Source organism: Panthera tigris, chromosome D1 (genome assembly GCF_018350195.1).
Source record: "Panthera tigris isolate Pti1 chromosome D1, P.tigris_Pti1_mat1.1, whole genome shotgun sequence".
Lineage (NCBI taxonomy): Eukaryota > Metazoa > Chordata > Mammalia > Carnivora > Felidae > Panthera > Panthera tigris.
The window spans coordinates 12,471,743-12,543,343 of NC_056669.1; the positions used below are offsets into that span (position 1 = coordinate 12,471,743).

The 71,601-nt window shown below is 35.8% G+C and overlaps 1 protein-coding gene and 3 long non-coding RNA genes across 5 annotated transcripts in view; all 4 read right to left on the bottom strand.

Annotated features, from left to right (window-relative positions):
- LOC102952764 (NXPE family member 1) overlaps positions 1-5,583 on the bottom strand; it is a 14,530-nt gene extending 8,947 nt beyond the window's left edge. Inside the window, 2 exon segments of the mRNA XM_042958931.1 lie at positions 4,760-4,868; positions 5,313-5,583. Coding sequence (XP_042814865.1) covers positions 4,760-4,868; positions 5,313-5,583 — 380 coding nt within the window.
- A 1,088-nt stretch (positions 5,584-6,671) lies between these two features.
- LOC122231360 lies at positions 6,672-14,487 on the bottom strand. Its single transcript, XR_006208563.1, has 3 exons — positions 14,284-14,487; positions 9,935-9,995; positions 6,672-6,767 (listed from the first exon to the last, which is right to left on the bottom strand). It is a non-coding gene; the product is annotated as an uncharacterized LOC122231360 (long non-coding RNA).
- A 15,816-nt stretch (positions 14,488-30,303) lies between these two features.
- LOC122231359 lies at positions 30,304-56,030 on the bottom strand. Its single transcript, XR_006208562.1, has 5 exons — positions 55,970-56,030; positions 55,090-55,222; positions 49,504-49,672; positions 48,942-49,058; positions 30,304-30,423 (listed from the first exon to the last, which is right to left on the bottom strand). It is a non-coding gene; the product is annotated as an uncharacterized LOC122231359 (long non-coding RNA).
- Positions 56,031-67,135: 11,105 nt separating this feature from the next.
- LOC122231361 overlaps positions 67,136-71,601 on the bottom strand; it is a 7,104-nt gene continuing 2,638 nt past the window's right edge. The window contains exons 2-4 of one of the 2 annotated variants that reach the window (XR_006208565.1): positions 70,993-71,128; positions 69,760-69,883; positions 67,136-67,271 (exon numbers count right to left, since the gene is read on the bottom strand). This is a non-coding gene — a long non-coding RNA (uncharacterized LOC122231361). Of the gene's footprint in view, positions 67,272-69,595; positions 69,884-70,992; positions 71,129-71,601 lie in introns of those variants that run through there. The other variant, XR_006208564.1, reaches the window with a different exon arrangement.

The following is a 71,601-nucleotide window of genomic DNA, read 5'->3' on the forward strand; positions in this document are numbered from 1 at the left end:
TTTTTAACCTTCAAGGAATCTTCCTATTGTTTTTGCCTACAGGATGCATTTATATTCCCACCAGTAGTGCACTAGAGTTCCTTTTTCTCCACATATTTGCTAACACTTGTTGTTTCTTGTCTCAGTGCCATTCTGACAGCTGTGAGGTGATAGCTCATTGTGTTTTTGATTTGCATTTCTCCGATGATGAGTGACGTTGAGCATCTTTTCATGTGTCTGACTTATTTGAAAAATGACTGTCGAAAAAAAAGTCCTCTGCCCATTTTTAAAATAAGGTTGTTATTTCTGGTGTTGAGTTGTGTGAGTTCTTTATATATTTTGAATATTAATACCTTATTGGATATATCATTTACTAATATCGTCTCCCATTGAATAGGTTGCCTTTTCATTTTGTTCAAAATTCCCATCACTGGGCAAAATCTTCTGGTTTGACATAGTTCCAGTAGTTCATTTTTGCTGTGTTTCCCTTACCTGAGGAGATGTCCATAAAATGTTGCTAAGGCTAGTGTCCAGGTTATTCTTTAAGTGTTTTGTGGTTTCATATCTTCCATCTTGCGTTTATGGTGTAAGAAAGTGGTCCAGTTTTTGCAACACTATTTATTGAAGAGACTATGTTTTCTCCTTTGTATATTCTTGCCTCTTCTGTCATATATTTATTGACCATAAATGTGTAGATTCCTGGAATCTCTACCCTGTTCCCTTGATATGTGTTGATATTTTTGACTACTGTAGCTTTGTAGTATATATTTAAATCTGGGATTCTGAGATCTCTCGTTTTGTTCTTTTTCAAAATTGCTTTTGCAATTTGGGGACTTTTGTAATTCCATGAGTATTTTAGGATTGTATGTTCTAGTTCTGTGGGAAAAGAAACTGTTGGTATTTTGATCAGGATTGCATGGAACCTATAGATTGCTTTGGGTAGAAGGTACAGTTTAATGATATTAATTCTTCCAAACCATGAGCATGGTTTCTTTCCTCTGGGTCTTATAGTTTTCAAGTATAGGTCTTCCACCAACTTGGTTATATTTATTCCTAGGTTTTTTATTCTTTTTAATGCAATTTTAAGTGGGATTATATTCTTAATTTTGTATCCTGAATTTTGATGAATTCATTAGTTTTAACAGTGTGTTGAAATCTTTAGGGTTTCCATATATGGTATCATGTCATCTAGAAATAGTAACAGTTTTGCATCTTCCTTACCAATTTAGATAACTTTATTTCTTAGTCTTCTCCAATTGCTGCAGCTAGTACTTCTAGTAGTATGTTGAATACAAGACATGAAGCTGGACATCCTTTTCTTGTTCCTGATCTCAGAAGAAAGGCTTTAGTTTTTCATCCCTGAGTATGATGTTGGCTGAGGATTTGTCATGTACTGCCCTTCTTATGTTGAGGTATATTCCCTGTACACATACTTTGTTAAGAGTTTTTATCATAAATGAATGCTGAATTTTGTCAAGTGCTTTATATGGTTTCAGGAGTAGGATCCAGTGACTCATCTCTTCCATGATACCTAGTGCTCATCCTGAAAAGTGCCCATGTTAATGCCCGCCACCCGTTTAACCCACCCTGCCTTCCAGCAACCCTCTGTTCTCTATATTTGAGTCTTATGGTTTGCCTCCCTGTTTTTATCTTATTCTTACTACCCTTCCCCCATGTTCATCTGTGGAGTTTCTTAAATTCCACATGAGTGAAATCATATGATATTATTTCTCTGACTTATTTCGCTTAGCATAATACCCTCCAGTTCCATCCACGTTGTTGCAAATGGCAAGACTTCTTTCTTTTTCATCATTTGGCATTGTGTGTGTGTGAGATATATATGTATATCACATCTTCTTAATCCATCACTTGATGGACATTTGGGCTCTTACCATAATTTGGATAGTGCTGCTATAAACATTGGCATGAGTGTGCCCCTTCAAATCAGTATTTTGTGTCCTTTGGATGAATGCCTAGTAGTGCAGTTGCTGGGAACAACACGAAAAGGCAACCAATGGAATTGGAGAAGATATTTGCAAATGCCACATTGGATCAAGGGTTAGTAACCAAAATCTATAAAGATCTTACCAAACTCAACACCCCCAAAGCCCAAATAATCCAGTTAAGTAATGGGCAGAAGAAATGAATGGACATTTCCAGATGGCAAACAGACCTATAAAACATGCTTAATATCACTCATCATCAGAGAAATACAAATCAAAACCAATTCTGACCACCTCACACTGGTCAGAATGGCTAAAATTAACAACTCAGGAAACAGTAGAGAAAGGGGAACCCTTGTGCACTGTTGATGGGAATGCAAACTGGTGCAGCCACTCTGGAAAACAGTCTGAAGTTTCCTCAAAAAATTAAAAAAGTGACCTCTTTTAATGTCCATCACTCATTTAGCCCATCCTTCCCCCCACCTCCCCTCCAGCAACCCTCAGTTTATTCTGTATATTTAAGACTCTTATGGTGTGCCTCTCTCTCTGTTTTTATATTATTTTTCCTTCCCTTCCCTTATGTTCATCTGTTGTTTTTAAATTCCACAAATGAGTGAAATCATCTGTTATTTGTCTTTCTCTGCCTGACTTATTTGGCTTAGCATAATACTTTCTAGTTCCATCCACATTGTTGCAAATGGTAAGAGTTCATTTTTTTATCCCCAGTTTCTTTTTTCAAATAATGAACTCTGTTTTAAAGTATTTCATTGTTTTTTTCCTTTTACTAATTTTGGGTGTGTTTTTTATTTTTCTAACTCCATTAAGTGTTGTTTCTGATGGCTCTATTGTCATAAATGTCCCTCTAGGAACTGCTTTTGTTGTGTCTCAAAGATTTTTGACCATGATATTTCCAGTTTTATTTGTGTCCTCATGTTTAAGTTCCTTCTTGTTTTCTCCATTAATTAACCCATTGGTTGTTTAGTAGTATGTTGTTTAACATCCCTGTTTTCTTGTTTTTCTAGTTTTATTTTTGTAATTGATTTCTAGTTTCATACCATTGTGTTTGGAAAAGATCAATCTTTTTGAATTTATTTAAATTTGTGTTCTTACATATAATCTATCCTGGAGAGTGTTTTATGTGTATATAAAGAACGTGTGTTCTGCTGTTTGTGGATGGCATGTTATGTGTATATTTTAAGTTCCTTTGGTCTAATGTATCATTTAAAGCCACTCTTTCTTATTGACTGTGTGGATGATCTTTCTATTGCTATAAGTGGAGTGTTCAAGTTCCCTACTATCAGTGTGTTATTGTCACTTTCTCCCCTATGTCTGTTAATATTTTTTTTATATACTCAGGTGCGTCTATGATAAGTGCACAGATATTTACAATTGTATCTTCTTGTTTATCACTTTATTATTATTCATTGCCCTTGTATATTGCTATAGTCTTTTTCTTAGTTTATTATGTCTGATATAAGTATAGCTACACTGGCTTTTCCCCCCTGCTTCTATTTGCATGGAATATCTTTATATATTCCTTAACTTTCAGTTTGTATGTGTCTTTGGGTCTGAAGTGGGTCTCTTGTAAACAACCTATAGGTGGATCTTTTTTTTTCTTTTTGAAATCCATTCAGTCTGTCTATTTTGATTGGAACATTCAGTCCATTTAAGGTAATTATTTAATATAGATGTGCTTGTTCCCATTTTGTTAATTTTCTTTTCCTTTTTTCTTCTCTTTCTTCCCTTGTGATTCCTTTCTTTTATAGTTTGATTTGTGGTTACCATGATGTTCGTATATAACATCCTATGCATATAGCACTTCATGTAAAGGTGACTGTTGCTTAAGTTTGAACACATTCTAAAAGAATTATTTTTTTACTCCCTCTTCCATGTATATGAAATATTTCCTATCTTTTTTGTATCTCTTAACTAACTATATAAAATTGGTATTTTTGGTCTGCTTTTTCTCTATTGGCTTTTTCCTTTCAAAGAAGTCTAATATATGGCCATTTTAGTGGTGATATACTCTAACTTTTGTTCATCTGGAAACTTCTTTATGTCTCCTTCAATACTGAATGCTAACCTTGCTGGTTTCAGTATACTTGGTTGTAGGTTTTTTCCTTTCAGTACTTCAAATATACCATACCACTGCATTCTGGCCTGCAAAGTTTCTGCTCAAGAATCAACTTAAAGCTTAAAATGGGTTTTCTTGCAAGTAAGCAATTGCTTTTCTTTTGCTCCTTTAAAAATTCTCTTTAATTTTTATGTCATAATTAGTATCTGTCCTGATGTGGGCCTTTTTGGGTTCACACTGGAGCTCTCCGTCGATCCTGGAGCTTGATGTCTGTTTCATTTCCCAGTGTAGGGAAGTTTTCAGTGATTATTTCTTTAAGTTTTCTATGTGAATTGCATTATCCTTGATGTTGTCCTAGAGGTTTCTTCTTTTAGATCACTGATCTGTCCTGCATCTTGTTATCTGCTGTTGATTCTCTGTACTATATTTTTCATTTCAGTTGTTGTACTTTACAGCTCTGATTGGTTATATTTTCTGCTTCCTTGCTGAAGTTTTCAAGCTGCTCATCCACTCTTCTCTCAAGTATGGTGGTCATCTTCATGACTATTGCTTTGAACTCTTGATCAGGTAGGTCATTTATCTCCATATTGTTAATTGTTTTTCTGAAGTTGTGTTGTTCTTTCATTTGGAACATACTCATCTTTTTCCTCATTTTGTCTGACTCTGTTTGTCTCTATGTATTAGGTCAGCTACGTCTCCTGGTCTTAACGTTACTGGCCCTATATAGAAGAAATCTTGGGGTTTCCTTTAGTGCAGTACTTACTGTTTAGTAGAACCAGATGTTCCAGTGGTGTCTCCTATGTTTGCAGCTGGGTGAAAGTCCTGGGTACAACTTGCCACGGGTTTGGTGGTAAGCAGGGCTGCCTCCTTCTCTCACTAGGGCAAGACTTGCTTTGGAGTGGTGCTGGTTCTGGACCGGGTTGACCCAAGGCATGGCAGGGTGGAACACCTGCAATGGTAAGTCCACAGGATAGATGTCGAATGACCAACTGGCACCTACCTGTATCAGGCCAGCTAGGCTCAAGAGGGGCAAGAAAAGTGGTACCTGCCAGCACTTCTGTACCTGGAGATAGTTCCTGCCCCCTGGCACATGTCCTAGTCTATAAATGTCCTACATGTGTAGCTTGGGCACTTTTCAAACTGCTGCCTCTGTGGTCTCATTGTACTTGAGCCCTTTAAGGGTATATCCCTCTTTCTGATAGCCCTCCACTCTTACTGAAGTTAACCCCCTGCTTATTTTCAAAGCCTGATGTTATGGGCTCATTGAGCCAATGCAGATCCCTGTGACTGAGGGTGCCCAATGAGGGACTTCAAACCCTCATCCTTCAGGGAGGACCTCCACCCCTGTGATATCCTTCCTGCTGGTTGGTCACTGCGGGTTTTGTCAGGACTGCATCTCTGCCCATTGTACCTTTCTAGATGTAGCTTTGTCTTCGTATCTTTAACTGTGGAAAAGCTGTCCTGCACAGTCTTCGGGTTTTTCTCAGAATGAGGTATACTATATGCCGTTGCAGCCTTGTGTCTGCAGGAGGAATTGAGCTCGGATTCTTCACTTCTCTTCTTGACTAGTAAAAGACTATTAGACATAGGTAAAAGAAAAAAAAAACAACTAGATTGAGGTAGAACTAACAGAACTTAGTTATGGCAGGATATGAGTTGTATAAGTAAAGGAAGAGTAAATGCACCTGAGTCAATTAATTATTCATCAGTATTCTCTGCGGTATATATTTTAACTTCCATATTTTATGGAAGGCTTGAACAGTTGTGGGTAAATATATTGAATCTAAAAGATTATTGGTCTGGCAGATGGCAAATGAGCTCCCTTCCTCCCAGGGACGCACCGAGGCAATAACTACATATAATGCAACTCACTCTGAAAATGACCTGTGACTGGCAGAATAGATCTCCACAACTGAAGGTATAAAGAGAAGGTCACGTTGACAAGAATAGGAGGGGGAGGGAGGTGGTCGTGAACCAAACTCCCAATGTGGTGACCCCTTGCAGTAGAAATATCACAGGTGTGCATTTACTCCCTGAAGAACAAGAGGATCAAGCTCCACATTAGGTGCCCACAGCCCTGGAAAGCTTTCACTAAAAAGATAAGCACCCATAATGTCCGGCTTTGGCAGATCCTGAGGGAGCTATAGGAAATAAAGACTCCTCTTTTAAAGGACAAGCACACTCTATCACTTGCACAGAAGCAGCACTTTGAAACATGTCTGGATTATATGTGAAGGAGGCTCACTGACTAATTTTAGGACATGTGCTGGAGGGGCAGAAATCTGTAGGAGCTTTTTTGGGAGTATCAGGGAGTGCCATTTCCTTCCTTCAGCCTAGCCTTGCAGGAGGCAGTTCAGGCACTTTCCATCTACCTTGCTACTAGTTCTCACCCCACCCTGGTATTTTTGTGCTGATCTACATCACCCAAGCTGCCCCCCACTGCAGGTGTCCTTTCATAATAACTCCTGTCATAGTGGTGGGGGAAGGGAGCCAGCTATGCTGGGAGCTAACCCCACCTCCTGGCAAGCTGATAGCCATGACTACTGGGGGCATGCTGGTGGGCTGGACGGCAGCCACCCCCCAATAGTTGCTGAATTACAACAGGAGGGCACATGCAGCCCATGCAGGAGTCACCCCTGGTGATCAGAATCTACTGAGCCTCCCAGGACATTTTCTACACAAGGCTGCTACTTTCAAGAACAGGAAATAGAGCTGACCTACCTAATACGGAGAGGCAGACGAAATTGCTTCAAACAAACAAGTGAGGTAATCTACCTGGGAAAGAATTCAAAATAACCGTCAAAAAGATGCTCACAGGACTGGAGTGAGAAAGTTAGTATAGAGATAGAAATAAAAACCCAACCCATCAGAGCAGAATAGAATAACAACTGAAACAAAAAATACAGTAGAAGGAATCAACAGATTAGAGGATGAAGAATGGATCAGTGATCTAGAAGACAGGAAATTGCCCAAGCTGAATAACAAAAAGAAAACAATGGGAATAGGTTCAGGGATCTGGGACAGCGTCAAGTATAGTAGCATTCACATTACAGACCCCTCTGGAGACAGAGAAAGAGAGGGGCATACAATTTACTTGAAAACCTGGGCAATGAAACAGATATTAAGGACCAGAAAACTCAACAAGATGAACACAAAGATGTCCACACAAAGACACATAATAATTAAAGTGTCAAAAAACAAAAAAAGGTGAAGGGAGATCTTAGTTACTTACAGAGAACCCTAGAAGGGATTCAACAGAAATGTTTCAGACCCGACTAGACTGACATGGTATATTCAACATGATGAAAATACCTACAAGCAAAAATACTCTAACCGGCAAAATGACTCAGAATTGTAGGAAAGTTTATCACCATTAAACTGACCTTACAAGAAATAGTAATGACACTTTTCAAAGGGGAAAACAAAGGGCCATAAGTACAGTAAGAAAATTATGACAAAAATATTTCACTGGCAAAAGGAAACATAATGAAGATAGATCAATAACATATGAATGTTGATAGCATGAGTAGTGAAACCAATTATATCCATAATAACTAAGAGCTACAGAAAATAAGATGTGAAATATATATTAAACTTTCAGAGACCTAGAAAAATATAGTGCTTTTAAGTTGGAACACATTTTAAGTGGCCATCCACTTAAAATGGATTGCTATACACTTAGGGGCTATATATGAACTATATTATAACCAAACATAAAAGCTTCTAATAGATATAGAATAAAGAAAAAGGAATCCATAATAATAAAGCCTTCAAATCACAAGGGAAAGAAGCAAGAGAAGGACCAGAGAAGAGCTACAAAAATAACGAGAGGACAATTAACAAAAAGCAGTAAGTTCATACCTATCAATAATTACTTTAATGTAAATGGACTAAATGTTCCAGTCAAAAGACAAAGGGAGACTAAAGAGATTAAAAAAATAAAACAAAAACCAAAACCCAAAGACCCATTTATATGCTGCCTACAAGAAGCTTATTTCAGCCTTAAAGACATACAGAAAGAAAGTGAAGGAATGGAAAAATATATTCCAGGCAAATGGAAACAAAAAGTCAGGGTAGCAATATTAATAGACAAAATAGACTTTAAAACAAAGACTGTAACAAGAGGTAGAAGAAAATTACATAATGATAAAGGGATCAATTCAACAAGAGTATAAATAGTTGTAAATATTTATGTACCAAACATGGACTCACCTAAATATATAAAGTGATATTACAGACATAAAAGGAGAAATTGACCAGAATACTATAATAGTCGGGTACTATAACATCCCAGCATCAATGGATAGATCATCCAGACAGCAAGTCAATTAAAAACAACACTGACTTTGAATGACACATTAGACCAGATACACTTAACAATTATATACAAAACATTCCAATCCCCACACAGCAGAGTACAGTTTTCAAATGCATATGGAACAATTCTCTAGGATAGATCACATGTTAGGCTACAAAGTAATTCTCAGTAAATTCAAGAAGATAAACCATTGGCCAGATTCAACAGGAAAAAAGAGGACTTAAATCAGAAGTTAAAGAGGAGAAATAACAACCAACAGCACACAAATACAAAGGAGTATAAAGGACTACTATGAAAAACTACATGCTGAGAAACTGGAATAAGTGGAAAAATTTCTAGAAAAATAAAATTTTCCAAGACTCAATCAGGAAGAAATAGACAATCAGAACAGACTGGTTACTAGTAACAGAATTGAATCAGTAATCCAAAAATCTCCCCAAAAAACAAAAGTCCAAGACCAGATGGCTTCACAGGCTAATTCTACCAAATATTTTAAGAAGGGTTAATACTTATTCTTTACAAATTTTCCAAATTTATTCTGTGATGCCAAATTTATTCTCTGATATCACAGCTAAAGACACTATAAAAAAAATCTGCCGAACTACATAATATCCTTAATAAACATAGATGCCAAAATTCTCAGCAACTAATTGAGTCCAGTAATATATTAAAAGCATCATTCACCATGAACAAGTTGGATTTACTCCAGGGATGCAAGGATGAGTTAACATCCAAAAGTGATCCATGTAATATACCACATTAACAATAACAAAAACATTAAAAATTATATGATCTCAACAGATGGAGAAAAAGCATTTGACAAAATTCAACTTGTGTTCACAATAAGAACTCTCAACTAAGTGGATGTCGAGAGTACGTACCTCAACATAATAAAGGTCATATATGACACACCCACATCTAACATCATAATCAGTGGTAAAAACGTGAAAGCTTTTCCTCTAAGATCTGGAACGAGACACACATGTCCACTTTCACCACTTCTATTGGAAGTTCTAGCATCAACAATCAGAAAAGAAAAAGGAATAAAATGCATCCAAATTGGTAAGGAAGAAGTAAAACCTTAACTAATTCCAGATGACATATGACTGTATAGAGGAAATAGACCCTGTGAAAAAAAAAAGAAAAAAGCCCAAACAGAATAAATGAATTCATTAAAGTTGCAGGGCAGAAAATTACATAAATCTTTACATTCCTGTACACTAACAAACCAGAAGAAAAAAAAAGTTAACACACATAAAGCTTAACCAAAATATGTCTCCACCCCAGCAACAATCAATAAAATCCTTGTGGCTGGTAGAAAGCAGTGGAGCAAACCAAAAGGGACAAAAACAAACAAACAAACAAAAACCCAAGGAGATGTTATAAAAAATAAAGCTTAAAGGAACCCAAGATTCAACCTCTGACAAGATCAATGAAGAAATAGAGATGCAAATAAATAAAACCCCAAACAAGAATCTTTTCATGTACTTCTGGAAAATTTTAAAAACCTTAATTTGCACAAAAGGGAATAGAAAAATTGGATGGAGAATAACCATTCAATACACATAAATAATAATCACAGTAATAATAATGTAATTGTGATAATGATAAACATGTTACCATTTTCCCCACTTCTAGAAGTCACAGGCTGAGATTATTTTATCAGTGGGTGCAGATATCCCTAGGTTACATAATGAGAAAAAATTGTCCAATTAATATTATGAGTTAGAAATATGTTTTATGCTAAGACTTCACAAGCACAATATAAGAAAAATATAGGCCTATTTCCTTCCCTTCTGAATATGTTGAACATGGCTTTAAGATTCTTTTATATCCATCAATGTAGATACAGATGTAGCCTGAGTATGTATGTGTGTTTATTCATCATGGTCAATTATGTATTAATTTAGGATTAACAAATGGCCCCAGAGAGAAAAATCTTACAGTGTAATTTATTCTTAGTGGTTTAAAGACAAACATTTCATGTTTTTTACTGTTCTCAAATTAGGAGTACAGTTGCCAAAATCACATTTGCTATATTTCGAAACTAATGTAACATTAAAGTTCAATTTAAAAAGTTAAATACTTTTAAAAAATTAAAAATAATGTTTAATTTTGAGAGACAGAGTGTGAGTGGGGTAGGGGAGGGGAAGAGAGAGGGAGACACGGAATCTGAAGCAGGCTCTAAGATGTCAACACCGAGCTTGATGTAGGGCTCCAATTACATTACTGTGTTATCATGACCTGAGCCCAAGTTGGACATTTAACCAACTGACCCACCCACACAGCCCTAAATACCTTCTTTTTGAGGTCAGAAGAAGACAAAGAGGTTAGCAATTTTAGAAACCCTGAATAAAACAAAAAATCAGAGGTATGAGAATTTTAAGGGAAAAAGCAAACTGTCCTTATTTTTGCAGGTGTTGTGATTGTCCACAAAGAAGACCAAACATAGAAAATTATGTGCATTAAGAGAGTCAGTAAGGAACTGGATACGAAATAAACTTGCAAAAATCAATAGCACTTACCTATACCAGTAATAATCACCAAAACAATATAATAGAAGGTAGGTTCTGAACTTGATGGAGGCATTTTGAAAAGACCTGAGTGAAAAACTCTAACACTTTGAAAAATAGGGTGGCTTAATATTATAAATTTGTTAATTTTCCCTTAAATAACTTTAAAATTCTATGTATTTCTCTTGATGTATTTAGTTCTCAAACTGTTGATGGCTTTCTACTTAAAGTTTTTTTAAAATGTTTATTTTTGAGAGAGATCACGAGTTGGGGAGACACAGAATCTGAAGCACCCTCCACGCTCTCAGCTGTCATCACAGAGCTGGATGAGGGGCTCAAACCTATGAACTGTGAGTGAGATCATGACCTGAGCCGAAGTCGGACACTTAATTGACTGAAACACCTAGGTGCCCCTTTCTACTTACAGTTTTTGATTTCTGGTCTAATTTCACTATATCAGAAAGCATACGCTCAACAATTTTAACCTTTAGAAACTGAGACTTGCATTATGTGAAGGCTATGGTCCAATTTCATGAATGATCTAGGTGCACCTACAAGAATATGCAGTTCACAATTGTGTTTCACATAGGTTTCATTTGTTAAAAATTACTTAGAGAGGTTAATGTCTATTAATATGGCTGTAGATTTGTCTCTATTTTTATCAATTTTTGCTTTATATATTTTGAGGTCATAGTATTAGTACATGCATCATTATAACTTCTTGGTGGATTATCTGAGTATATTATCTTCCTGATTATATTTTCTTGGTATATTATCATTAAGAAGGTCTGTTTGGGGGCGCCTAGGTGGTTCAGTTGATTAGCAGGTAACTCTTGATTTCAGCTCTGGTCATGATCTCATGGTTCCTGGGTTTGAGCCCTATGTTGGGCTCTCTGCTGACAGCATGGAGCCCACTTGGGATTCTCTCTCTCCCTGCTCCTATCCTGCATGCATGCACATGTGCTCTCTCCCTCTCTCTCGAAATAAACTAAAAAAAAGCTTGTGTAGTTACAATAACGAAAGGCAAAAGAGGCTTTGAGAAAAGAAGCATTTTTTTTAACGTTTTTGTTTAAATTCCAGTCAGTTGGCATACAGTATCATATTGGTTTCAAGTGTTCAGGATAGTGCTCATCCCAACAAGTGCACTCCTTGATCCCCATCTCCCACCACCCCCTCCCATCTGGTAACTATCTGTTCTCCATAGTTAAGAGTCTGTTTGTTGGTTTGCCTCTCTTTTTGGTTAGTGTTTTGGTTTATTTTGGGGGTGGAGGAGAAATGGTAAATACATCCCTCTTTTACTTTCAAACATTAAGTTCTTTATAATACGGCACTTGTAATCAACATAAAAGTTTTATTGTTTTAATATGGTGAGACAAATCTTGGATTTTAGTATATTTAATCTTTTTTTTCCCTACAGGACCCACCTATTTTACTGCCTCCTTTTGGATTTATCAAGTATTTTTTTAAATTAAAAAAGGTTTATTTTTGAGAGAGAGGGAGAGCATACGAGTGGGAGAGGAGAAGAGGAAGAGGGATAAGAGGATCCAAAGCGGGCTCTGTGCTGACAGCCCTGTGCGGGGCTCCAACTCATGAACCGTGAGATCATGACCTCAGCTGGTGTTGGATAGTTAACCAACTGAGCCACCCAGGGACCTGATTAATCAAATAGTTTAAATTATTCCATTTATTCCTCTATTTAACTAAGGGTTTTACATTATCTTAGTATCTTTTATTGGCTATCTTAAAAATTACACCTTGCATCCTTGATTATGATAGAAACTTAGAATTCTTTAACACTACTTACCCTTTTTGTATTTTGTTATTTTTGTCTAGTATTTTAATTCTATGTATATTTTAAAATCAACAGCATATTTTGTTTTTTGAAGCAATCATTCACTTATATTTACCAACTTTTTTCCCATTTTGAGTTAAATTTTGTTTATGGTGTGAGGGAATGTTTGTGGATCATTTTTTGCAGATGGATATACATATGTGTTCTGGCCACTTATTAAAAAGATTATTCACCACTGAATTTCTTTGGCACTTAAATTGAAAATCAATTGGTCCTGTATATTAATGTTTATTTCTGAACTATTTGTTCTGCTCGATTTATTTTTATGTCTGCCTTTGTGCCAATACCACACTGTGTTAATTACTGTGGCTTTATAAGAAGGCTTTAAAAAAACCACGTTTATTTATTTTGAGAGGGAGAGAGAATCCCAAGCAGCCTCCGCACTATAAGCACAGAGCCTGATGCAGGGATCTATCTTATGGGATCGTGACCTGAGCCACCTAGGCGCCACTATATAAGTCTTGAAACCAGAAAGAATAAATCTGCCAACTGTGTCCATGTTTAAAAAAAAAAAATTCTATGTATTTTGAATTAAGTTCCCAAGAGGATTTTCTTGGGTTGGGAGAGAAAACCTGATTGTAAAATCTTGCAGAATGTAATAGTCTGTGAATACCTGGGAAACATTTAAAAAATATGACTACCCCTACCATAAATTATAGTAATAAAACAGTATTGTAGTATCAAATAAACCAATCAAATTGAATAGGTCCTCTGGAAACAGACCTGCTTATAGATGGGAGTTTGCTATATGTCATTGGTAACATCACAAATCAGAAAATTATATTTAGTGAACCATAATGGAAAAGTTGTCTCACTTGTGACAAATTGGAAAAAACAAAGATTCCTATCTCATGCTGCATACAGAGAAGCTCAAATGAAATAAAAACCTAACTATGAATGAAAATGCAATATAAAGAAGTTTATAGTTTCTTTATGATCTCAAATTAGGAAGTATTTTTTAAAAAGATCTCAAAACAGAAACTATAAGTAGTTATATATTCAGTTACTCAAAGTTAAAAGTTTTATTCACTGATGACAGACTGGGATAATATATATGGAACATTTAAAACTAATGAAGAATTATTATGTAGAATGTAAGAGTTACTACTGAAAATAAAGAACATGTCGGTAAGCTCAGCAGAAAAATAGACAAAATGTTTATCACCTTATTGAGCACATTAGGAAAGAGATGCATTTCATTTAGGAGAATAGATAAGTTACACTTTGCATGTACATACAGTAGAATACATGCAGCTCTCAGAGATCATGAATTATATTTACATGTAGCAATGTGATTAGACATCAAAGAATAATTTTGAATGAAAAAATTAAAGCATTTATGTAAGTAAAATAAAAATACTAACACAATACTGTATGCCTTTCAAGGTCACATACATGCCTAAATATATGTGTTGAATAAAAACTGGAATGCTATGAGGAATAATAGTATGTAATGGGTGACCATGGGAAAAAGGGAATGAGAGTATGGAGAATGAATGAAAAAAGTACAACAAAAAAATCATATATGGCCATGTAGCTTAAGATAGATTGACTTTCCTTCAGATAACAATAATCAACTCTGAGAAAATACTAAAAGCAAGTACCTGAAGGCTATGTAGAGTGAACAGGGGCAGGCAAATTTTGAAAGATGAAACTTGGAAGAAGGAGCCACGAAAAGGCAAGTTTTCTGTTTCTGAAGCTTTCACCTGAGAACAGTTTACAGAGAAGCATGGAGTACTGAAATGCAATAGAAACCTACTATTTTTTAAAATGGCTTCAACAATTTGAGAGCAGAGTCTGCAGCAACCACAGTCACTGAAAGAGAATGAAATCCCAGAACAGTAAGAACCAGAGAAGGGCATGCCCCAAATTGTGAGTATGAATGGTACTCAAATCTCTACTGATCCCTGAAGCATGCCTTTGGGGTAGACACAAAGCAATTTATTGCTAAAGCCAAAAAACTCACCTGAGATTTGAGTTACTTCCAACCACAGGTGAAACAGTATTTGCAGTTTCAGTTGAACCAAGTTAATTGATTGCCAGAACAAAAATTTCAACACAATCTGAGGAGTAAAATGGAATCTAGGTCTCCATAAAATAACTATCACAATGTCCAGGATACAATTCAAAATTACTCAGCACTGAAGGAACCAGAAAAAATGTAATCATTCTGAAAAGAAAAGACAATTAATGGAAGCCAACCCTTAGATAATCTAGATGTTGGCATGATCAGACAAGGACTTTGAGACAGCTATTATAACTATGCTCAATGAAGTAAAGATGCTGTAATGAATGGAAAAATAAGGAATCTCGGCAAAGACAGAAATATTAAAGAACCAAACAGAATTACAACAAAAAACAGTATCTGAAATAAAAATACACTCCTTAATCCACTTTACTAAATTGCCTCCCCACTTCTCAGTGTTTCTCTATTAGATCAAGGTTATGCATATGAATTGTATTCAGACTTTATATACATTTATTAACTTCAGGTCTGTTTGGTTTATAAGTTTCTGAAAGATATAATACAATTTCCCACTATGGCTGTGGTGATATCAATTTTAGCTTATAATTCTGTTCTTGCTAGGATCATCCAAATGTGTGATTATTATACATTTTTTGTAGATTGTTCCTTATGTAGCATCTCATTTTATGTTTGTCTTTTCTTTGCTCTTTAACATCAACAATTTACACCAGAAGTCAATGGTGTAAAATGTTTAAGAAACTCAAAGGAAGGAAATATGAGCCAGAAATTTTAAAGTAAAACAATTTGACTTTCAATTTAAAAAGCACAATTTCTTTTAACACATTATAATTTAGGAACTATTTCCCTTAAGGTCTTTCCTAAGGAATTTATTAAACAGAGTGAACTTCAAATAACCAAAATGACTGGACAATTTGATATAACGATTTGTGTTAAGAAAAAATATATATTTACTCACAGACATAAATCTAATGATTACATGATATAGGGTATGGTATGCAATGGCTATGTATTCTAATGTAATTGCAGTAAAACTATAAAAAAGTTGGAGAATGGGAAGAGATGGAAAAAGCAGAATTAGGTAGCTGAGAGTCATTAACTGAAGTAAAAGGATATTACTTCAAGTCAGATAAGGAAGAGTCAGGGTTGGGAAAAAATGATGTTACTAGCTAATTTCAATATTGCTGATGGTAAGGGACCAATAGACATTAACCAAGTGACAAAAAGGGTTATACACAAGGATTGGAATAAAAGTAACCATTAGAACAAAAACAGAAACATCTCTAAGTAACAGAAAAATATTCAAAAATAAAAGAGCAAATAGATATTATAAAGATGTAAATATATATAATTATACCATAAAACAATGCCAAAGTTAGCACCAAACATATCAATTGCATCAGTAAATATAAATGGATTTGTCCTAACAACAATTTTCAGATTGTTCAATATTTGCAAATGATATATCCAAAAAGGAGTTAATATCCAAAATATATGAAGAACTTCAACTCAACACTAAAAACAATCTGATTCAAAAATAGGCAGAAGACCTGAACAGACATTTTTCCAAGAAGACATCCAGATGGCCAATAGACCCATGAAAAGGTGATATCACTATCACAGAAATGCAAATTAAAACCACAATGAGATATCACCTTACACTTGTCAGAATGGCTAAAGTAAAAAACAACAACAAAAAAACACCTTGGCAAGGATGTAGAAAAAAGAACCCTCATGCATGTTGGTGGGAATGTAAATTTGTACAGATGCGGTGGAAAGTAGTATGGCGGTTTCTCAAAAAAGTCAAAAATTGAAATACCATATGATCCAATAATTCCACTGCTGAGTATTTACCCAAAGAAAACTAAAATATTAATTCAACAAGATCTATGCACCCCTATGTTTATGGCAGCATTATTTACAATAGCCAAGATATGGAAGCAACCAAAGCGTCAATAGATAGATGAATGGATGTATCTATCCACACACGTTAGAATATTAGGCAGCATAAAACAGGAGAAGATCTTGCCATTTGCAACAACATGGGTGGACCTAGGACTTATGCTAAGTGAAGTATGTCAGACTCAGACAAATAACATGATTTCAATTATATGTGAAATCTAAAAAATCAATAAACAAAAAGCAGAATCAGTTGTATAAATACAGAGAACTGATGGCTGCCAGAGGGAAGGGGGTAGCGGAATGAGCAAATGGGTAAAAGGGAGTGGGAGATACACTCTCCAGTTGTGGAATGAATAGAAGTTACAGCATAGAGAATGTAGTCAATGATATCGTAATAGCATTGTATGGTGACAGTTGCTAACTACACTTGTGAAAAGTATAGCATAATGTATAGAGATGTTGAATCACTGTGGCATACACCTGAAACTAATCTAACATTGTGTGTCAACTAAAATTAAAAAAAAAAACCCAAAAGCCTATTTTCAGATTGTTTAACAAAGCAAAATTCAACACTATGGTCTATATAAGACCCACCTGAAACGAAAATTCAGAGTAAAAAAATAAGAGTGATACTTAATAATGAGAGATTGAACATTTTCTTTCAAAACTGAAAACAGGAAAGAGTGCTCTCTTTCAGGTCCAAGAGTGCAGAAATAAATAAGTAAATAAACATACACACACAAATTGGAAAGGAATAAATAAAACTGTTTACAAATGACATGGTTATTCTATGTAAAAAAAATACCTAAAGAATCTACATAAATGTTGGAACAAGTGAATATAGCATGGTGGGAGAATATGAAAGATATAAAATTCATTTGTTTTTCTATATACTAGCATTAACAATTGGAATTTGAAATAAAAAAAATACCATTTACAATAGCACCAAAAAAATATGAAGTACTTGGGTATAAAGCTAAAAAATATGTACACGATCGGTATGAGGAACTACAATACACAGATGGAAGGAATAAAAAGATGTTCCAAGTTAATGGGTTGAAAGGCTCAATATTGTTACATCAATTCTTTCCAGCTTGATCTATTGATTCAGTGCAATCTTAAATCTCAGAAAGTTGCTTTGTATATAGTGACAAACTGATTCTAAGATTTATATAGAAAGGCAAAGGTGTTAGCATAGACAGCACAATTTTGAAAAAAAAAAAGTTTAAAGACTCACATTACCCTATTTCAAGTCCTAGTATAAAGCTACGGTTATCAAACAATGTGGTATTGGTAAGGAATGGAAACACTGAAGGGAACAGAATAGAGAGCCCCAAAGTAAACCTATATAGGAATTCTGGGGAAGATGGTGTAGGAGAACCCTAGGCTCACTTCGCCCCATGGATACAACTAGGTAACTCTCATATCAGTGTAAATAACCCAGAAAATGACCCAAAGACTGGCAAAACAAACTCCACTACTGAAGGCAGAGAAGAGGCCACATTGAAGAGAGTAGGAAGAGTGGAGACATAGTGGAAAGCTAAATCAACAGTGGCCATCTACAAGTGGGAGGGAGCTGGGGACACAGGAAAAAGAAACAGATTATCACACTGGGAAGCCCTCATGGGGAAGAAGAATCCCCATAGCATTTGGCTTGGAAAACTAGAGTGGACGAATTTTCTGAGTTCTTAAAACCAGTGGGACTCAAAGCCTGGAACATTAAAAGTCAGTGGGCTTGTCTCTTGGAGAGCCAGCGTGGCCATAGAAAGCTGAGTCCCCACGCTTGCAGAGACAGCAGGACAAACTGCCTGTAACTATATAGATTAAAAGCAGAAGTTTGAAAAATTTCTGAGGTACATGGGAGAGAAAGAGTTATTTACTCATCTCAGAGCATGTCCTGGGAGGGCAGTGTTCTCTGAGGGACTTGACTAGGAACAAAGGAGCTGGCAATTGTCATCTCTCTCCCCTGCCCCTCAGCATAAATACATGGCTACCTTCAGGAACCATAATGGCATGGACATTCACCACTTGTTTACATCTTGCCATGTCCCTTCAAGCCAAGACTGCCTCAGTCCTGGGGCTGTGGGTCCCCTTCCCCAGAAGACTGGTGGTGCAAGCCAACGCTGTGTCTTCTGACTTTGTACTTTGTGGGACCTTGGTCTGTGTTGGTGGCCAGTCAACTGTGGAGGATACCTAATCAAAAGGGTATGCCCTGCCTACTACTTTCAAGAGCAGGAGATGTGGCTGACTTTTCTAAGTCACAGAAACATCAGAGAATTAGACAAAATGAAGAGACAGTGGAATATGTCTCAAAGGAAAGAACAGGAAAAAAATTACAGCAAGAAACCTAAGCAAAATGGAAAATGTAATATGCCTGATAGAGAATTTAAAGTAATAATCATAAAGATACTCAACTTGAGAAAGGAGTGGAAGGCATCAGTGAAATTCTTAACAAAGAGATTAAAAAGAACCAGAGATGAACACAGTAATTGAAATTAAAAATACCCTAGATGGAATAAATAGCAGACTAGAAGAAGCAGAAGAATGAATTGGTGACCTGGAGGACAGAGTAATGGAAAGTAATCAAGCTGAGCAGGTGAGGAAAAAAAAAAAGTATGCAAAATGAGAGTAGACTTAGGGAACATAGTGACTACATCAAAGGTAATAACATTTGTATAATAAGGATCTCAGAAGAAGAGAAAAAGGGGCAGAAATTTTATGTGAAGAAATAATAGCTGAAAATTTCCCAAATCTGGAGAAGGAAATGGAAATTCAAATGCAGGAGGTAGAGAGATCCCCCTACAAAACAACCCAAGGAGGCCCATACAAAGACACACAATAATTAAAATGGCAAAATGTAAGTAATTTTAAAATCAACAAGAGGGAAAAAAACAGTTACATACAAGGGAACCCCATAAATCCATCAGATTTTTGAACAGAAACTTTGCAGGCCAGAGGGAGTAGCATAATATAGTCAAAGTATTGAAAGGAAAAAAACATGCAGCCAAGAATGCTCTATCAAGAAAGACTAGCACTCAGATTAGAGAGATAAAGAGTTTCTCAGAAAAATAAAAACTAGAGGAGCTCATGACCAATAAACTACTCCTGTAAAAAATGTCAAAGGAGACTACATGAGTGGAAAGGGAAAACCATAAGTAAGACTAAGAAAAACAGGAAGCACAAAAGAAGTAAAAATAACCAAGGAACTCACAATATAAAAACATGTAAAATATGACACTAGATACCTATAATGTGGGGAGGAGTAAACTTAAGTGACCATCTACTTAATATAGACTGCTACATGCTGAAGATGTTATATACAAATGTAGTGGTAACCACAAATCAAAAACCAGTAAGAGATATGCAAAAAATATAGAGAAAGGGATCTAAATACCCCTAAAGAAAGCCAACTTATGGTGAGAAAAGTGATCAAGGGAAGAAAGGAACAGAGAAGACCTAAAAAAAAATGACAATATATATATACCTATTAATATTTACTTTGAGTGTATATGGACTAAATGCTCCAATCCAAATATGTAAGGTGATGGCATGGATAAAAAAAAAACAACACTCATCTATATGCTGCCTATAAGAGATTCATTTCATACCTAAAGACACATGCAAATTGAAAATAGGGGCATGGAAAAACATTGATCATACCAATGGATCTGAAAAGAATGTTGGGGTAGCAATAGTTATATAAGACAAAATACACTTTAAAACAAAGACTTCAAGAGAAACAAAGAACACTATATATACAACAAGAGGACACAACAAGTGTAAATATTTATACATCCAACGTGAAAGCACCCAAATACATAAAATAGTTAATAGCAACCGTAAAGGAAATCACTGATAATAATACAGTAATAGCAGGGAACTTTCACACCCCGCTTACATCAATGGATAGATCATCTAAACAGAGTATCAACAAAGAAACAGTGGCTTTGAATGACATATTGGACCAGAAGGATTTAATAGATATATTCAGAAGATCCATCCTAACGCAGAATACACATTCGTTTCTCTACATTCCTCAGAATAGATTACATATTAGGCCACAAAACATGTCTTAACAAATTCCAGAAGATCCAAGTTATACCATGCATCTTTTATGACCACAATACCATGAAACTAGAAATCATCAATAAGAAAAAATCTGGAAAGAGCACAAATACATGGAAGTTAAGTAACATGCTACTAAACAATGAATGGTCAACCAAGAAATCAAAGAACAAATAAAAAATACATGGAGACAAAGGAAAATAAAACACTATAATCTAAAATCTTTAGGATGCAGCAAACATAGTTCTAAGAGAACAATTTATAGCAATACTGGCCTACCTGAAGAAGAAAAATCTCAAATACCTTAACCTTGTACGTAAAGGAGCTAGGAGAAGATCAAACTCAGAACCAAGAGAAGAAATGAAATAATAAATATTAGAGCAGAAATAAATGATATAGAAACAAACAATAAAATAGAATAAATAGCCTAGGAGCTTGTTCTTTGAAAAGATAAGCAAAATTCATAAACCTCTATCCAGACTCTTCAAAAAAGCAGGACTCAAAGAAATGAAAGTGGAGAAACAACCACCAACACCAAAGAAATACAAAGGATTTTAAGAGAACATTGTGAAAATTAAATGCCAACAAATTGGACAAGCTTGAAGAAAATAAATTCCTAGAAACATACAACCTACCCAAACTGAAGCAGGAGAAAATACAAAATTTGAATAGAGTGATTACCAGCAATAATATTGAATCAACAATAAACAAAACTCTTATGCTTTGGCTCTCTCCCACTCTAACCTCTTTTTTTTTTTTTTCCTTCCCCTCCCCCATGGGTTTCTGTTAAGTTTCTTAGGATCCACATAAGAGTGAAACCATATGGTATCTGTCTTTCTCTGTTAAAAACTGAGAACAAACTGAGGGTTGATGGGGGGTGGGAGGGAGGGGAGGGTGGGTGATGGGTATTGAGGAGGGCACCTTTTGGGATGAGCACTGGGTGTTGTATGGAAACCAATTTGACAATAAATTTCATATATTAAAAAAAAACCAAAAAAAAACAAAAAAAAAAACTTAGTCCAACTTCATGATAAATAAAATCTATACGTCCTAAAAAAAAAAAAAAACAAAAAAAAAACAAAAAAAAAACAATAAACAAAACTCCCAACAAACAAGAGCCCAGGACCAGAGGGCTTCACAGGTGAATTCTACCAAACATTTAAAGAAGAATTAATAGATATTCTTCTTGAACTTTTCCAAAAAACAGAAGAGGAAGGAAAACTTCCAAATTCATTCTATGAGGTCAGCATTACCCTGATACCAAAACCAGATAAAGACACCATGGAAAAAGAGAAACACAGGCCAGTATCTCTGAAGAACATAAATGCAAAAATCCTCATCAAAATCTTAGCCAACTGAATCTAGCAATACACTGAAAAAATCATTCACCATGATCAAGTGGGATTTATTCCTAGGAGGCAAGGATGGTTCAATATTCACAAAGAAATCAATGTGATACATCACATTAATAAGAGGGTAAAAACTTTATGATAATTTCTATAGATGCAGAAAAAGCGTTTGACAAAGTACAACATCCATTCATGATAAAAAACCCTCAACAAAGTAGGTTTGGAGGGAACATACCTCAACATAATAAAGACCTTATATGATAAACCCTCAGCTAACATCATACTCACCAGGGAAAACTAAGAGCATTTCCTCTAAGGTCAGGAACAAGAGAATGGTGTTCACTCTTACCACTTTTATTCAACATAGTACTGGAAGTCCTAGCCACAGAAATCAAACAAAAATAAATAAAAGGAATCCAAATTGGTAAGAAGTAAAACATTCACTATTTGCAGATGACATGATAATATATATAGAAACTCCAAATCTATTAGAACTAAGGTCTCAGGATACAAAATCAATATATAGAAATCTGTTGCATTTCTGTACACTAATAATGAAGCAGCAGAAGGAGAAATTGAGAAAAGAATCCCATTTACAATGGCACCAAAAATAAAATACATAGAAATAAACATAACCAAAGAGATGAATGACCTATACTCTGAAAACTATAAAACACTGATAAAAGAAACTGAGCATGACACAAAGAAATGGAAAGATATTTCATACATGGACTGGAACAACAAATATTAAAATATCCATACCAGCCCAAGAAATGTACAGATTTAATGCAATTCCTATCAAAATATCAACAGCATTTTTCATAGAATTAGAACAAATAATCCTAAATTTTAAAGTTTTTTTTTTTTGAGAGAGGGGGAGGCAGAGAGAGAGAGACAGAGAGAGAACCAGTGGGGGGAGGGGGAGAGGGAGGGGGAGACAGAATCTTAGGCTCCATGCCCAGTGCAGAGCCCGACTCAAGGCTCAATCTGACAATTATGAGATCATGACCTGAGCTGAAATCGAGTCAAATGCTTAACCAACTAAGCCGCCCAGGTGCCCCTAAAGTTTTTATTTAAATTCCATTTAGTTAACATACAGTATAATAATAGTTTCATCAATCCTATAATTTGTATGAAATTAAAAAAGACCCCAAATAACCAAAGCAATCTTGATAAAGAAAAACAAAACTGGAGTTAGCAGAATTCCAGACTTCAAGTTCTATTACTAAGCTGTAGTAATCAAAACAATATGGTACTGGTACAAAAACAGACCCATAGATCAATGGAACAGAATAGAAATCCAAGAAATAAACCCAAATTGTATGGTCAATTAATCTTCAACAAAAGAGGCAAGAGTATACAATGGGAAAAAGACAATCTCGCTAGGAAAACTGGACAGCTACCTGCAAAAGAATGAAACTCAACCTCTTTCTTAGGCCATACACAAAAATTAACTCAAAATGGACTAAAGATCTAAATGTGAGACCTGAAACTATAAAAATCCTAGAAGAAGAGCACAGGCAGAAATTTCTCTGACATTGGCTATAACATCTTTCTAGATATGAATACTGAGGCAAAGGAACCAAAAGTAAACTATTGGTACTTTATGAAAATAAAAAGCTTCTGCACAGCAAAGGAACACCAACAAAACTAAAAGACAACCTACTGAGTGAAAGAAGATATTTGCAAATTGCATAACCAGTAAAGGGTTAGTGTATCCAAAATATATTAAAAAAACTTATATAACTCAACACCAAGAACCAAATAATCCAATTATGAAACGGGAAGAATACATAAACAGATATTTTGCCAAAGAATTCATACAGATGGCCAACAGACATAGGAAATGATGCTCAATATCACTCATCATCAGGGAAATGAAAATCAAAACCACAATGAGAGATCATCTTACACCTATCAGAATGGTTAAAATCAACAACTCAAGAGAGAACAAGTGTTAGCAAGGCTATGGTGAGGAAGGAACCCTGGTGCACATTTGGTGGGAATGCAAATTGGGTCGTTGCTGTGGAAGACAGAATGGAGCCTCCTCAAAAAATTAAAAATAGAACTACCCTATGATTTAGCAATCACATTACTGGCTATTTACCCACAGAACATGAAAACACTAATTCGAAGGGATATATGCCTCCCTATGTTTATTGCAGCACTATTTACAATAGCCATATTATGGAGGTAGCCCAAGGGTCCATCCATAGATGGATGGATAAAGAAGTGGTTTATGTGTACACACACACACACTCACACACAATGGAATATTATTCAGTTGGGAAAAAGAATGAAATATTGCCATTTGTGACATGTATGGATCTAAAGAGTGTAACAGTAAGCAAAGTAAATCAGATAAAGACAAATACCATATGATTTCATTCATATGTAGAATTTAAGAAACAAAAACTAACAAAGGAAAAAAAAAGAGAAACCAAAAAACAGACTCTTAACTATAGAGAACATAGGGTTACCAGAGGGGAGGTTGGTGGTGGGATGGGTAAAATGGGAAATGGGATTAAGAATATACTTATCTTGGGGCACCTGGGTGGCTCAGTTGGTTAAGCATCTGACTTTAGCTCAGGTCATGATCTCACAGTTTGTGAGTTCGAGTCCCAGGTTGGGCTCTGTGCTGACAGCTCAGAGCCTGGAGCCTGCTTTGGATTCTCTGTCTCCCTCTCTCTCTCTCTGCCACTTCCCCGCTCTTTTCTTCTCTCAAAAATAAACAACAACAAAAAAGAGTATACTTATCTTGATGAAGACTGGGTAATATATGGAATTGTTGAATTGTTATATGATATACCTGAAAGTAATGTAACACTGTATGTTAACTACATAGGAATTAAAAAAAAAAAAGTAAAAGAAATTAACATACAAATATCATCAACGAATGTTTGACTAAGGCAATTTAATGGGAAAATGATAGGCTTTTCAACAAGTAGCACTAAACTTAGATGTCCACCAGCAAGTAATGAGTCTAGACACAGACCTCATAATTTACATATTTATCTGATTTGAAAACTTACATCCACATGAATACCTCCACATTAACGTTTACTGCAGCTTTATTCAAGATTGCCAAAAACTGGAAGCAACCAAGAAGTCCTTCAATAGGTGAAAAGATAAAAAAATTGTAGTGCAGTCATACAGTGAAATATTACTCAGCAATAAAAAAAGATGGATCAGCTCATGCAAGAACATGGATGAAACTTAAATAAATATTGCTAAGTGAAAAAAAGGCTACATACTGGATGGTTGCATTAATAAAACATTCTGGAAGAAATACTGTAAGGTGGAAAACTAATCAGTGATTTACAAGGGTTAGGGGAAGGGTTAAATACGTGAAGCACAGGAATTTTTTTGGTGTTTTTGGAAAATTTTAACACTTTTTTAAGAGCAATGTTAAATTCACAGCAAATTTGAAAGGAAGGTATAGATCCTTCCCATATGCCCCCTGCCACCACACATGAACAACCTTCCTCATTATAAACTTCCTTCTTGGTCAGAGTGGTCCATTTGTTAGACGTGGTTGACCTACATGTATACAACATAATCACACTGTCTATAGTTTATATCACAGTTCAGTCTTAGTGTTATTTGCTCTGTGGATTTGGACAAATGTATGATGACACGTATCCATCATTACAATATCATGCAGAATCATTTTACTGCCCTAAAAATTCTAAGCACAGGGGATTTTTTTTAGGGCAGTATTCTGTATGATAGCGTAGGGGTAGATACACGGCACTATGCAAAAGCCCAGGCAACATTATAGCACAAACAACAAATCCTAATGTATGGAAAATGTAAAAACAAATCAATTAGGAGACTGAGGGACCCAAGGATGGAATGCAGAGTGTGACAAAATCTAACCATATTATAAATGTATGATGTAACTTCACCGAGGGGCTGGGGCTGACCTTATTAATTTTGAAAATGAGTTGTAGATACTTTAATACTAAAGACACAAGGAATTGCTTATAAGCACTGTACTATTTGCTAACAATTCAGAAACCATTGTATATGTATAATGCAATTGAACAAATAAGCAAATGGATGGCGGCTGGTAGAAACCAGATTTTTCATTGTTGGAGTGGAGAGTTACACATAAGAGAGAAAATATTGAGTGAACCAAATGATAATGGGTAAGAGAAATATTAGTATGAATTCATGTTTAACTTAGTATTGGTTCAGATTATATATGTGTGTGTGTATGTCTACATATAAATATATATGTATGTATATATGCATGTGTTGTTGGTTAGTATCCTATGTATTTCTGAGTTTTGTTTTCTGAGAAGGGCTAGGAGCAAAGACACTCCAATAGTAACAAACATACTGAGTGCCCAGATCTTGATTTATAATACCATTGTCCAATAAGAGAAACCAGGGCTCCTTGAGTAAATGGCTGATTCTGGGACAGGGCAAGGAATGTACAAGGTGAACCTGAAGCATATTATGGTGCCAGCAAATAAGTAAGTACTAAAAAACAAAGAAGAGCCAACAGAAAGAGCTCCCAATGGTCAAAGCTATAACAACTGGAACAACAAAATAATGTAGTGTTGGATTATAACCCAAGGTATGAAATAAATGGTCAAAATAGACCTACTGGCTAGGTCTGGCTACTGGCTAATTGAATTAACACACAGGGAAGAAATATACAAATATACACAAATATACACAATTTAGAAATCTTATGAGGAAAACCTCTAAAAGTCACAAGAGACTTTTTCCACAATTGTAAGCAAATATATATATGAGACTCTAGATAAAATGGATATTTAAGAAAATACAACTTACCAAAATTGATTTTAGTGGAGAAAGAGTCTAAATAGATAAATTCATCATAGAAAAAATAGAAAAAAAGTAAAGGAGCACTCCCACAGCAAAAGCACAAAACTGAATTGGAGGAATTCTACCAAACTTTAAACATCAGTCAATTCCAATATTACTTAAACACTTTCAGCATGCTGGAACAAAAAACAAACACTCCCAAGTTCATTTTATGAAGTAAGTATAATGTATCTTCCCCAACTTGATAAAATGTGTATCAAAGAAAACTATACATTTATAAATATGTATGTATAAGTCTCAAAATATTAGCTAAAAAAATCCAAATGAATACTAGAATATCATAACCTAGAGAGTTTTATTCCTGGAATATGAATTTGAATCCATTATAGCAAGTCCTTTAATATAATCTATCATATTCATATAGCTAATGAGAAAAGTTATGCAATTAATCTCCATAAATGCATAGTAGGACTTTGACAAAATTAGCACTGATTCACATTACAAACACTCAACAAAAAGAAATTGATCGATTTTCTTTGCACATAAGGAATATACTTTAGCTCAAAAGCTAGCATCTTACATATGGGAAAGCATTAGTAGCTTTGCCACCAAAACCAGGAATAAGAGAAGAATATCAACTATTCCACTACCTTTTAACACTGGGTTGGAGATATAGCTAATGCATTTATGTAATAGAAAGCAACTAGAAACATGAGAATTAGAAGACTTAAACAACTTTTGTTTTCAGGTGCAATGGTTATTTATCATAAAAACTCCAAAATATCAATGGAAAAATTACTTTAAACAGTAAAAGCATTTAGTAAAACAGCAGTGAATAAAATTAATGCATAAAAAACCCACAACCTTTGAAAACAAGTCCACACACACACACACACACACACACACCCCAAACCGCACATGGGGGTACTTATGTCAGCTTAATAATTTCCAGAACTTGGAACCAATCAAAATGTTCCATAGTAGGTAAGTAGATAAATAAATGGTGGTACGACCATGGAATATTTTTCGGCACTAAAAAGAAATGAGCTTATCAAGCCATGACAAGTCTTGGGGAGGGCACTTAAATTCATACTACTAAATGAAAGAAGTCCATCTGAAAATGCTATACATTCTGTGATTCCAATTATATGGCATTCTGAAAAAGGCAGAGCTATAGAGACAAAAGATCACTGGTTTCTGGAGTAAGGGGAGGGATGAATAGGCAGAGCACAGAGGATTTTTGGGGAAGTGAAAATATTCTGTATGTTATTATAATGATGGATATATCTACACATTTGTCCAAATCTGTAGAACTTATAACATCAGAAGGGAACCCTAAGGTAAACTATGGATTCTGGGTGATTAGGACGTCTCAGTATAGGTTTATATTTGGTGACGAGTGTACCATTCTGGTGAGTGATGTTGAGAATGAGGGAGGCTGTGCATGAATGAGTGCAGGGGATATCTGGGAAATCTCTGTACCTGCCTCTCCATTTTCCTGTGAACCTAAAACTGCTATAAAAAATAAAGCCTTTAAAAACAAATCAAAACAAAACACTCCATAGCCTTTATATACAGACAAAAAGCAGAGAGAAGACAAAGTGAACCAGGTAAGATGGCCTGATATAGGATAACAAAATAACAGTAAAGCACTTAGGTACAAATTTAGTATCAATGTCCCAGAGTTCTTTGGAGAAAACTCACAGAATACTACTAAAGGTAACAAAATTAGACTTGAGCAAATGGATATGAAACCTTGTTTTTGGATAGAAAAATTTAACATTATAAAGATATTATTTCTTCTGTAGTTAATTTATACATTTGATGAAATTACAATAAAAGAAGAATCTTTTTTTTTTCCTGGAGCTGGAAAGATCATTAGAGTACTAATTTAAAAGGAAAATAAGAATAGCAGGAAATATATGGGAGATAAAAAAAATCCAAGGGTGTAGGTATGGGGAGGGTTAGACACACTAGATCTTAAAACTTGTCCATCAAATCTCTGTAATTAAAATAGGGTTGTATTGGTTCATGAATAAAAAGACAATGGAACAGAATAGAAAATCAGAAATAGACATAATATATACAAATTTAGGATGCTATTGAGGCAGCACTCAAAATCAGTGGATGTATAAGATGGAATTTTTAATAAGGAGATTCAGATAACTGAACAGCCTTATAGAAAAAGGTAAAGTGAGACCAATAATTCATGCCATTCAACAGGATCATTTCCAAGTGAATCATACATTTAAAGAATGAAACGACGCAAGTAAAAAAAAAACCAGGTAAATTCCTGTATAACCTTAGAATAGGAAAAACTTTTCTATGACTCAACATTAAGAAACAATAAGGGAAACTTTAAAAATCATTTCTGCATGAAAAAGAAATCATTGATGAAAAGAAAAACCAAATTTTTATGTAACAGTAGTACATACACCTGTATTTAGTGACAAGGAAGTCAAGGCCTTATCAAGGGCTATGTAGAACTCTGATTAGCATGGATTGAAGATGGATGGAAAGAAAGGAAATGGAGACAGCAGAGAAGGGGAGAAGACAGAGCAGAGTTGAAGGAAAAGGAAGAGAGGACTGGCTGTCTGCGACTGACTTGAGTGAGACATGTCACACAGAAGGGACCTTCAGGTCAAACTGGAGAAAACTCTTCCTACCTTTGTGGAGTTTTGGGAAATTATAAAAAATATCCAGGATCCAGGCAGCTACTAAAAAAGACACCAACATGAGCAGCATTTTCCAAAGCATCATATTTAAAGACATGATGACTGCCTTAGGAGGGGAGACGCAAGAGAAGAAATGATGTAAGAAGTGAATCTCTGTACATTGTTCTGTTCTTAGTATGTAATTCACCTGAGATTTTGTTCCTGCTTTGTGAACCACTTTCTTCTTATTCTCTTAACCTACAACTCATACCTTCAACTATTTTGCCCACCTATTGTCTACCCATCAAATTTTTAAGTGAGGATTATTGCTTCTGCCTTTCATTATTCTGAAATGGGAGTCAGATACCCCTCATACACTATTTTCTCGCTACACTCTATTTTCTCAGTTCTAGCACTTATCACAATTACAACAAGAAGCAGAAAAAATTAATTCATCAGCTTCTCTTTTGGGGAGGACAGGATAGCTGACGGGCTTATCAGAATATGCTTATGTTGTAAAACGTTATATATTAAGTGCCCTTAAAGAAAGCTGGTCATGTTAACTGAGTGGGGAGGTCGAGTTGGTAGCTTTTGTTTTGCTGAGCACTGAATATGAATTTTGGAAGGAGAAACTCCTTCAGGATTGAATTGCTCTGCACAATAAGGAAGAGATGACCTGACAAAACTAGGTACTGTGGAAGGGAAAGAGAAGGAGGTATAGAGGAGAAAGAGGTAAGGGAGAGAAAGGGAGAGAGCACAGCTCTATCTGTATGTTTATGGTAGTGTGGTCAGAGACAACAGAAATCAGATTACATGCATTTTAAATAGCTTGCATTGGGATACACAATGTAAAGCCCCTCCTACCTGTCCCTTGCCAAATTCTCAGTGAAATCCAGATAGTGCGAAAAGCTTTTGCGTGAATGGATTCCTTTGGTGGAACTCAGAGAGGTTCTATGTTTGAATCTGGTTGGCGCAGATCAGAAACAAGGACTGCACATGCAAAACAGAAGATAGATAACAAAGGGTCAGCTTCTATCTGGTTAATCTTCGGGCAGCCCAAGGTGAAATTGTTTGTTTTATTTTTATGTTTAAAAAATTTATTATTTATTTTGAGAGAGCAAGCAAGCAGGGGAGGGGCAGAGAGAGGGAGAGAATCCCGAGCAGCATCCTCACTGTCAGCACAGAGACTGACTTGGGGCTCAATCCCATGAAATGTGACCTGAGATGAAATCAAGAGCTGGATGCTTAACTGACTTAGCCACCCAGGCGCCACCCCCCACGAAGATGAAATTGTTTTAAATAAGGTGCAATACACAGTTGCAGCCCATATTAAATTACCACCTGTAAGACTGAACTATGGCTTCTTCCAAACTACTGAAGCATGGTTAGAGGGAATGTGTATAGATATTGAATTCTGGGTCTAGATTGGTGTGGAAAGAAAAATAAATCAATGCAAGAGAGAGGACAAGGGGACAGTTAGAACTGTCACACATTACATTGCAGCAGTTTACTTTCTGATCACCAAAACTGTCAATTACTGGAGAATGGGAATAATGTCGCTCTCATTCTTGTATTCCTAGTGCCTAACAGTGTTAGACAAACACATTCATTTAATGAATTCCTTTTAAAACCAAATCTTGCTTTCCACACCAACTTCAATTTTTATTCACTCAAGCTGGATTTTCTCAGAATGTACAGATAGCATAGTTAAACAGGGCAAAAAAAATTAGAGTCAAGGGCTACTTGGAGTCCCCTTCCTCACCACCACTCCAGAAATTGACCCAGGTCTTCTTGCTTTTAAGTGAATTCAGCAATGTGTGAGTTTCACTGTTTGGTCTGATTTATTATTTTTTTTTCTGACCAATAAATCAGTGGGTGTGGATGTTTCATCCATCTTAAATTAAAAAGTACAATTAAATTGCACTTATGAATCTTATACTCTGAACTTCCTCTTCATAGATCTTCAAGCTTATTCTGCTTATTTTAAAATATTTTTTAATATTGTTAAATATTCAGTACTTAGCGAATAGCATCAGGTACCATGGAATGTACTGTATAAAGAGAGTCAACAAAATAAACACTGATATCGATTTAGCGTTCAGTAGTGGAAATACCAAGTTCTTGTTGGTCTCTGAATAAACCTTACTCTCCCATGTCTTTGCCTGAAAGTCTCATCACTTCTTCCCTCTTTTATAGAAAGATTATTTTCAGCTGATTATTTTGAGAAACTGCAGGAACAGGAGAAGCTAGAAGGACTATGCGAGAAAGAGGGCTATTACCAGAGATAACTTTTTCATCTCCGAGATTTATCTGCATGGCAGGGCAAACTCTGTTTACCATACATTTCCTTTGCTTACCTTTCTGTGAATCCCTTCCCTACTTGGAAGCTCCGGACCCCTATCTCTTTCCTTAGCTATCAGGATGGGATATAAACCTCAATTGTCTGGCTGCCATTTGAGTCTCCTATCTCTGCGGAACTTCGGTACATATGTAATTAAATTTTTTGTGTGTTAGTTTGTCTTTTTATTATAGAGGGATCTCTGCCAACAACTTAGATAGGTAGAGGGAAAATTACGTTTCCTCCTCTAAAATTTGGTGACCACGAAAGGATCTCCTGAGAGTCCATACTTGCTCTGGAGCCAGTATATGGGATCCTGGAAAACTGGAAGGAGTCAGCAAAGGGTAAGAATTCCTACCAAAGTTAGCACTTCTGGATCTCTAGCTGTAGTGCCTAGTCAAGAAAGTATGGTAAAAGTTCTGTGTTGTCCCTTCCTTTCCAAATTCAGATTACCAGGAGAAAATCATTTGTGAGAATTTATTCTTTATGTTGTGAGTCTGGTTAAAATTTGTTTTTGGGTACTCAGCGGTTATTGATTCTTTGCCTCCCAGGGATAGCTGTTATTTTCCTGTTTGCCTTGTTCTATGTTCTGAGAACTTGTGTTGGCCTTCTGCCTGGGGCATGCAGGTTGTTGGAGCTGTATGTGTAGGCAGCTTTACTGTCAGGTTGGGGGACCTGAAAATATGGGTAGACAGAAATGTGGGTTGCACATCATTTACAGTTAGCGTCTTACCGACTGTTGCCGGCTCTTAGGGGGAACTAAGTCTTTCTTTTGGCTACTTTTGGGAATGGCTCTGGATCTTGAGAGAGCTGTGTCTCTTGTGCCCTTTTTGGGGATGCCTCTTTAGTTGGTGGTTAAGTCCTAAAAGGCTGAGTCATCTGAGGTATGTCTTTGGTTTAAAAGAAAAAGGTAGGGGGTGGGGGTAGGGAAGCACTTCAATACTGCCAGAAACATTTCTGTCTGTCCTAGTTAAAAGATTTGTTTTTATAGAGCTGTATAGTCAGAAATTGGCCAAATTAGAGGCGAATATCCAGAGTATGATAGGAACACTTTTAAAAGTCCTTCTCTTCTAAGCTAAAACAGAACTATGTACTCAGAGGAGAAAAAGATTCTGCAAGTTTTATAGAAGGATTTATCAAAATATTCTAAAGACACATAGCTCTAAATCTAGAACATAGGAATCTTTTAATTTCTTAGTTGGAAATCTTCTCCCTCATACAAAGAAGAGGAAAAAAATCTATTTGAATGGGTAGGTCAGCCCTCTGGTATCATCCAAGCTGCAATCCAATTCTTTGAGGATTAAAAATAACTGTCCTTAGCTTACAAACAGAGTCTTTATATAACCAGAAATGTGGCTCTAGAAGCAATTCAAAGTCCTCCTAGTCCTCCTAGTCCAACCCCAAACCTCCCTTATTAATCTCAAAATGTTGTAAATATTTTAAAAGATCAGGACACTAAAAACAGAACTTTCCAACACTTAAGAAAGACAACTTTAAATAGTAATTATCATAGATTTCTGATAGTACACAAATATACCCCAAATACCCTAGGATAAAACATATTCTTTCCCTGTCCTTTAAAGATCTAAGTCTTACCGTGTCTTCCAAATGTAAACATTCCATGAGATAACTAAAACACTGCCTGAAATTGCCCGAGATTAAAGGGGAGGAAAAAAAGGAAAAAGAGGGTTTTTAAAATCTAAACTTCTATAAAAGTTCCTTTGTCCCAAATCTAGTTCACAGCCTCCCTAAGATTACTTGTCAAGGGTGAATACAAATCTTAAAAGTCTTTTCCATAAACATAAGTAAAAAAACTTTAACCATCTGAGCAGGTAAATGTGTTCCACCTGTTAGAAACACCATGTGGATTCAACTGTTGTTTATAAAGTAGTGAGTTTTGTATTATTATACCTGACTCATAGCTATTTTTTTTTTTTTTTGAGAGAGGGTGCAAGTGAGCGAGGGAGAGAGAGAGAGCGGGAGAGAAGGGGGCTCACCCAGAGCTCGTATTTTACACAAAGTGGGGCTCGTGCTCACCTGAAGCAGGGCTCAAACTCATGAACTGTGACATCATGACCTGAGTCTAAGTCAGATGCTTAATGACTGAGCTATCCAGACACCCCACATGGCTAACATTTTAGAATGAATGCTACAAGGTCTCAATATCTGTCTCTCTGTTTATATATGTCTGTGGACGTGTGTTATGTATACATATTTTTCTAACTTTGGATGATATAGCCAAAATTAATTTGTAAAAGAGCTCTAACCGGCACAAAGAAAAGGGCTTATATAAACTAAGTATTCCTAAAACTCCCAGAAATAAGAAATTAACCCAAATGTTTTTCAAGTTCACATGATTTGGGATAGTCTTCAGTAAAAAAGCTACTTTATATTAGTTGGCTCGATTAAAATAGGCATGTCTTCAGAGTTATCAGCATTAAATATAATGCAGATATACAATTTTATTCTAACTTAGTTTTGTAATCAAACCCATACTATCTCTGCTACAAAATTTGTCAGCAGGAAAAATTTATGGTTTATGGCTTCATGTAATATCTCATAAAATTTTCGTGAGTAACCTAAACATAACTGTAAAGAGCAAGTGAATTAAATAAAAGTAAAATAAAAACATAAACTTTTCAACAATACATCTACTTAAATATTTCCCCAAATGTCTTTCATGACTTACACCCATAGAGTTTTGCTAAGCTAAATGATAAAAATTCACTGAAAGTCTAGACTTTTAAACTGCAGACACATTATTTATTGAATATAAATGTACCACTTTGGGCTTCCAATTACAGAGGAACTAAAGATATGTGAATCTGTTAGTAGACATGTCATGTGCCACACTAAAAAAATTATACTATGAGGAAGCATATGCTTCTAGAAATTGTAAAATATATTCATATATTTGTCAATCTAAAGAATGCTGATGTAACAGAGACAGTTCAAAATTAGTTTTCACTAGAAATTAAGTTTTTTGAAAGTGAAGCGTTCTAATTAATATATGCAATTAAAACTAAAATTTATAAAAGGAACAACTGTGTATGCAAGGAATGTAGGATGTGTTTTTAGCTGAGAAAATGTATGAGGTATGGAGATGTGTTTTTGTAAGTGAAAAAAAATGTTCCTCTAAAGTTCAATAACTGGTTGTTTCAGAATGAGAAAGAGGAAAATAAATGATAATAAATGGATGTAGTGAGTTGGGAAGAGAGGCATTCTTATCTTGTGTAGTCAAGCTGGGTGTAACTGAAAAATTTTATTGTAAGGTTTTTAATACTAAGATTTATTATTTTTTTATTTTATTTTATTTTTTTTTAACTGTATTTGCTTTTATTGCTGTTATATATTCATGTTTCATAAGTACAGTGTTTGGATGACCACATAGACTATTATTCCAACAGTTTCTCTGAAGAGAAAAAACCATCAAGAAGCATGGAAGTATGCTTCATCTCATTTTCCTCTAATACTAAGATTTAATACGAACAGTGTACTTTTGTAAAACTAAAAATTGTCTTACATCTGCTAAAAGGGCAAAGCTTTCTTGAACTATTGGTACATTCTTGATAAGAGACTGTGAAAGCTCTTCTATACCTTTTAAGGAATCCATCGAGAAAACAAAACATTTGTGTCTTCCTTAAATGAGTTCCTACACTTCATGTTGTCTTTATCAGGTCTTTGATTACTTAAAAAAACCAAACAACCCCAAACTAAGTCTGCTCAAAATTAAAAGAGCTAAGTTTTGCACAGAACTATGTCACCTTCAATATCTGCATTTAAATTATATGTTACTTTTGGGGTGCCTGGGTGGCTCAGTCGGTTGGGTGTCTGACTTTGGCTCAGGTCATGATCTCATGGTTCGATTCATGAGTTCGAGCCCTGCATCGGCCTCTGTGCTAATGGCTCAGAGCCTGGAGCCTGTTTTGGATTCCATGTCTCCCTCTCTCCCTCTCTGCCCCTTCCCTGCTTGTGCTCTCTCAAAAACAAATGAACATTAAAAAAATTTTTCATTGTATGTTACTTTGGCTAAGTACACAGTTAAGTATTGTTTCATGGTGATCTGTTGTCTTATTTGGTCAAGTGTCCAAAATCTTTTGATATTTTGACAAACACCTCAAATTAAAATTCGTTTTATCATTTTGGTTTCTGGACAAATTTTGGGATTTTTAGCAGGATCCCTTAATTTCAAAATATTCATTATTTCTCTTTATAAAAAATAAAAACAAAGTTGTTACACACTTAGGTTTGTTATGTTAAATTACATGGGAAGCATCATCAAAGAAGTGATACTATTTAAGTTTAGATTTGTATGGATTACTAATATTAGCATGCCAGAAATCATATAAAATTCCGAGAAATCCGATATGTCTTGCTATAATATTATCAGATATAATTCTAGTTATTATCTTAAAATATATGTGACAAAATAACCAAATTCCCCTATCAATTGCATTAATATAAACTCTCATCAGATCTTTAACCATGGCCGTTTTTAAAAATTGAAATATAGCCGACATACAATTTTATGTTAGTTTCAGGTATAAAACATGGTGATTTGACAATTATATACATTATGTTACGCTCACCTCCATAGGTGTATTTATCATCTGTCAACATACAATTTTGTTAAAGTACTATTGTCTATATTCCTTGTGCTGTACTTTTTATCCCTATGACTTATTTTATAACTTAAATTGGTACTTCTTAACCCCCTTTACCTATTTTGCTCATCCCCCAGACTCCTCCCTGCTGGTAACCACCAGTTTTTTCTCTGTATTTATTCTTTTTTCCTCTTTTAATTTTTACATTTACATCCAAGTTAGTTAGCATATAGTGCAACAATGATTTCAGGAGTAGATTCCTTAATGCCCCTTACCCATTTAGCCCATCCCCCCCCCCCCCAAATCCTCCAGCAACCCTCTGTTTGGTCTCCGTATTTAAGAATCTCTTAGGTTTTGTCCCCCTCCCTGTTTTTGTACTCTTTTTGCTTCCCTTCCCTTATGTTCATCTGTTTTGTATCTTAAATTCCTTATATGAGTGAAGTCATAGGATATTTGTCTTTCTCTAATTTTGCTTAGTATAATAACCCTCTAGTTCCATCCATATACTCACAAATGGCAAGATTTCATTCTTTTTGATTGTTGAGTAGTACTCCATTGTATGTACATATACCACATTTTCTTCATCCATTCATCCACCAATGGAAATTTGGGTCCTTTTCATACTTTGGCCATTGTTGATAGTGCTGCTATAAATATTGGGGTGCATGTGCCCCTTTGAAACAGCATACCTAGTATAAATACCTAGTAGTGTAATTGCTGGTAGTAGAATAGGGTAGTTCTATTTTTAATTTTTTGAAGAACCTCCATATTGTCTTCCAGATTGGCTGAACCAGTTTGCATTCACACCAGTGGTGCAAAAGTGTTCCTCTTTCTCAGCATCCTCACCAACATGTTTTTGCCTGAGCTGTTGATGTTAGCCATTCTGAGGTAGTATCTCATTGTGATTTTGATTTGTATTTCCTGATGATGAGTGATGTTGAGCATCTTTTCATCTGTCAGCCATCTGGACGTCTTCTTTGGAGAAGTGTCTATTCATGTCTTTTGTCCATTTCTTCACTGGATTGTTTGTGTTTTGTGTATTGAGTTTGATAAATTCTTTATAGATTTTGGATACTAACCCTTTATCAGATATGTTGTTTGCAAATATCTTCTCCCATTACCTCAGATGCCTTTTAGTTTTGCTCATTGTTTCCTTTGCTGTGCAGAAGCTTTTTATTTTGATGAGGTCCCAATACTTCATTTTTGCTTTTGTTTCCCTTGCCTCCTGACATGTGTTGAGTAAGAAGTTGCTGCAGCCAAGGACAAAGAGGTTTTGCCTGCTTTCTCCTTGAGGATTTTGATGGCTTCCTTACATTGAGGTCTTTCATCCATTTTGAGTTTATTTTTGTGTATGGTGTAAGAAAGTGGTCCAAGTTCATTCTTCTGCATGTCGCTGGCCAGTTTTCCCAGCACCACTTGCTGAAGAGACTGTCTTTATTCCATTGGATATTCTTTCCTGCTTTGTCAAAGATAAGTTGGTCATATGTTTGTGGGTCCATTTGTGGGTTCTCTATTCTGTTCCATTGATCTGAATGTCTGTTTTTGTGCCATTTTTCTCTGTATTTATAATTCTGTTTCTGGTTTGCTCATTGGTTCATTCGTTTTGTTTTTAGATTTCCACAGTTAAGAGATAACATAGGTTATTTGTCTTTCCTTGTGTGACTGATTTCATGTAGCATAAGAGATAAACTTAGGTTCATCTAAGTTTTTGGAAATGGCAAGACCCCATACTTTTTTCTAATACTCCTTTGTGTGTGTGTGTGTGTGTGTTAGATTCCACATAGGTGTAAACATATGGTATTTGTCTTTGATTTATTTTGCTTAGTATAATACCCTCTAAGTCCATCCATGTTGTTTCAAATGGCAAGATCTCATTAATGGCTGGGTAATATTCCTGCATGTGTTTGTATATATATATCACATCACATCTTCTTTATTAACGGACACTTGGGTTGCTTCCATATCTTGGCTATTGAAGATAATGCTGCAAAATATAGGGGTGCATATATCTTTTTAAATTAGTGTTTTCGTTTTCCTTAGGCAAATACCCAGCAATGGATTATCAGATATGGTATTTCTATTTTTAATTTTTGAAGAACTCTTTTATGTAGTGGATGTACAAACTTATATTCCTACCAAAAGTATGTGAAGAGTCTTTCTCCACATCCTTGCCAACACTTATTGTCTTTTTGATACTAGGCATTTGGACGGGTGAGACGTAGTATCTCATTGTGGTTTTGATTTGTATTTCCCTGATGATTAGTGATGTTGAGCATCTTTTCATCTGTCTGCTGGCCACGTGTATATCTTTGGTAAAGTGTCTATTCAATGCCTCTGCCCATTTAAAAAATCATATATTAGGTAGTATGAGTTCTTTATATATTTTGGAAATTACCCCTTTGACATATTATTTGCAAATATCATCTCCCATTCAGTAGATTGCCTCTTCTTTTTGTTGATGGCTTCCTTCATTGTGCCAAAGCCTTTTATTTTGGTTTAGTCCCAGTAAGTTTTTGATTTTGTTTCCTTGGCTTGAGGACACATATCTAGAAAAAAGATTTCTAATGCTGACGTCCAAGAGATTCCTACCTATGTTACCATTAAGGAATATTATGGTTTGAGGTCTCACATTTAGGTGTTAAATCCATTTTGTATTTACTTTTGTGTATAGTGTAAAAAAGTGGTCCAATTTCAGTGTTTTGCATGTAGATACTTAGTTTTTCCAACACCAGTTTTTAAAAGACTGTCATTTCTCTATTGTATATTTTCCCACCTTTATTATAGATTAATTGCCAGTGTAAGCATAGGTTTATTTCTGGGCTATTCTGTTCCATTTATATGTGTGTCTGTGTTTATGCCAGTACCATACTGTTTTGAATACTATAGCTTTGGAGTGTATCTTGAAATCTGGAATTGTGGTACCTTCAGCTTTGTTTTTATTTTTCATGACTGCTTTAGCAACTCAGGTACTTTTGTGGTTCCAAAGAAATTTTAGGACTATTTGTGCTAGTTCTGTATTTTATTGTTTTTGTTGTAATTGTAAATTGGATTATCTTTATTTTTGCTACTTCATTACAGTATACAAATGCCACAGATGTCCATATATTAATTTCGTGTCCTGCAAATTTACCGAATTCATTTATTAGTTCTAATAGTTTTTTGGTGGATTCTTAAGGTTTTCTCTATATAGTATCATGTCATCTGTAAATAGTGCAGTTTAACTTGTTTCTTATCAGTTTGGATGCCTTTTATTTCTTTTTCTTATCTGATTGTTGTGGTTAGGACTTCCAGTACTATGTTGAACAAAAGTGGTAATGGTGGACATCCTTGTTTTGTTTCTGATCTTAGAGGAAAGGCTATTAGTTTATCACCATTGAGTATGATGTTAACTGTGGTGGTTCATATATAGCTTTTATTATGTTAAGGTGTGTTCTCTCTAAAACTACTTTGGTGAGAGTTTTTATCATAATTGTTCTATTTTGTCAAATGGGAAGAAAATCTCGATTGTGGTGAATGGTTCTTTTAATGTATTATTGAATTCAGTTTGTTAATACTTTGTTGAGTATTTTTGCATCTATGTTAACTAGGAATATTAGCCTCCATTTTTTTTTTTGCAGTGTCTTTTGTTTCCATAGCATGGTAATGGTAACATAAAATGAATTTGAAACTCTTCTTTCCTCTTCCATTTTTTTGAAATGTGAAAAACTAAGTATTAACTCTTCTTTAAATGTTGGTAGAATTCACCTGTGAATCTGTTTGGTCCTGCTTTTGTATGTTTGTCTGTTAGGAGTTTTTTGATCACCGATTTAATATTGTTACTAGTAATTGGTCTGTTCAGATTTTCTATTCCCTCCTTATTCAGTTTTGGAAGATCGTATGTCTCTAAAAATGTATCCAGTACTTGTAGGTTGTCCAATATGTTAACATACAATTTTTCATAATAATCTCCTGTAATCCTTTCTATTTCTGTGATGTCAGTTGTTACTTTTCCTTTTTCATTTCTCATTATATTTGAGTCCTCTCTGTTTTTATTGATGAGTCTGGCTAAATGTTAACAAGTGTCTATTTTATTTCTTTTTTCAAACTAGTTCTTGGTTTCATTTTTTCTGTGTTTTTTTTTTTTTTTACTTTCATTCATTTCTGCTTTGATCTTTATTACTGTCTTCCATTTAATAACTTTGGGGTTGTTTGTTATTTTTCTAGTTCCCTTGAGTGTAAAGTCAGATTGAGATTTCTTTTTTGTTTCTTGAGATAGGCCCGTATCACTCTAAACTTCCCACTTAGAAATGCTTTTGCTGTATCTCAAAGATTTTGGACTGTTGTGTTTTTGTCTTCATGAATTTTTCCTCTTGACTTCTTCATTGACTCATTGCTTATGTAGCATGTTGTTTAGCCTCCATGTGTTTGTGTTTTTTTCCAGTTTTATTCTTGTAATTGATTTCTACCTTCAAACATTGTGTTCAGAGAGTATTTGGTATCATTTCAGTCTTCTTAAATTTATCAAGATCTGTCTTGTCGCCTAACATATGATCTGTCTTGGAGAATGTTTCATGTGTACTTGAAAAGATTGTGTATTCTGATGTTTTTGGATGCAGTGTTCTGTGTGTGTGTGTGTGTGCATATGTGTATTTTTTAAGTTTATCTGGTCTAATGTGTTGTTCAAAGCCATTGTTTCCTTATTGGTTTTCTATGTGTGTAATCTTTTCATTGATGTAAGTTGGGTGTTAAAGTTTCCTACTATTATCATATTAATGTCAATTTCTCTCTCCCTTTATGTCTGCTAATATTTGGTTTATGTGTTTAGGTGCTCTTGTGTTGGATACAAAGATATTTATAACTATTACATGCCCTTGTTGGATTAATCCCTTTATCATTATGTAGTGCCCTTATCTCTTGCTACAGTCTGTCTTTTAAAGTATGCATTATCTGTTATAGGTATTGCTACCCTGGAATTTTTAAAATTTTACTTCCATTTGGGTGAAATATCTTTTTCCATCCCTTCATTTTTGGTCTGTAAGTATCTTTAAGTCTGAAGTGAGTCTCTTAGCAGTTTTGTTTTAATCCATTTGGTCACTCTATGTCTTGATTAGAGCATTTAGACCATTTAAAGTAATTAATGATAGTTATGTACTTATTTCCATTTTGCTGTTTCTTTTTGTTTTGCCCAGTTTCTTTGCGATAGATGACCGTATATAGTGTTATGTTTGGATTCATTTTTCTTTACTATTATCATTTTTGTATATCTATTCTGAGATTTGGTTTGTGGTTACCATGAGGTTTATATTTAACATCTTGCATATATTCCAGTCTATTTTAAGTTGATGGTCACTTAAATTAGAACACATCGTAAAAGAACTACATTTTAACCTCCCTTCCTTATTTGTGTTGTCATATTTTGTATCTTTTTATTGAGTCCTCTTATCTGTTTTCTGATATAATTAATTTTACTTTTGTCTCTTAACATTCATATCAGCTTTACAAGTGATTGATCTAGTATCTTTACTGTATGTTTGCTTTACTCATAAAATTTTTAAAAATAATTTTCTTACTTGTAATTATTTTTTTCCCCTTAAAAAAAACTCCTTTTCTTTTCAGTCTGGTTTAGTGGTGATGAACTCCTTTAGCTTTCATTTGGGAAAATCTTTCTCCTTCAATATTGTGATACTCTTGCTGGGCAGAGTATTCTTGGTTATAGGTTTTTCCCTTTCGGCACTTTGATGTCATGTCAATGCCTTCTGGCCTACAAAGCTTCTGCTGAAAAATCAGCTGATAGTCTTGTGGGAGTTTAGCCATGTCCATTTTTTTTTTCTTTTGGCATTAAAGACAGATTTGTTTTACTCTGATATTTTTTTCCAGGAGATTCATGGAAAGGTCTCTAACAAGTACATTGTTCTGATAACTTTCCAATTGTACTACTGAAGTGGATAAGAATTTACAGAACTCTAATGTTGGAAACCTGCTAACAAAAGATCAAGATCAACATGAATTAATTACATGGAACTGAATATACTGATGAGGATAATTGTAATTATTTATGACTTTTTCTTTGAAACATTTGCTGGTTTGTAATGCTTTGCTTTTCCAGATACAAGGAAGTCTTTTTCCCTTTTTTCTCAAGCTTTCTATGACTTACAGTAATTTGGTAAATTATACCTTGGAGAACAAAAATGAAACAGTTGCTTTTTCTCCATTTCCCCCAGAATTCAGAAACTCTTAGAGTGTTCTCATTTTTGTGGCAATATAGTTATTTGTGTAAGTTCAATAAAAATATGTTTTTCCTGTAACAGGACACACTTGGAAACATTGGTCATATTACCAAGTCTTTGACTGTTATCTTTGAGAATAATGGCCATAGGATCATATATGACCAGACAATTTTAAGGAACTACAATTGACTTTATAGAGCCAATAAATTCACTTTGGAAAATTGGGCTGTTTTCTTGCTTAGTTGGTTCCTTACATCCTTACCAGGTGAGTAGGGAAGGTCACTTCCTGGTAGCTTCAGGTACCTCAGGATATTTTGGGCACCTTGAGAAGAATCAGCCCAAATCTATAGATATTATAGGCAAATTCTAATGGCAAGTCCTTGAATTGGATTCCTAGCCTTAAGAGGCTTTTAAAAGCCCAATCTGAGATTACAAGTTCCAGAAAAGCCCATATGGTTATTTTCTATTTCAAAGAGCCTATATTCACTATTCTTGCTGTACTTTCCTAAATAATCAGGCCAAGTGTAATGAGACTAGAATAATTTGTTTGCAAAATCAGTCTTAGATTATCTCTGGTAGAAATAGGGGTGACTACAGAAAGAAAAAATTATGTTTCAATGGGAAACTATAGCACACATTTGTGGATATTAGATTCTAGACCTATTCATTGTTTTTAAGATTTTCTTATCCATCCATAAGCTGGACTGGATCCTAAATTCTTCTAGCTTCTTCAAATATCTGGCAACATCTCTCCAAACCAACATTTTCAATTTTTTCCCTACCCATCTGACTTGAGGTCACTAAGAACAAAGACTGCTTTTTTTCCCTGCAAGGAGAAACTGGACAACTTTATATAAACTTCAGTGAAATCACCACAGCAGCTCATGTATGGGGAATTTTTGTGCTTTTGCAGTGTGAGACACTCACAAAGATCACCAGAGACATTCAAACTGCAAACCAAGAAAATCTCTCCAATTGTCACTGCCTACCTTCATTTCATTTGAAGAGGCTTTCAGCCCAACATCTAGAAATCTTACTGACTAGCTTTCCTCTGTACTCAGAATAGATTTATAGTCTGCTCCAACCATTAAGCATTGTTTTTCTCTTGTTCTCAGAGAAATGCCTCTTTTTAAATACTATTTGCTGGCACCATATAGGCCTAACTTTGGGAGCCCACTTGCATCACCACTTTCTAATGAGATAAAGCCCTGTAACTGAACTGACCTATTCTCACGACTATTGAAATGACCTGTTCTCAGGAGTTAGAGACTGATTCAATGAGATAGGGAGCAGTCTGCCAACTCATCTTCTGAACTGTGAAAATTCTTGAAAGCTTCAAAGATGGGAATAAAGAGTATGAGAATATGCCACTCCCAAATATACTTTTTTTGACATAATTCCCAGACCCTTTATTTCCTTCCTTAGCCTAGAAGTATAAATCCACATACTGCAAGTGGTATTGGCATAGTAAAAACTTGCTCAATGAAAAAAGAATCATGAGCAACCTTGGCCATAGAGTCCAAGGATTTTGTTGGGCAGCTGTTGCTTTAGCAGCAGGTTCTGCAGTATCTTTAAGAATTAAGGAAAAGCCTTAATTAAAAGAATTAAAAGAATTAAGGATCATAGCCTCATTTGCACTTACTCCTAGTGAGGGGCATACATATTTGCCAAAGGAAGCACATTTTGAATTACAAATGCCTCCTGGTAATTCCCATTTGAATCTGTGGCTTGAGACTAAAACGGTGACAGCTGTGGGGACCAGTAAAACTTTAGGAGATGTAGACTACGTAGATGGTTTTATTCTGGTCATCCTGGCCTTATGTCCCTTATGTACAGAGCCTTGATGCAAGTTTCTCTGTGTTTGGGTTGTTAACCAGTGACAGGGAAATTAATCTCAAGGTTTAGGGAACCTAACATGGTGGATAGAGGGCTGAGTTTGTTCCAGAGAAACAAGGTTTTTGAAAATCAGGGAGACATCTGTGACAGGCAGAACTACAGGATCAACAGCATTGTGGCAAATCCAACAGTTATTTGGAGATTAACTTACCCCCTTGCAATGGCCTGAGAGATGTTAAATGTGGACAAAAGAATCATAAAGATCTTCATGGTGTTAGAATTTGGAAAACGGTGGTTAGAGAGTGAAGAAGGAATGAAAAGAAGCATTTTGATATCACATCATGGGAGGAGGCTGTCTACTTCAGTGTCGACTATTTCTTTTCCTAGTCAATGTGATTTTTGAGGTCTCCACCATTTGCACAGGACCAGATATCAGGAAGAGCATTCTTCAGTTGTGAAATATGCACATAAAGTTTAACACATTGTAATTTAGCAGCATTGTCAGTGGTCAAAAATACTTGGTAGGGTCCTTTCCGTGAATCTCACTTTTGCAAAAGCATCAGAATAAAGCAAAACTGTTTGTAAATGACAAGACGTAAACGTGTCTATGGTGAAAGACCTGATAAAACTTCATTATAATGGAATTGACAAGGAAATTTGGTTATTTCTGTGACATACAACATTTTAAGGTAATAACTCGAATTATGAGTGATAACATTATACCAGGGCATATCAGATTTTTAGGTATTTCACACAATTTTTAGAACTATTATAACATGCATCCATACAAATATAACCTAAGTGTTTATCACCACTCGTTTGACAATGCTTCTCATGTAGCTTCACGTAACAAACCTAAATAATTTAACATCTCTTTTATAATGTCAAATATAAATCTTTTGAGATTGTTCAGGGACTCTGTGGAAATCCCAAAGTTACTCTGAGGTCAAAAAGACTGCATTTAGAATTTAATTTGGGAAAGCTGTCAAAATGTCAAAAGATTAGGACATTTGGCTAACAGGATCAAAGAACATTATAAAATAATAGATAATTATCTATTTAATTCATGTGAAAATAGATTTTAAAGACAGATACAGAAGGTTACACAGTAGTGAACCAAAGTTAGCTCTTTTAATACCGTAAAGACTGAGTTTTCTTAAGTAATCAAAGCCGTGATAAAAACAACACAAAGCACAGTAAATTATTTTGGTAAGACCAAAATCATTGCTTTCCAAGAAGATTACCCAAAAGGTTTAAAAAACACACACAACTTTTCCAATATCTTATCTAGATTAGACCAACAGGCCAAGAAAACTTTGTGCTATTAACAGAGAATAAAACAAATCCTAATTTTGCACTAGCATATTGACACTAAAACTCACTTAAAAAAAAAACTTTAAGTCCATTCTAATCTTAGCCAGCTTGACCACATATAACACTCCTTTTCCAAGATTCTTTTTCTACAAAACTTACACAACTTTTTAGATCCATTCATAATTTGTCTTGTCTTTTTCCTTTTTATAATTCTGGAACAATCAATTTTACTTATCTTACCTATTTTTCATACACAGTTGTTTCCCTTCACCCATATTATTTCTTTTTTTTTAGTGTTTATTTGAGAGAGACAGAGACAGAAAGAAAGAAAGAAAAAAAGAATGAATGTAAGAAAGGAAGAAAGAAAGAATCCAAAGCAGGTTTTGCAGTGTGAGCACAGAGCCCCATGCAAGGCTCGAACCCAAAAACTATGAGGTCATGACCTCAGCTGAAGTCAGACACTTAACAGATTGAGCCACCAGGAGTCCCACGCCCTTATTATTTCTAAATAGTTTCAGTTACATATATTAATTAGCATTCTTAACCCTTAGAATGCTTAATTCCCGGTTCAAACTAAGAAGTAAATGTGGACTATTACACCGCATTCTGTGGACGGGTAAATTTATAAATACATTTTCTAATATCTAGAAATAAATTCTTCCTCATACTACATTTTTTAATGTGGCACAAAAATGTTTCCTAACAGACCCAAATATCTGTAGTTCTTCTGTAAAAGGAAGCCAAAGTGGACAAACCTATCTTCAGTGATATTTCAATATCTTGTATTTGGAAATGATCTAGGTATTTAATGACTATATCATTTAACTTACCTCCATGTAACTTAAAAATTTCAAGTTACTAAAAAGATTTGGAAACTATTTATAAGTAGATGTACCATAAAACCTAACCATTGTTGAAAATTTCACATAAACTTTTATCTTACTTACATCTATTTACTTATTCTTAACAATGATGTTTACGTTACTGCAAGATTTATGAGATATTAAACAGCTAATCATCATCTTAAGTTATTTTTCTTGTTGATAAGTTCCCTAACAGAGATCATGAAGTAATTTAATCATTAGTAAACTTAAGTAGAAGCTGTATGTCTGCATTATATTTAATGCTGATAACTCTAAAGACACACCTATTTTGATGAAACCAACAAACTTAAACTAGCCTTTATTTATTGAAGATTATCCTGGATCACATGAACTTGAACAACATTTGGGTAGTTTCTATGTTCCTGAGAGAATATTTAATTTAAGCCAATCAAATAGAGTTCACAAATCAATTTTGGCAGTATCATCCAGAGGTAAAAAAAAAAAAAAAAAAAAAAGTCATATGACTATGTAACATACATTGATATGTGTATTTAACAGACATACCTAAACATAGAGATACCAACATAGATCTTATAGCTTTTGTTTTAAAATTTTAGCCATGCATGAGACAGGTATAATCATGGGAAGTTAACTAGTTTATTTAAAAAAAAATAACAGTTGTATCTAAATTATGTTTCTGGCAGATGGAATAAGTTCAGGTTAATTGCTCAGATGGCTTAAACTTTTCACTATTTGTGTTGAAGATTTTTAAGATTTTTATTTGCTTACTTTCCCAATAGCCTTCCCTTTCCTTCCCTTTCTTTTCCTTCTGATAAAAATTACTTCTCTGAAGTCTGCATTTCAAAGCGTTGGCCCTCATTTCTGACAGAAAGCAGGGTAGAATATTTATATCTCAAAGGCACACAAAAAAGAATGAAAGTTCCTCCAAGAAGGACTTTTGTTTCCTAAGACCAGAACTTTTACAGTATCTACAAGCCTTTTGAGATAAATAGGGGAAGTTTGGGGGCCGGTGAAAAGGACAGGTAGGCTTTTTTTGTGTGTGTTCTTGTAAAGACTCAATTTGTAAGACAAGTTGTACAAGTTGTCCTCAATTTTTAGGACAGTTATTTTTAATTCCTCAAAGAACTGGGTTGCAACCTGAATGATAAGATGGAAATCAAAAGATTCCTATGTTCTAGATTTAGGGCTGTTTGGGGAATGTTTTCATAAGTCCTCCCACAAAGGTTTCAGAGTATTGTTCTTTCCCTCTGGGGTCACAGCTTCATCTTGGATGAGGGGAGAAGGCCTTTAAAAAAAAAGTTCCTATCAGGTCCTATCAGCTGCCAGTTTGGCCAACTTTTGACCAGAAAGCTACTGAAGAGAAATCCTTTTGAATATCTTGCAAGGTTTCAGCCACTGCAACAGTAAATATTCCTGGCAGTGTTAAATAACTTCATAGACATGAGAAGTGTCCCCAAAGAGGGTGCAAAATATACTACTCTCCCAAGACCAAAGATAACCAAAAGAAAGACAGTCAGTTCCACCTTCGAGCTGCAACAGCTGGTAGGAACCTACCAGCAAATGGAGTACAGCCCAAATCTCTGTTCAGCCATATCTAGCTGGAAGTGGGGTGTGACCCACATTTCCATCCATCCATCCATATCTGTGGGCCCCTCAACCTGATGGTTGTCAAGCTAAATCCTCAGGACATAAAATGAGACAAACAAGAAGGCAATAGCTGTCTCTGAAGCAGAAAATGTATACAACCAGTGGGTACCAAAAAGCAAATTCCTAAATCCCAACTCAAGATCTAATTCTTCCAAATATTTTTTACCTGCAAATCTGAATTTGGAAAAGAAGAGATCATGTGAAATGTGACCGTTCTCTCTCAATCAGGCACTATCGGTAGAGATCTGGCAGAGCTGACTTTGGTAAGAATTACTCTTTGCAGGCTTCTGCCAGTTTTCGCAGGATCCCATATGCAGACTCTGGAGTGAGTAAGGTTGTCCCAGCAAGTGTCATTCTGGGCACCAGAAACTTAGAAGAGGAAAAATAATTTTCCTTCTACCCTTTATGGTAAGTGCTTCCCTGAGACTCCTTTTTTCCTAGGGTAGCTTCTAAATGTTTATCTACCTTAGAAGTTCTCCACCGTGGCTACTGTAATTTGTGATTATTTTTGATAAGGTTAACTTGTTGGTTCAGCCTTAAAATTGTATTCACCTAAGACCTCATGCTAGACCCAGTCCAGCCCCAGCCCCAAGTTCAGTTTCTAAGTCAGAGCCGGTCCAACTCCAGCCTGTTTCTGTAACCAGTGGGGAAAGAAATGCTCAAATAAAGTCTGAAAGTTCATAAATAACTGCAGAACTAGCATAAGAAAGGGACTTACCTACAACCACTAGTGGCTGCAAGAAGGCAGTGGGTCCCAGGGGCTCAGTGGGTACTTTTGCTTGTTTGCTCCTGAGGGCTCAGAGGTTTCATTCAGTTGCTTCTTCTGACACTAGAACTGTTAAAGGTAAACTGAGGCATATTACAATACTTGAGAGTTTATCTGAGCCAAAAATTAATTTGAATCTGGCAGTATCCAATGTAGCAGACAGAAAAGGGCTCCGAGGAACTGTATAAAATGAAAAACTTTTATAGGCAGAAAGGAGTGGGAATAAGGAAGTTACTATAGTAGACACAAAAGAAGATTGGTTTTTGCAAGGTTACTTTTCTTTCAGGGATGGCAAGGGTCTATCAGGCAGATTACCAAAATTGAGCTGATGAGGGAATTACTAATTGATTTAAGATTCCATTTCTGGGAGAGCTGAAACTTTAAGTCTGGGTTTGGTGACATAGGACTTAGCATAAACGATTCCATTTTGGGCCCAATGTCATTTTTGTTTTTTAAAAAGAAAAAGAAACTTGTTTGTAGATAATTTCATTGATTCCAAAAATCAATGACTCACCTAGATTCTACTCCTGAACTTGAGCTCTGCATATGCGAATTTCATCAGAATGTTTCCACGTGGAAATCCTCACCTTCACCAGCAGGGGCGTGCAGGCTCATACTAGCTTGTGAGAGCTTATTGTGCTCATCTTTTCCCAATTCCTGTGCCATGACATCATCTTGATAGCCTGAAAGTGACCATGAGGGATAGATTTACATTATGGGAAGCAGCAATTCCTGCAAACAGGTTTTTCTCCTACCCCTTACCCCTCAGAAAGCAAGTTTATTAGTGCCCTACTGCTTATAGGAATCTCAAAGTCAACTTGTCCAAGTGGAATGTTTTCTATTCTTTTGCTTCTTCCTTTAAACCCTGATAAACTAACCCTTATCTATCTTAATTAGAAAGTTAAGGAAATTAACTACTTAAGGAAGATAGCAACTACCTAGCCATAGTTCAGCTGGCACTAGTCCAACCCATGTCTTGTCAATTCTTCACAAATTTATTGTCTAAAAGATGCCGACGCTTTCTGTTTTGGTTACTTTTTTGGGTATTCATTCTCTTGTGAAGACACCCCTGTACATGTAAAAATTCAAAAAAAATTTGTGTGCCTTTCTCTTGTTACTGTCAGTTTAATTTTCAGACTAAACCAGTGACCTAAAGAGAGTTGAGGAAAACCTTTCCTCCCCAACACCTGAGAAACACAGTATTTCCCAGCGTCCATTGTGTTTGGGTGTGGCCATGGGACTGAGTTCTCTGAAGTGGAATATAGACAAAGGGTGATGTGTGCCATATCCTGGCCTTTCCCTTAAGGCCATAATATAGTTCCTCCATGCTCTCTTTTCTCTTCCTACTTGATCCAAACTAAATAGGGCAGCAGCCTGGCTTTGACCATGGGGGTGACAAAATCCTAACACAGTTCTTAAAACTTCTTTGTAACATGGTCCCTTTTGGCAGTCTGGTGAAGCCCTTGGATCTCTTCTGCACATAATGTTTTTAAACACATGAAATGTAGAGGATTGTAACAAAAGTTAATTATGTTGAAGTACAGTTATCAACATTTTAAATGACTTAATTATATAGTTATAAACACATTAAATATTTAGCAGCTGAGAATAATTTATGATAATTTAAGAGTGATGTTAGGTGTGAGTGATATTTCCAGATTCTGTAATAACTGAATTGTGATATCAAAATATCTGTGATTTCCATTGGTGACTGGGTCACAGGGACTGTCAATGCTACTGTGATTTGTTGTCACTATTTAAAATTAAAGAGATGACTCAACTTCATTTAGAAGCTAGTGAATATAAAGATGTAATTTTTTTCCCCATTCAAGTTTAAAAATTAACTAAATTCTGTCTGTAGGACGATTTGGGTCTCCATTGGTCTTAGGTTAAGACCACTGGCAGTGGATAACAGCTTCCATGACGGATGCCTGGCTTCCTAGATGACCTCAAGGATCAGAACCTGCCTGAACAGTTACATGAGTGAGAAACAAACCCCTGTCCTGTTTGAGTTATCATATTTTGGGAGTTTTTTTTCCCCCAGCAGTTCAACCTGCCTACATCTACTAAGTATCTCCCCAATTTTAAGTCTTTTTTCCATCAGTACTATTGCTGAGGTATTGCTTAGGAATTGTAACAGAGGTTTCTTTTTTTTTTTTGTAGCTTTTTTTGTGATATAACTTGTATACAACACGTTCATTCTAAGTGAACAGTTTTATGAGCATTAACACATGTATACATTCGTATAGAATCAACATATGAAGTATTACCATTACCCCATCAAGTTCCCTTGTGCCATTTCCCAGTCAACTCTGCCCCCTCCTTGCTCCCACCTACTGTGCTTTCCTATTTTTATAGTGTTTTTCTTTCTGTATACATCCACAACAAAGACGATCAGAAGTGGCCATACTGGGAAGCTCTGACTTGTTCTCATTGTTATTTTCATACTTCCCCATATTTGATTAAATGTATAATGTTTGGTGTAGGATATTTGCTGTTTTTAGTGCTTTCTACTGGATTAAGAAAGCTGTCTTCTCAGAAGAATTAAAACTGTCACTATTTGCAGATGACAAGATACTATATAGAGAAAACCCTAAAAAGTCCAATAAGTGAATTCAGTAAAGTTTCAGGATACAAAATTATATACAGAAATCTGTTGTGTTTTTATATACTAATAATGAATTAGCAGAAAAAGAAACTGAAGCAATTTCATTTATCCTTGCATCACAAAGAATAAAATGCCTAGGAATATTTACCCAAGGAAGTGAAAGACCTGTATTCTGAAAACTATAAGACATTAATAAAAGACATTGAATATGACACAGCCAAATGAAACGATATACCATGCTCATAGATTGGAAAAATTAATATTAAAATGTACACACTACCCAAAGCATTTTACAGATTCAATGCAGTTCCTATCAAAGCACCAATAGTATTCTTCACAGAACTGGAACAAATAATAGAATTTTTATGGAACCACAGAAGACCCTGAATAGCCAAAGCAATCTTGAACAACAAAGCCTGAGGTATCACAATCCCAGATTCAAGCCATACGATAATGGTATAGTAACCAAAACACTATGTTACTGACACAAAAATAGATACATAGATCAATGGAACAGAAAGCCCGGAAATAAACCCACTCTTACATGGTCAGTTAATCTATGACAAAGGAGGTGAGAATTTACAATGAGAAAAAGACATCTCTTCAATAACTGGATAGTTATGAGCAAAAGAATGACAGTGGACCACTTTCTTTTTTTTATTATTATTTTACTTATTAAAAAAATTTCTGTTTTACGTTTTATTTATTTTTGATAGACAAAACAAGTGGGGGAGGGGCAGAGAGAAAGAGGGAGACACAGAATCCAAAGCAGGCTCCAGGCTCTGAGCTGTCAGCACAGAGCCTGATGTAGGGCTCGAACTCACAAACCGTGAGATCATGACCTGAGCCAAAGTTAGACACCCAACTGACTGAGCCTCCCAGGCACCCCGACACTGGACCACTTTCTTATACCATATACAAAAATAAAGTCCAAATGGATTAAAAACACATCTGAACCCATAAAACAGAAGACATAGGCATTAATCTCTTGGACACTGGCTTTAGCAACATTTTTCTAGATATGTCTTCCAAGCAAGGGAAATGAAAACAAAACTAAACTATTGGGACTACACCAAAATACAGAACTTTTTCACATTGAAAGAAACCATCAACAAAATAAAAATGGCAACCTATTGGATGTGAGAAGACATTTGCAAATAATATATCTAATAAGGAGTTAATATACAAAATATATAAAGATCTCTTACAACACCAACCCCCCTTCAATAATCTTATTAAAAATAGGCAGAGGACCTGAATAGACATTTTTTCCAAAGAAGACATACAGATGTGCAAGAGACACATGAAAAGATACTCAACATCACTAATCATGAGGAAAATGCGTATCAAAACCACAATGAGATATTACCTTACACCTGTCAGAATTGGTACTATCAACAAGAAATAACAACTGTTGGAGAGGATGTGGAGAAGAGAGAAACCTCATGCACTGTTGGCAGGAAGGTAAATTGGTGCAGCCACTCTACAAAAAACAGTATGGAGGTTCCTCAAAAATTAAAAATAAAAATACCACAAGATCCAGTAATTCTGTTACTGGGTAGCAGAACTTAAAGAAAATGAAAACACTAATTCGAAAAGATATATGTGCCTCTAGGTTTACTGCAGCATTATTTACAATAGCCAGAATATGGAAGCAACCAAATCATCCAATGACAGATGAATGGATAAAGATGATGTGGTACACATACACACAATGGAATATTATTTGACTAAAAAAAAGAAGGAGATCTTGCCAATCATGACAACATAGATAAACCTAGAATATTATGCTAAATAAAATAAGTCAGACAGAGACAAATACCATGTATTTGCACTTATATGTGGAATCTAAAAAACAAAACATAGGAACAAACAAAAGAAAAAGAATTATAAATACAGAGGAGAAACTGGTGGTTGCCAGAAGGGAGGAACATGGCAGGTGGGGTGGGGAATGGGTGAAATAGATGAATGGGTCTAAGAAGTCCAAACTTCCAGTTATAAAATGAACAAGTCACAAAGGTGTTGAATACAGCATAGGGACTATCAGTAATGTGGTAATAACTTTGGGTGACAAATGGTTAACTATACTTATCGTGGGAAGCACTGTGTAATGTATGGGATTGTTAAAGCACTATGTTGTACATATGAAATTAATATAACATTGTATGTCATGTATACTTCAACAAAAAAGGAATCTATCTTCTGGACAACAGCTAAGTGTTTAATGGAAGTTGAATTAGTGGGAGGTGAATTATTCTCAAAGTCTTTCTTTCTGATTATTGAGGTGGTTATATGATTTCTCTCCTTTATTTTTAAATGTTTTCTAAAGCTAAACCACCCTACCTTGCTGGCTTAAACCCAACTGAGTCATAATATATATTGCATTTTTATACATAAGTCTGTTGTACTCTTGGTGAGTATAAAAACAAGTATAATAATTTTTTAATTTAAATTTTATTTAGTTAACATACAGCGCAATATGATAGCATTTTTTCCCCGTGAAATTGTGTATACTTATGTCCCAAGTCTACGCAATCCAATTTGAGTAAATCAGAGGACGTTTCAGTCACGTCCATAAAACAATCACTTTCAGAATTTGGTTTCAGTTTCCTGTGTATCTATGTGTGTGTTTGTATAGGGCCTTAGATGGACTTTAATTTGTATTACTACGAAATGGTTAAGAAATATGCAGTGGATGTGTAATGTGAGACACTACATTGCAGTTAGAAGCAACCTACTACATTTTAATACAACATAGAGGGTTGCTCAACACATTGCTAAGTGAAGAAAGAAGTATTATGAATATTTATCACAAAGTTATTTATGTAAATTAAAACATACACACAAAATACAATATAAGCATACTCCTATATTCAAAGGCGCAAATCAAAAAATCTTCCTGCTTTTGTGACTTTATGACACGTTTTACTTTGGGATGGCTTGCCCTGCACCAATCCAAACTTGATGGGCAGTCAATCCCCAGCTTAGGACCCATCTTTATAGAAATCTTTCCAGAGTAATTCGATACCACATTTATCTCTCCCACATTCCAAATTCCTGTGGCATATTTACACATTTTCCACCCAATGTCTTATATGAAACAAGGTTAAAAAAAAAAAAAGAATCAGCTGGAAGCAGGTATTTTTGACATACTTATTTCTCCAACTAGATGTTAGGTTGAATGACTGTATATATGCTTGCTCCCCATGGAGCACTGGGTACTTTGGATCATTGGTTATTAGAAAAATACATTATTTTCATGCCATGTCAGGAAAACTAGCCTGTCCTTGTTATGAAGAGAGGCTCTTGTAATCATTTTTGTTCACCACATTTTTTCTTCCAAACTTTCCCTTTTTCTTCCTTTCTCTTCCTTGAAAAAAGATTTTGGCATAACATCATTTTTCTAATTCCTTTTTCTTTGCTTTTTCCTCTCCGCTACTGACCACAGGCAAGATTAGAGGTAATGAAGTCTCTATAGTTTTGCTTACTCACCTGTTTTAATGACTTCTTCATCTGGGTAGTTGGAAAAGTGCCTGAGTTCTTAACTGTCTCTTGTGGCTGTACAAAACTTATTTTTTTCTTGTCCATGAAGACGTTTGTTTTCATCCATGTGTATTCACTGTCACTTGGTTTATGATTAACTCAGGGCATAAATTTGAAGAGACAATAAAGAATATGCAGTTAGATGTGATATAATTCCACAGGTTCTGCTAACTGGATATGTCTCAGAAATTCTTTGAGATTCCTGTATCTATCCCCATATGTTACCAGAAGCCCTTGGGAATAGAAATTTCTTAGTTTTAAGACACCTAAGTCCTTGTGGCCATAGTGTAACAATACCCCGCGGCTCTAGTGCATGGTAGAATTTCCTCTGAAAACCTGGAGTCTGAAGATAACTCCACATAAGAGGACACATTGTCAGTGAACACCATGCAGAGACATGGTGGGTGGTTGAGCTATTTCTGTCCTGAGTCTGAAAAGGATCTAATAAATAGGAAGAACTATTTGCTCTGTAAGAGCAATTCATATTTCTGCTGGGGGGGCTCTTCCATACTTCACGCTCTTCCCCACCTAATACTTTCAGTTTTATCATGTGACTATTACTTTAGCTCTGAAACCTAACTCCGACTTCATCTGTCTTTTTATGCCTGGATGCCTAAAACCCCGTACCAATTCCTAAGATTTGGTCCTGAAGATTGTAAGTGATATATATTCAGCCAACATCCTTGGCACAAAACCTTTCAAACTACCTGTGGTGAAAGACAAGTTACTTATTTCCAAACTGTCAGCTACTGTGACTTTTGAAAAAAGTCTTAAAATCTGCATAGATGTCATGGCAATTGAAACTGTTTAGAAAGTTTCAAATACTTACCCTCAGTTTCCATATGGATCTTGATGAGGACCAGTAGAAGCATTCCGTGGGCTGGCACATGGACTGTATGTTTCTGTCTGTGGACCGTAATTTGAGAATCACTGCTGTAAAAGAAAGGCTGTGAGAGAAGAGAGGTGGTAGAAACACCCTCCAAGACAAGACATCACAGTAGAAAAGTCTTTGCTAGGGAGCATGAGAAGACAAGGCAGGGTTTATCTAAGCATTCTCATATCCCTATATCCCCTTTACACATTTTAGGCCTTTGACATAAAGTACAGCCATATTTACTGTATTGATAAATTCGTTTATGTGTATGACAATGAAGAACTAAACCATTGTACTATACCATGTACATACATTAATTCACTCATTTATTTGTCCAACATTAACCTGATACCTATAATGTTTTAGGTGCTAGTGATTCAGATATGAATAATAAAACATTATCCTTCATCTTAAGAATATCATAATCTAGTTATCCCAAGGTTTTAATCTTTTATGGCATTAACAACATATTCCTAGAACAGCCCATCCTACCCAGAGTTTTATTTGCCTCACAGATATTCCTGTGTCTAGACATTCCCTGAAGACAATATACCATTCTAGTGACTCAAGTTTCAGGTGCCAGATCCAGAATGGAGATGTACTACTCTTGGCTCTTGATCCAGGAATGTGGTCTAAGTGGAAGATGTGGTCAGAGAATAGAAATATTAGTCATTATGTTCTCCCAAGAGTTCTGTATGTTAAAACAGATATTATAGCATCCCCTTTGTTTCTATTTAATATTTTCCGATTTCTTGACCTTCAACATTTTGGTGTCATTATGTTTTAGATGTATCTTTTGAACATCTTAAAAAGGGATTTTATTTAATTCTAATTTATAAACTCACTGACATTGAACATTAAGGAGAATTTGGCCCACTTAAAGTTAGTGTGATTTGGGGTACATTTGAATTTATTTCTACCTTTTTCTTTTTTTTGCTTTCTATTACCATGTTCTTCCCCCTCACCCCCTTTTCTTTCCTTTCCTCTTAACTGGAATAATTACTTAAACAATAGACTTTAAGAGCGTTTTTAGATTCACAAAACTGAGTGGAAAGTACAGAGATTTCCCATATGCCTCATCCACCCCTTCCCCCCTTCACTGTGTCTTCTACTATCAACACTATGCAGTGGAGTGGTACATTTGTTACAACTGATGAACCTACATTGGCACATCATTATTCCCCAAAGTCCATAGTTTATGTTAGATTCACTTTGGGTGTCATATATTCTATGGGTTTTGACAAATGTATAATGATGTGTATTCATGATTACCCTATTACACAAAATAGTGTCGCTGCCTTAAAAATCCTCTGTGCTTCACCTATTCATTCCTTCCTAACTCCTAGTAACCAATGATTTTTTTTTACTGTCCCATAGTTATGTCTCTTCCAGAATGTCATATATTTGGTATCATATAATATGTAGTTTTTTTCAGATTCCTTCTTTTACTTAAAAGTGTACATTTAAGTTTACTCCATGTCTTGTCATGATTTGGTAGCTCATTTCTTTTTAGCTCTAAATAAAATTCTCTTGTCTGGATGTACCACAGTTTATCCATTCACCTACTGAAGGACATGTTGGTTTTTTTTTTTCCAGTTTTTGGCAATTATGAATAGAGCTACTACAAATATCTCTGTGCAGGTTTTTATGTGGACATAAGTTTTCAGATCATTTGGGGAAATACCAATGAGTGTAATTGCTGGATATTTTAAGAAGATGTTTAATTTTCTAAGAAAGTATGGAACTCTATCCCAAAGTGCTGTGCCGTTTTGCATTCTGACCAGCAATGAATCAGAGTTCCTGTTGCTCCACCCTCTGCCCAGCATTTGGTGTGGTTAATGTTTTGGATTTTGGCCTAATAGTGTGTTATGATATCTAATTCTTGTTACAATTTTCAATTTCCTAATAACATATGAGGATGAGCATCTTTTCATATGCTTATTTGCCATCTCTATTTTTAATGAAGCAAATGTTTAAGTCTTTTGCCCATTTTTAAATTATTGTTGAATTTTAAGATTTGTATATTTTAGAAAACAGTCTTATCATATATGTCTTTTGCAAATCTTTTCTGCCACTCTGTGGCTTGTCATCTTATATTTTGATGATTACATTTTATCCTTCACCTCCCTTTAGAGTTTTACAAGTTTTACTATATATATCATAGATATGGATCATAGATATCTATATTATATATATATATATATATATCATTAGTGAATTAAAAGATTTTAGTATGCATATTTAACAAACTTTAAAATCAATCTGTATCTTTTGCTCCTCTTATGCAAAGAAATACTTGGCTAGGGAGGTGTTAAGATGGCAGAGAAGTAGGGGGACTCTGGGCTTTCCTCAACCCTCAAACACAGCTGTATTGAGGTCAGATCACTTGGAACACCCAGGAAATCAATTGCAGAGTGGCAGAGGGATCTCCAGAATTGGAAGGAAACAACTTGGCAGGTGCAGGGTGGGTCGAAGTGAATTGGGGGAGAGAAAAACAGTGGTGCTGTGGAGGGGAAGGAATCCTTTCTGTGGAGAGACAAAAGGGAGAGAAAGGGAGAGAAAGAGAGAGGAGTTGAGTGATATCAACTTTGCACAAGAGGAAAACCTCTCTGGACCATAGACTGGGGAGTGAGAAGTAGTGAGTGTCCCAGTTATTTTTTTCAAATCAAGTTTGGAGCTCAAAGTCTGAGGTTTTGGAAGCCTGTGACTTTCTTGGAGTGGAACTGTGGCTTGCGCTCCTCGGAAGGAGGGAGCTGGCCCTGGAATGAAAATTGTGGTGTAGAGATAATCCGAGGTGCACTGGGAGAGAACATTTCCCTTCTTGCAGTACTTTTGGAAGAGGGTTTCTTACCTTCCCAAGGCCAGAAGCCTCTTCAGGTACCAGCCAAAGATCTTTCATCAGCTGGGTGGAGAGGCTGTACTCCAGAGCAGGGGTGGGGGGTGGTTCTGCACGGTTCCAGGTCCTTTAAAACTTCTAATTTTGAATCCCAGTTATGCACCAAAGGAAAAAAATGTAGGAGAGTTGTGGAGCAGGGCTAGCTGACTGCCCTTGTTCTTCCGTGAGGGCTGCCTGAACGGTGGGGCAGGGGTGAGATCCCCAGTCAGGGGATGAGAGATTGGGGTGGTGCCATTTCCCCCCCAACACCAACAGGGTGTAGCTTCAGAAAGCAACACAGCAGGCCCCAGGAAAGACAGGACCCACTTACACCAAACCCCATCCCATGCCTGGCAACTGCTTATTTACTGGGGCAAGAATGACTCTGAGCCAATGCAGTAGGCCTTTCCTCCAGAAGACCAGCAGAGCCATCCCCCCACCATGCACCAAGTGCAATGAAACCAGGTGCTTCAAAACAACACCAGTTTTTCCTTTTTTTCTTTCTTCTTCTTTCCTTTGGAATCAGGCTCATAGTTTCTTATTTGATTTTTAATTTCCTTTTCTCTTTCACTGGATCAGGCTTTTTTTTTTTTTTAATTTTTTTTTTTCTTCAACTTTTTTTTATTTTTATTTTTGGGACAGAGAGAGACAGAGCATGAACGGGGGAGGGGCAGAGAGAGAGGGAGACACAGAATCAGAAACAGGCTCCAGGCTCTGAGCCATCAGCCCAGAGCCTGACGCGGGGCTCGAACTCACGGACCGCGAGATCGTGACCTGGCTGAAGTCGGACGCTTAACCGACTGCGCCACCCAGGCGCCCCTGGATCAGGCTTTTTAATTATTTTTTCTTTTCTTCCTTTTTTTCTTTTTTTTTCCTTTCTTTTTCTTTTGAGTCAGCCTTATAGTTTTTTGATTCTTTGTTTTTTTTGGTCCCCTTTTCTTTTTGGGGGGTATCAGGCTCTTCCCCCCCCCCCCCTTTTCAGGCTTACTTCAACAAAATAAATCAAAGTACACCTAGTTAAAGGTCCAAACACGCCGCCACTGCAAGCAAGGAGGAGCTCTGCAGAGGACTGACCAGTGGCAAAGAGCAGCCAAAATGCAACAGCAGAGGGCACATGGCATACAGCAGAGACACTTCCTGAAGTGCCATGTCCTGGACAGTGTATGACCCCTTTTTAAGATAGCCGTACTCTCAGGTGTAGGAAACATAATAAACTTTTAAAACACACAAAAGACAGAGACTTAGCCAAAATAACGGGATGGAGAAGTTCTCCCCAAAAGAAAGGTCAAGAAGGAATCACAGGCTACAACTTTTTCAAAACAGATATAAGGAATATCTGAACAAGAATTTAGAAATACAGTCATAAGACTACTAGCTGGGCTTGAAAAAAAGCATAGAAGACACCAGGAAAAACCCTTTCTTCAGAGATCAAAGACCTAAGAACTAGTCAGGATGAAATGAAAAATGCTATAACTGAGATGCAAAACAAATTGGATACAGTGACAGGATCAAAGAAGCAGAGGAGAAAATAGGTGAAATAGAAGATAAAATTATGAACATTATTAGGTCATGGGGGGAGACTTAGAGAACTAAATGATTCTATGAAATGAAACAATACCCATATCCTAGGAATCCCAGGAGAAGAAAAGTAGGGAAAAAGGGCAGAAGGTTTATTTGAACAAATTATAGCTGAGAACTTCCCTAATCTGGGAAAAGAAACAGGCATTTAAGACAAAGCACAGAGAACTCTCCTCCAGATCAACAAAAACAGGTCAACACCATGACATATCTTAGTGAAACTTGAGAAATACAAAAAGAGAATTTTGAAAGCAGGTAGGCACAAAAGGTCCTTAACCTACAAGGGTAGATACATAAGGTTAGTAGTGGACTGGTCCATGGAGACTTGGCAGGCCAGAAGGGAATGGCAGGAAAAATTCAATGTGCTGAATGGGAAAAATATGCACCCAAGAATTCTTTTTTTTTTTTTTTTTTTTTTTTTTTTTTTTAATTTTTTTTTTTCAACGTTTTTTATTTATTTTTGGGACAGAGAGAGACAGAGCATGAACGGGGGAGGGGCAGAGAGAGAGGGAGACACAGAATCGGAAACAGGCTCCAGGCTCCGAGCCATCAGCCCAGAGCGTGACGCGGGGCTCGAACTCACGGACCGCGAGATCGTGACCTGGCTGAAGTCGGACGCTCAACCGACTGCGCCACCCAGGCGCCCCACCCAAGAATTCTTTATTCAGCAAGGCTGTCATTCAGAAGGACAAAGAATAAAGGAGAGATAAAGAATTTCTGAAACAAAAAGTAAAGGAGTTCACGACCACTAAACCAGCCCTGCAAAAAATTTTAAGGGGGACTCTCTGAGTGAAGAAAAAAAAAAAGACCAAAGCAACAAAGACTAGAAAGAACCAGAGAACATCACCAGAAACACTACCCCTACAGTGAACACAATGGCGCTAAATTCATATCTTTCAATAATCACTCTGAATGTAAATGGACTAAATGTTCCAATCAAAAGATATAGGGTATGAGAATGGATTAAAAAACCCCCACAAAACCCAAAATCCATTTATATCCTGCCTACAAGGGACTCATTTTAGACCTAAAGACACCTGCAGATTGAAAGTGAGGGAATGGAGAAATATCTATCACGCTAATGGACCTCAAAAGAAAGCCAGAATAGCCACACTTACATCAGACAAACCAGGTTTTAAAACAAAGATGGTAGCAGGAGACGAAGAAGGGCATTATGTCATAATTAAGGGGTCTATCCATCTGCCAATTGATGCCCCCACTTAGAACAGCCAAATAAATAAATCAATTAAAAACAATCATAAAGAAATTTATTGATAATAATACCATAATAGTAGAAGACTTTAATAACTCACTTAAAGCAATGGACAGATTGTCTAAGCAGAAAATCGACAAGGAAACAATGGCTTTTAATGACACAATGGACCAGAGGGACTTAACAGATCTATTCACAACATTTTATCCTAAAGCAGAATACATATTCTTCTCAAGTGCACATGGAACATTCTCCAGAATAGATGACATAGTGGGTCACAAATCAGCCCTCAACACACAAAAAGATGGACATCATACCATGCATATTTTCAGATCACAATGCTATGAAACTTGAAATCAACCACAAGAAAAAATTTGGAAAGCCATCGGATACATGGAGGTTAAAGAAATCCTACTAAAGAATGAATGAGTTAACCAGGAAATTAAGGACGAAATTTAAAAAGCACGTGGAAGCAAATGAAAACTTGACAGTCCAAACCCTTTGAGATGCAGCAAAGGCGGTCCCCTAAGTGGCAAGTATATTGCAATTTATGCCTATCTCAAGAAGCAAGAAAGGTCGGGGAGGGAGCCAAACTGAAAGAGACTCTTAAAAACTGAGAATAAACTGAGGGTTGATGGGGTGTGGGAGGGAGAGGCGGTGGGTGATGGGCATTGAGGAGGGCACTTGTTGGGATGAGCACTGGGTGTTGTATGGAAACCAATTTGACAATAAATTTCATATTAAAAAAAAAAAAGCAAGAAAGGTCCCACATACACAAACTGGCCTTACACATAAAGGAACTAGAAAAGGAGCAGTTTTAGCAAATAAAGCCTAAAGCCAGGAAAAAGGTATATAATAAAGATAAGAGCAAATAAATGATAAACAAACCCAGTACAACAGATCAATGGAACTAAATGCTGGAGTTTTGAAAGAACAAAATCGATAACCCCCTAGCCAGACTTACCAAAAAGAAAAGGGAGAGGACCCAAATAGATAAAATCACAAATCAAAGAGGAGAGATCACCACCAACACCACAGAAATACAAATAATTTTAAGAGAATTCTATGAAAAATCTGGAAGAAATGGACAATTTCTTAAAAACTCATAAACTACCAAAACTGAAACAGGAATAAAAAATATGAATAGGCCCATAACCAGTAAAAAAAATTAAATCAGTTATCAAAAATCTCCCCACAAAAACAAGAGGCCTGCGGCAGATGGCCTCCCAGGGGAATTCTACCAGACATTTAAATAAGAGTTAATACCTATTCTTCTGAAACTGTTACAAAAAAATAGAAATGGAAGGAAAGCTACCAAACTCATTCTATGAAGACAGCATTATCTTGATTCCAAAACCAGATAGAGACCTCACTAAAAAGGAGAATTGCAGGTCAATATTCCTGATGAACCATTCTCAACCACTCTTAGTAATTAAAATAATTATTCCCATGATTAAGTGGGATTTATTCCTGGGCTGCAGGGCTGGTTCGATAGTCACAATTCAGTCAACCACATTAATAAAAGAAAGGCTAAGAACCATATGGTTCTGTCAAGATGCAGAAAAAGCATTTAACAAAATATAGCATTTTTCTTGATAAAAACCCTCAAGAAAGTAGGGATAGATGGAACATACCTCAACATAATAAAACCCATATCCAAAAGATGCACAGCTATTATCATCCTCAATGGGAAAAAAAAATGAGAGCTTTCCCCCTAAGGTCAGGAACATGACAGGTATGTCCACTCTCACCACTGTTGTTCAATAGCTGCAAGTTCTAGCCTCAGCAATCAGACAACAAAAATAAGTAAAAGGCATCCACATTGTCAAGGAAGGAATCAAACTTTCACTGTCACAGATGACATGATACTCTACACAGAAAATCCAAAAGACCCTACCAAGAAACTGCTAGAACTGATACATGAATCCATCAAAGTCGCAGAATATAAAATCAATGAACAGAAATTGGTTGCATTCCTATACACCAATCATGAAGCGGCATAAAGAGAACACAAGGAACTGATCCCATTTACAATTGCACCAAAAAAAAAAAAAACCCTCTAAGATACCTAGGAATAAACCTAACCAAAGAGATAAAAGGTCTATATACTGAAAACTACAGAACACTTATAAAAGAAATTAAAGAAGACACAAAGAAATGGAAAAACATTCCATGCTCATGGGTTGGAAGAACAAATATTGTTTAAATGTTGATACTACCCAAAGTGATCTACACATTCAATGCAATCCCTATCAAAATGACACTAGCGTTTTTCACAGAACCAGATCAAACAATCCTAAAATTTGTATGGAACCAGAAACGACCCCCAATAGGGACCACAATTCTGGACGTCAAGCTGTATTATAAAGCTGTAATCATCAAGACAGTATAATACTGGCACAAAAACAGATACATAGATCAATGGAATGGAATGGAGAACCCAGAAATGGGCCCATAAATATATAGCCAACTAATCTTCAACAAAGCAGGGAAGAGTATCCAAAGGAAAAAAGTCTCTTCAGCAAATGGTGTTGGGAAAACTGGATAGTGACATGCTAAAGAATGAACCTGGACCATTTTCTTACACCATACAAAAAAAAAGTTCAAAATGGATGAAAGACACAAATGTGAGACAGGAAACCATCAAAATTCTAGAGGAGAAAACAGGCAACAACCTCTTTGACCTCAGCTGCAGCAACTTCTTTCTAGACATGTCTGTGGAGGCAAGGGAAATAAAAGCAAAAATGAACTGCTGAAACATCAAGATAAAAATCTGCACAGTGAAGGAAACAATCAACAAAACTTAAAGGCAAGAAGATATTTGCCTTTAAAGGGAGAAGACATTTGCAAATGACATGTGGTTAGTATCCAAAATCTATAATGAACGTATCAAACTCAACACCCAAAAAACAAATACTCCAGTGAAGAAATGGGCAAAAGACATGAATAGACACTTCTTCACAGAAGACATCCAGATGGCCAACTGACAAATGAAAAAGTGCTCAACATCGCTCTTCACCAGGGAAGTACAAATCAAAACCACAATGAGATATCACCTCACACCAGGATGAGAATGGCTAAAATTAACAACTCAGGTAACAACAGATGTTGGCGAGGATGTGGAGAAAGAGGATCTCTTTTGCACTGCTGGTGGGAATGCAAACTGGTGCAGCCACTCTGGAAAACAGTATGAAGGTTCCTCAAAAAATTAAAAATACAACTATCCTATAACCCAGCACTACCAGGTATTTATCCAAGGGATATAGGTATGCTGTTTAGAAGGGGCACATGCACCCCAATGTTTATAGCAGCACTGTCAACAACAGCTAAAATATGGAAAGATCCCAATGTTCATGAACTGATGAATGGATAAAGGTGATATGGTGTGTATATACAATGCAATATCACTTGGTAATCAAAAAGAATGAAATCTTGCCATTTGCAAAAATGTGAATGGAACTAGAGTCTATTATGCTAAGCACAGTAAGTCAGAGAAAGACAGCTATCACATGATTTCACTCATACGTAGAATTTAAGAAACACAACAGATGAACATAGGGGAGGGGAAGGAAAAATAAGCTAAAAACAGAGTGGGAGGCAAACATCAGAGACTCTTAAATACAGAGAACAAACTGGGGGTTGCTGCAGGGGAAGTGGGTGGTGTGGATTGGGCTAAATGGATGATGGGCATTAAGGAGGGCACTTGTTGGGATGAGCACTGGGTATTATATGGAAGTGTTGAATCACTGGATTCTACTTCTGAAACCAACAGTACACTGTATGTTAACTAACTTGAATTTAAATAAATAAATCTAAAAAAATTCTGAGCTATAAGAACACATTATACATGAATTTAATTGCAGGATTTTAATGTATCGGTGGTATATACACAATGATGTATTTTAAATAAATGGTATGTTAGAGTCAATAAAATATTTAGCTCCCATTTTCTCCTTCTATATTACATTATTTAATCTAGTATTTATTTCAATTCTTTAAGTTCCTCAAATTATTCAGTATTATTTTAACTGTCTAATAGAACAAATGTTTTTTACATGCTTGCCAAGTGTCAGGCATTGTTCATATGTTTGAAAAGAAACAACCCAATTTGTGCCTTACTATCATCAGTTTCCAGGTATATATCTCATAAGGCTGCTATTAGGATTAAATTAATACATGACAGCATTTAAAACAGTGCCTTGAACTTAATGTTCAGATTCATAGGAAGTTGCAAAGATTGTACAGAGAGATCCTCTCTGCCTTTCATCCAGTTTTCCCCAATGGTTATGATTTACATGGCATATGATCAAAACCAAGAATCTGTCACTGGTACAATGCATGCATGTAGTTCTCAGTAATTTTATCCCACATGTAAATTTGTGTTATTACCTCTATGACCCAAGATATAGAACTATTCCCTCAACACAAAGATCTACCCTTTTGTAGTCACACCCTCCTTCTCCCGTACCATTCCTAACTTCTGGTAATCACAAATCTATTCTGTCTCTATAATTGTGTCATTTCAAGGATGTTATATGAATGGAATTATACATGGTGTTTTGAGATTGGCTTTTTCACTTAGCATATAGCATAGAGATCCATCCACGCTGTTGCACCTACCAATAGTTTGCTCTTTTGTGTTGCCAATAGCATTCTATTGTATGGATGTACCCAGTTCGCATGACCATTCACCTATTGAGGAACATTTGTTTCCAAGTTTGGGGTATGGCAAATAATGCTGATATCAACAATTGTGAACAGGTTTTTAGGTCAACATAAATCTTGCTTTCTCTGGGATAAATGTCCAGAAGGGAAATTCCTGGGATGCGTGTTAAGTACATGCTTAATTTTCTTTTAACTTCAACTTTTTTTTAATGTTTTATTATTTATTTTTGAGACAGAGAGACACAGAGCATGAGCAGAGAAGGGGCAGAGAGTGAGGCAGACACAGAATCCAAACCAGGCTCCAGGCTCTGAGCTGTTAGCACAGAGCCTGACGCAGGCCTTGAACTCATGGACTGTGAGATCATGACCTGAGCCGAAGTCAGATGCTTAACCAACTGAGCCACCCAGGCCCCCTAACCTGAACTGTCTTTTAACTAGGAATTTTACTCTTTTATATATAATATGATCACTGCAGACTTATTTCTACATTATTTTGTAAACCCAATTTCCAAGTTTTGCTTGGTTTCTTTATTATTGTTTCCTTTAAAACATTTATGTATTTCCTTTGTTAGATTTTTTCCTCTTCTGGCTTAAAATTAGATACTTCTTTATGAGCTGTTCTTAATTTAAAAAAACCGATAGGCTTAAATTTATACTTTAAAAGACACATCTAGATAGCACATAAAAATTTCCTATTGCTATATTGTTAGCACTCAAACCAGTATTAGTTTGCTGGAACTTCCATAACAAAATGCTACATACTGAGCAGGGTAAGCAACAGAAATTTATTTTCTCACAGTTCTGGCGGCTCCAAGTCCAAGATCTTCTGAGGCCCCTATCCTTGGCTTGCAGATTGTCACCTTCTTGCTGTGTCCTCACATGGTCTTTCTTCTGTGCATGTGCCTCCCTGGTGTCTCTTCCTTTTCCTATGAGGGAGCAGAGCTACTGGATTAGGGTCCTACCCAAAGTGCCTGACTGTAACTTAATAACCTCTTTAAAGACATTATTTCCAAATACGGTTATATTCTGAAGTCCTGGGGCTTGGGACTTCAACATGAATTCATGAATTCAACATGAATTGGTGGGGGTACATAATTCAGTATACATTTAATATCATCTGGAATCTCAATGTTATTTTTAGGTTCACATCCTGGCTCTATCACCTACTAGCTCTGTGACAAATGGCAAGTTATTCAACTTTTCTGTGCCTCAGGATTATCGGTTTATAGGTATATAGCTGACAGGATTGTTAGGAAGATTAAATGAATACTTACACGGTATTTAGAACAGTGTTTTGTACTTAGTTTAAGCTCAGCAATTATTGTCCACTACTGTCATTACCACCTGTACTAATATTTATGCTTAAGTTTTACATATAATAGTTCTCAATTATAGCAATATTGTTTTGTAACTGGCTTCTCTAACCGATATTACTTCTAAAAATCTACTCCTATCTACTAAATTGATTTCTCTTCTTGTAAATTTTTTAGTGCTTTTGGAAAGGGCCAACACAACACTGAATAGGTTTTTGCTTTGCATCCACAAATAGTTAAGTCTATCTGGTATAGGATGAAAAGATGAAAAATATTTGTCTTGTATCTTTGAAGATGCTGTTCTATTTTCTTCTCGCATCTAATGTGACTGATGAGATATCAGATATCAATGTTAATATCCTTCTGGAACTTTTTAAAATTTTCTCTTCATCCTTGGTTTTATGAAATTTATGCAAATCTTTTATCTTATCTTTCTTGGTAGTTTTAATGGCTCATGACCCTTTACATCTGAGAACTAATATCTACTAACTTTCCTTTCACAATTTTGATCTCATTTTCCTTGTATTCTATATTCTGGAGGAATTACTGAGTTAATATTTCACCTTACCAGTGTATGGTTTTCATTTCGATTTTCAGTGTGTCCCTCAAGTTTTTTTTATTTCATCTATCTTATGTTTAGTTTAGCAAAACATCTAGCTAACTTTAAGCATGGCTGCAACATCTTCTCAGGTCACTCCAGAAATGAATTATACGGTTTCCTGAATGTGCAAATCTCTTCTCTGTGTTGTGCTTGATGTCTTTTCTTTCAAGTATTCACCTTTTTCAAATGATTGGTAATTTTGGTTACGTATTCATCTTTGAATGTAAGATCTACTAGTAGCTTCCCTGTATAGACATACCTTATTTTATTCTGTTTCACTTAATCGTGCTTTGCAGATACTGCATTTTTGTTGTTTTGTTTTACAACAACATTGAAAGTTTGTGGCAACCCTGCATTGAACGATCTATTGATGCCATTTTTTTCAACAGCATTTGCTCACATTGTGTCAGTCACATTTTGCTAATTCTTGCACTATTTCAAACATATTTGTTATGGTGATCTATGAGCAATGATTATGATACATTGAAAAATTACCAATAGATTATTTTTTAAATGTTTATTTTTGAGACAGAGAGAGCAGATGAGGGGCACAGAGAGAGGGGGACAGAGGATCTGAAGCAGGCTCAGTACTGACAGCAGAGAGCCTGATATGGGGCTTAAACTCACAAACTGTGAGATCATGACCTGAGTCAAAGTTGGGTGCTTAACCGACTGAGCCACCCAGGTGCCCCAGCAATAAATTATTTTTAAGCTAAGGTTTAAACATTATTTTTTAGATATAATGCTATTGCACACTTAATAGACTACAATCTTCTCAGGGCTCTCTCCTGAGCCAAGTATATGAAACTTTTGTGGCAATCCAGTCCTGAATTCATTTTGGACTGTAGTTTTCTAGTTTAATCTCCTCTCTTTTGATTTCAGTCTTTGGATTTTCTCACACTCTGTTGAAAGAAATTCTTCTTGTTTTCTGGCATGGTAAGGAAGTTTTATAAATCTCCTTCCAGACATTTCTGTGGACTTATTTTAGAGGGAAGGCTACAGCATGTGCCAAGTCCACCATTTTGAGTAAGTTCGACAGTTTTTCTTATTTATTGTCAGCTTCCTACTTTCTGTTAGTATCTTGTTATCTCTTTATATTGTGAGTCACTTGTTTATCTTTTATCACTAGATCCTGTTTGTATAATATCTGATAAAAGTTTCTCCTAGACTGGGTTGAGAATCTTGGACAGGTTCTTAACTTTCTACTCTGTAGGCAGAATTTAGTGATCAGTAAGATGGGATATTAAGAGTACAAACTTCTTAGGGTTTTTGGTAGTTCCTTTAATCTGTTTCTTTCACTGAGGAGAAACGTGAAATAAAATCATTCAGTCTCCATACAAACTCTGTGTGTCCACTTTATCTTAAGAAGATTCATAGCAAAAGATAGAAATACTATTATTTCAACTGTTTTCCATCAGGGTATCCAGAAAATTCTCTTTGGTATCAATCATAGATCCTCGGCCTGTTTAATTCTGTTAATTTCCTAGAGTTTGTAATGACCTGAACAACTGCATCTGCAGTCTTTTATTATTGCTCTCCAGAGGCAAGTTGATCTTACAGGAACACACTATCCAGGACTCTTTCAATTGTAGTTTCCAACTCATGCTAGTAGTTTCCATGACAGCTAAAGGAAAAAGAAAAAAGGGAACTTAATGAGTCATCCAGGGGTTCAAATAAGGTAAGCAAGTTCTCTAAGCCTCTAGGCTCTCCTGTCCTCTCTTTCCTTAAATCCATTCTCAGACTGATTCATTTCACACTGTAGTCCCAAGAAGCTTAAGCCACACATGGGCTTCAGTGTTCAACTTTCACAATGAGAGGGGCCCACATCCTTCCAGAATTTATGTGTCACAGAAAAAAACACAAATAAGAACTCTGATGGACTCAATTGGGACCAATCACTTATGCAGTGGTAGAGTGCTTTGATGGATGAGTAGGATTCAAAAAGAGGGAGAACCACATGTTTGAGAGTTCCACTGGTATGATATAAAGTGGAGTAAATGCAGTTCTCTAGGAAAACAGGGGCTCTGTTACTAGAAGGAGGAGTACTGGTCAGGAAAGAAACAACAGATGTGCAGTACAAGAGGCAATACAGATGAAGGCAGCTAAGAGAGGGAGTCCTATTTCCTACCATTAATTCTTTGTTTAGGGAAGCTTTATCTGAAACTTTGTTCTATTCCTCACATGAGTCATGAGTTGTTCATTCATTCATGCATTCATTCATTTAGTCCCAAACATGTATTGCATGCCCTCAGTTGAAAACTTGGAAATAACTAGGAATCCAAGCATGGTCTCTGAGCACCAAAGGTCAGGCATTGTTTATAAATGATAAAGGTATATTCCCTGCTCTCATGAAATATATAATTTAGTTTCAGTGTTATCTATGTTATCAGACACATACAGAATTATTTCTAATATATAACATCATAGCCATATGAAAATAGTGCTATGAGTGCACAGGAAAGGAGTGGTTGAGTATGCCTATATAGATCTGAGTTTGATGGTTCTCTTTAATTAGAGAATGCTATGAAGGAATTTCTTTCCATTAAAAAGGAACAGTTTGGACGATGGGTTTAAGGCAGGAACATATATTTAATATGATCCTTACCTAGTTCTGGAAGTGGGAAACCCATTTAAGAGATACTTTTAGAGGCTAATTTAGTGTGAGATATAGAAGTTTAGGCTATGCTGGCAGATCCTTGGTTTCATTTCTTAGTTATTTCCATACAAGTTTACCTCTTTAGTTGGATTACATATACTTTCTGGCAGAGACCAAATCTTATTCTTCCTTATTTTCCTAAGTGTGCCAAACCTTTTCCAGGAGACACTTGGAGCATTATCATTGTTCATGTTCCAAAAGAGCAAATCTTTCCTGGCAAACACAAAGGTACAACTGTTAACATATGTTCATATTTTTCTTTCTCTTTTAAAGCTTCAGTCACCAATAGGTAGTCATGAAAAATACAACCTTTGTTCCTAAATTTGAAATTTCTGACTCACAACCTGACAGTATTTCATAATACACATCTCATGGGCTTTTGCAGACTTGATGGATCTTGGAGTCTTTCTGGAATATCTAGATATATCCTCCTGAAAGAGAACATGTCTTTATAACATGCCATTCTATAAATAGCTGTATAATTATTAGCTATTAGCTAATAAGTGACTATTAGTCACTGTGGCATCCAGCTTCCTCCCTGACAAATGTAAAAGGAGTCTTTATTTTATTCAACACATACAGATTGAACCAATATAGTCTGGGTGTTTTCTAGATGCTGTGGACAAAACATCTAGTGAGCAACACAAGGCCTTTATAGTCAGGGAGCTTAGAATCTAGCATTGAGT